The following is a 71,675-nucleotide window of genomic DNA, read 5'->3' as shown; positions in this document are numbered from 1 at the left end:
AGCACAGTCATAAATAAATACATACAATTATTTTTAAAATTTCATTATTAAAAGAAAAAGAAAAGCCAGAGTCTGAGAGAGGCACAAAAATAGAACAGACTCCAAGAAAAGAGAATACCCCAAACAGACGAAAACTCTAAGGAATTAAAATGAATAACCCAGAGAGAAGAAAATATCACACCCACTTAAAAATAAAACCTCTAGATGAAACTTTGGGCAAAGCAGAGATACAGATACAGCCATAGAGAACAAATATATGGATACCAAAGGGGGAACGGGTGGGGGTGGGATGGATTGGGAGACTGGTATTGACATTTATACATTATTGATGCTATGTATAAAGTAGATAACTGAGGAGAACCTACTGAGAATAGCACAGGGAACTCTACTCAATCCTCTGTGATGACCTATCTGGGAAGGAAATCCAGAAAAGAGGGGATATATGCATACATATGGGCTTCCCTGGTGGCTCAGCTCGTAAAGAATCCACCTGCAATGCAGGAGACCTGGGTTTGATCCCTGGGTCAGGAAGATCCCCTGGAGGAGGACATGGCAACCCACTCCAGTATACTTGCCTGGAGAATCCCCATGGACAGAGAAGCCTGGCAGGCTACAGTCCACGGGATCGCAAAGAGCCGAACACGACTGAGGGACTAAGCACACAGGCATGTGTGTAGCTGATTCACTTCACTGTACAGCAGAAACTAACATAACATTGTAAAGCAACTACATTCCAATAAAACAATAAAACCTCTCTGAAAAAGATCCAATAAGAGTTCTTGAGAATTAAAACAATGACTGACAAAGTTTTAAAAACTCAAAAAATATGCTAAATAGATAACTAAGAACTAAACTAGTAAGCTAGAAGACCGAGCTAAAGGATTCTGCACAAACGTGTTAAAGAAAAAGAAACAGATGCCATTGCTTATTGCCCTGGCTTCTTTCTCCAGGAGGACCTCCACGCCTCTATGCAGCAATCTCAGGCTCTGGCTTTTCTGAAAAATCTGGAAATTCTTACATAGCTGTTAATAAAGTAGATGGGCTTCTGGGCTGAATGCTGTCGGTGGCTGGAGGAGCACGTGCTTAGCCCTGTGAGAATCCCATTCCTCTGGCAGAGAAGCAGTGGCTGATACAGGGGCCGGCCTCGGGTGACTGTGTGCAGGGAGCAGAAAGCGGACAGTGGAAAGGAACCACTCGCCGCTCTCCAGTCCACCTCTAGCTCATGCTTTCATGGTCATATTGCCTCTGTTCTAGAATTCTGCTGGGAGCATTCACTCTGCAAACAATTATTCATTTAACCATTACAGCTTTGTTTTCATTTCTTCACCAATCTGTTCTTATATTTCTCTTATGTTCCCTGGAAATTCCTTAATCTTCTGGACATTGATTCCCCCTCCTCCTGACTGCCCACAACCTCAAGCAATCTTTATTTCTGAATCTCTTCCGCCATTTCAGTGGGATTTAGGGAAGAAGTGGGGTACACACCAGTGTGTGCTTAGCCACATTGAATCTTAAGACACTTATTTTGCACTCAGAATTATTTCATGAGAATGGTTGTCAGAAGTGGGTTAGCTGGATCAAAGAGTAGGAACATTTTTTGAGGTTGTTGATATGTAGTTAAAACTGCTTGCTAGACTGAGAAGTAAAACAGAGAGAAAGGCACCACCTTTAGCAGAGAGAGAGCTAGGTTACAATCACAGTTCTTTCACTTGCCAGATATGTAACCTGAGTGAGACATGGAACTTCTCTGAACCTCAGTTTCCTCATCTGTAAAATGGGCATGATCATGGTACTGGCATTTAAGAATACTGTGAGGATGAATTACAAAAAACATCTTCACCAGAGTCCAGCCTATAAAAGGTGCTTGATAAATGCTGTTAGTCACCATTGTTTCAAATAAGTAGTCTGTTAAAAAACAAAAACAAAAACAAATAAGTAGTCTGTCAGCATCAAAGAACTGTGGGTTCAACTGGATGCTTAAAAACGCATTTCCTTGTTGGTCACTGGCATTTCACGCTCTCAGATAAATCACCTCCCAGCTTGGTACCTCCATCTCCAAAGAGAGAAGCCTCCTTCCTACCTGGCTCCCTGTGAAGGGGTCTGTGAAGATTCACTGCTGTTTATAAAGCCCCTACAGACGCTCCAGTGAAAATCCCAGTGCATCTGTGGGGTTGCTTTCATTGTCAGGATGGGTCCCAAGTCCTTGCCTCTAGCTCCAGACTGAAATCTCTATGAGACAATTCCTCCTCTGAGCGTGGTCAAGTGTAAGCTCCTGCAAAAGAAAATATCTGGTCCTTATTCTGGGCCAACTTCCAGAAATGTAATTTCTTCCTCAGCTGGGACGCTGGGTCCTATGACTCCTTTTCTATTTGACAACTTATTAATCAGAAATCCCCAGCAAACTTGCTCCAGGGAGGCAGGCTGAGCCCCGACCTTGGCCACACGCCAGTGCAGGTCAGGATTCCAGGAACCAAGTGTTTGCGCCCAGTCCAGATGGAGGGCTGGAGGCGGCTCTTGCGAGAAACCTCTGGAGTCACTGGCCCAGGGGTGCAATGGCCCGGGTCGGGGTTGTGGGGTGTCAGGAAGAAACCAGTTCAGTGGCAAAGAAAGAAGTGTGAACCTGTAGAACCAGGGCAGCCCCAGGGCAGAGGTCAGCCAGGGTCAGCACCCTGAGAGGTCATGGAGGCAGGAGTCTGGCAGATTGGAATTGAGGCCAATGGAGGGGCAGGGCAGGGGAGAGTTCATGTGAAGAAATAACAGGAAAGTTGTAGGGCAACCATGAAGCCTGCTGGGCTTTTTTTTTTTTTTTTTTTGACTCAGTAAGCAGCAAACTAACAAGGCACAGGGTATGACTGTCCCAGACTTGACTGGGAGCTGATCTCTACACTAAGAGTCATCACTGTAAGAATCTCTTCCTTTCTCCCTCTTTCCTGGCCCCACGCACAGAACGGCTGGTGGCCACCAAGCTGGAAAGGGCCTGGGTGGAGGCAGGTAGAGCCAGCAGGAAGGTCAAATAAATAGAGGGCAAGAAGGACCTAGGGTATGGGAGAGTCCCTCAAGGAGAAGGGTTCACTCACCAAAGGGGCCCTTCCTGCCCCATCCCCTGCTCCCACACAACTGGCCCTTCCCTCTGCTCCCCAAAGGGCGGTGTGCAGCCAACACAGGCTGCCCTGCCTCAGTACTAGGATGCCAATGATGATGGCTACATGTGGCCCTTGACTTCCTGCTGGTGAGACAGCAAAGCAGGGAAGGCACAGAAGGGCTGGAGTAGCGTGTTCAAGGTCAGACAGCAAGGTCAGGGGCAGCAGTGGGCTGGGGAGTGAAAAGCAAAACCAAGCGGCTTCCAGAACTTCTGCAGAGTGTAGGTTAGATGCCCCGAGAGGCTCCAGAAGGACTAAACAGGGAGGTTCCCAGAAGGCTCCCAGGGCACCCAGCACTGCGGCCAGGGCAGCAAGTCCTCTTTAGTCCCTGCTGGACTGGAGAGCAGGAAAGATTATGAGTGAGTATGAAGTCGGGAGCAGCCCTTGGGAAATGAATTTGGGCTCCACCTCCCCAGTAAATCTCAAATTCTCCTCATATCTGGGGAGACTGTTGCTCAGTCGTTCAGTCATGTCCAACTTTCTGCAGCCCCATGGACTACAGCCAGCCGGGCTCCTCTGTCCATGGGATTTCCCAGGCAAGAATACTGGAGTGGGTTGCTTTGCCCTCCTCCAGGGGATCTTCCCCACCCAGGGAACAAACCCACATTTCTTATGTCTCCTGCATGGGCACACAGATTCTTTCCCACACGCGGTACCTGAGAAGTCTGGGTTGGAGAGATTAAGAGGGAAAAAAGGATGAGGTATTTTATTCTTAAATGCTGCCTGGACTGCCTTCTAGGTTAGAGCATCTCTCCCAGGTCCCTGCCCGATGATGCAGGGCGTGCCCCTCTTTCTCACTGACCTGCTGTCACGTCCAGGGTTTCCGGGGCTCCTCATGCAGCCTGTCCACCCTCCTGGGGGCTCACTCTTCTTAGATCTGAATCCTCACCGCAGGTACTTCTTTTGGAGAAATAGCTTGATCTCTTTCTGATTACAACTGAAATATCTGCTAAATGCAAAAATAAATGAGGAAGAGCATGAACAAAAAAGTCTTTCAAATGATACATCTAGAGAATGAAGAGCTGTTTAGCCATTAAAAAAAGATTGGGGATTTTTGTTACATCTCAGTATGGACAAGATTCATAGTTACACGAGAAAATTAAGGTGCTGGACACAATGAGAGCACCCTCCATGCGTGTCAAATTCTCCCAAGGGATGCTCAGCCAACACGAGTTGCTCTCTAGGAGGGGAACTGGGTGGCTTGGAGGAGATTTTTCACTAGTCCTTAAGAGCTTTTGATTTTTATGTCATGTGATTGTATCACTTTTTCAAAGATTAAATGCAAATTTGAGAAAGAATAGCTTATTATGCAGTACTCAGTGAAAATTACTCTCTCAAAATATATCTTTCCAAATTTTATTTTCTGTACACACACACACACACACACATACTTCATTTATTTCTATAATACTGAGATTATGCTTGTTCTTTGGAAGAAAAGCTATGACCAATCTAGACAGCATATTAAAAAGCAGAGACATTATTTTGCCAACAAAGGTTCATCTAGTCACAGCTATGGTTTTTCCAGTAATCACATATGGATGTGAGAGTTGGACCATAAAGAAAGCAGAGTGCCAAAGAACTGATGCTTTTGAACTGTGGTGTTGGAGAAGACTCTTAAAGAGTCCCTTGGACTGCAAGGAGATCAAACCAGTCAATCTTGAAATCAGTCCTGAATATTCATTGGAAGGACTGATGCTGAAGCTGAAGCTCCAGTACTTTGGCCACCTGATGCGAACAGCTGACTTATTGGAAAAGACCCTGATGCTGGGAAAGATTGAAGGCGGGAGGAGAAGGAGATGACAGAGGACGAGATGGTTGGATGGCATCACCAACTCAATGGACATGAGTTTGAGCAAGCTCCGGGAGTTGGTGATGGACAGGGAGGCCTGGCATGCTGTATGCAGTCCATGGGGTCACAGAGTCGGACGCAACTGAGTAACTGAACTGAACTGATAATGAATTATAATCTGCTTTACCCCTCACTTACTATAGCGTGGATAACCTTCTGTACTGGAGTATATAAAGCACACTGTTAATTTAAGTAGCTGTAGAGTTATTCTTTATATACTTTTACCATGTTTTTAACTAGTTCCCTGTAATTTTTAACAGTTTTATTGACTTTCACATACTCTAAAATTCGTCCACTTTAACTGTATCATTCAGTGGGTTTTAGTATATAGCCACAGAATTGGGCAAGCATCACTACAATCTAATATCAGAACATTTTCATAACCCCCAAAAGAAAGCCCATGTCCATCCTTCCTCTTCTCTGAACTCTAGGCAACCACTCATCTACTAGCTCCCTATATGGATTTGCCTGTTCTAGACATTTCTCATAAATGGGACCATATCAATGCAACAGATGGCCTTTTGTGTCTGGCTTCTTTTACTTACTAAACTGTTTTTCAAGTCACATCCCTGTTGCAATATCAATCAGTATTTTAGTTTTTTGTTGATGAATAATACTCCATTGTATGGATATTTCACATTTTGTTTGTCCATTCATCAGTTGATGGATATTTGTTTTTTTTCCCCCTCTTTTCAGGTCTTACGAGTAATACGGCTATGAGCACTCATGTGCAAGTTTTCATGTGAAATCGTTTTCAATTCTCCTAGAAGGGGAATGACTGGCCAAAAAAGACAGCACATTTCCCTTTCTGAAGAACTGCCAAGCTGCTGTCCAAAGGGAACCTTCCACTTTGCATTCTCACCTGCAAGATATGTGCATTTCAATTTCTCCATGTCTTCACCAACTCTTGCTATTTTCTGTGGCTTTGGTTATAGCCATTCCTAGTGGATGTGAAGTGGTATGCTATTATGATTGATATTTCTCTAATGACTCATGACCACTAAGATGCTGAGCATCTTTTCATGTGCTTGATGGTCATTTGTATATCTTCTCTGGAGAAACGTCTACTCAGATCCTTTACTCAGTTTAAAATTAGATTGTCCTCTGATGACTGTGTTATAAGAGTTCTTATATATTCGGGATTGTTGTTGTTGTTCATCATCAAATCATGTCCGACTCTTCATGACCCCATGGACTGCAGCACACCAGACTTCCCTGTCCCTCACTCTCTCCTGGAGTTCGCCCAAGTTCATGCCCATTGAATCGGTGATGCCATCCAATCATCTCATCCTCTGTCGAGCTCTACTCCTCCTGCCCTCAATTTTTCCCAGCATCAGGGTCTTTTTCAATGAGTTGGCTCTTTGCATCACGTGGCCAAAGTATTGGAGCTTCAGCTTCAGCACCAGTCCTTCCAACGAGTATTCAGGGTTGATTTCCTTTAAGATTGACAGGTTTGAGCTCCTTGCTTTCCAAGAGACTCAAAAGTCTTATCCAACAACACAATTCAAAAGCATCAATTTTTCAGCACTCAGCCTTCTTTATGGTCCAACTCTCATATCCATACATGACTACTAGAAAGACCATATCTTTGATTATATTCAGGATACAAGTCCCTTATCAGATATATGATCAGAAACTATTTTTTCCCATTCTGTGGATTGTCTTCCATTTTAGTAGTATCACTTGAAGCAAAAAAAAAAAGTTTTTATATTAACAAAGTCTAACTGATCTACCTTCACTTTTATGAACTATGCTTTTTGAGTCATGTCTAAGAAACCATGTCTAAAAACTCATGTCTAAAATGCTTGGTTAAGAGATTGGTATAATTTACCAGTGAATCCATATGGGCCTGAATTTTTCTTCGAGAGAAGTTTTAAAATCACTAATTCAATCCCTCTACTTGTAAGTCTGTTCATAATGTCCATTTCTTCCTGAGTATGTCTTTATGGTTTGTGTCTAAGAATTTACTCACTTCATCTTTGCCATCTAACTTGATGGCATATGATTATTCACATCAGTCCCTTAAAAACCCTTCTGTTTTTGTAAAGTCGATAGTGAAGTCACACTTTGATTCCTGACTTGCTCTTCCTTTGTTCCTATTATAGTCCCTGGCCATTCCTCTCTCCCTACCCCTGCTGTAGGCCTCAACTGTTCAGAAGGTCCATCGATTGCCTTATAAACCAGTATAGCTAAGTGCCAGTGGAAAACTATCTTAGACCAGCTCAGAAATGCAAAACCAAAACGTCTTGGTGCAACCAAGATGCTGCACCTTCAGCTGGCTCTGCCCCTGGAGGAAGAGAGGACGCCCCGCTGCAGCCATCTCGCCTGTTGCAGAATCTGCCTGGTCAACAGGATGATGAGGGGAGAGCCTGTTGGCCTGAAGTCCTGTCCCAGACATTTCTGACTAGGCTACCAGAGAGCGCTCTAAGCCTGGGGCAACTCGCCTTCCCCAGGCAAGCGTTCCCTGGTTTGGTCTTGAGAGTCAAGCTGCCTGGGCTGAAATCCCATCTTCATCTCCTTCTTCTCCTTCCATGTAACCTTGGGCAAACTACTCAGTCTCTCTGTTCCTGGTTTCCTCATTTGTTGAACAGAGATAATACTAGTACATAGCTCAGGCAGCTGCTGGAGTGGCTGTAGATGAGATGAAACATATAACACACAGCCAGCCCTTCCAACTGTCCCTGGAAGAGAGTAAGCCCTCAAACAATGTCTGCACTAAGAACAAGTCTGGGGCTTCCCTGATGGTACAGTGGTTGAGAATCCACCTGCCGATGCAGGAGACACAGGCTTGATCCCTGTTCTGAGACGATCCCACATGCCGCAGAGCAACTGAGCCCATAAGCAGCAACTACTAAAGCCCATGTGCCTGGAGCCCATGCTTCACAAGAGAAGTCACCTCAGTGAGAAGCTCGTGCACCGCAACTAGCAGGTAGCCCCCGTTTATCACAACTGGAGGAAGCCCACGTGCAGCAATGAAGACCCAGCACACTCATAAATAAATACACCTTAAAAAAACAAGTCCGCCCCTTTTGAGTTCAGCCAGCGCTCCCAAGCCTGCCCTCTGCAGCTGTCATCTCTCCCAGCAGCAGGACTCTGCTGGGCTGCCATCCATGCCTCGCTCTGTGCCAGGCTGCCCACCACCCAGGGCAGAACGAGGAGATGGGCCAGTAGAATCTGAAAGTGCTGCCCCTGAACCATGTTGAGGGAGAGACCTGACTGGCGTAAGGAAGATCTGGCTCCGAGGCCTCACTCTGCCACCTGCTCTACATGACACCTCCATGAAAACGAGTTTCTCAACCTCTGAATGTCGATCTGTTCATCTTTTAAATGGGAATAACAGTACCTTCCCCTGTGTCAGGGGAAGATTCAGCTGCCAATCCCTGAGACCTGATAAACAGACTGGCACATGTACTGAGGATTCATTTCAGATCATAAAAAGTTGTCCTCCTGCTGGTACCTTTTCTCCTCTATTGCAAAAGCTTTCTCTCCACCACATCAGCCTGTTTCAAATAAAGGGCACACCACAGTGTCATTAAATCTGGTCCTGATCATTGGTGGGAATGTAGACTGATACAACCACTATGGAGAAGAATATGGAGCTTCCTTTAAAAACTAGGACTAAAACTATCATGTGACCCAGAAATCCCACTACTGGGCATATACCCTGAGAAAAGTGTAATTGAAAAAGACACGTACCCCAGTGTTCACTGCAGCACTATTTACAATACCCAGGACATGGGAGAAACCTAGCTGTCCATCGGGAGATGAATGGATAAGGAAGCTGTGGTACATATACACGATGGAATATTACTCAGCTATAAAAAGGAATGCATTTGAGTCAGTTTTAATCAGGTGGATGAACCTAGAGCCTATCATACAGAGTGAAGTAAGTCAGAAAGAGAAAGAGTATATTAATGCATATATATGGAATCTACAAAGATAGTACCGACGGGCCTATGTGTACAGCAGCAAAGGAGACACAGACATAAAGAACGGACTTTTAGACTCAGTGGGAGGAGAGGGTGGGATGATTTGAGAGAACAGCATTGAAACATATACATTACCATATGTAAAATACATAGCCAGTGGGAGTTTGATGTATGATGCAGGGCACTCAAAGCCGGTGCTGTGTGACAACCTAGAGGGATGGGTGGGGAGAGAGGTGGAAAGGGGGTTCCGGAGGGAAGGGACACACGTATGCCTATGGCCGACTCATACCAATGTATGCTAAAAGCTATCACAGTATTGTAAAGTAATCATCCTCCAATCAAGATATATATTTTTAAAAAGACGCACACACACAAAAAAACAAACCTGATACTGTTTGAAGCCAAACAAGCAGAGGTGACTTGGATGTGATATGACCAAGGTTCAGACTGCATCTTGTTTCACCCAGAGTGCCTCCTCTTTGGCTGACATTTGTGATCTTCATTCCCCTCGCATCCCTGGAGCTCAAGCTGCGAGCTACAATCAGAACAAGTCTAAGGTTTCCAGTAAACTCAGTCTGTGATTCTCCCACTTACAATGCCATTAGGGGCCGAGAGACCGAGCATGCTGTGAGGTGGTGCTGACGCCCCTCTTTCCCATCAATGGCCCTGGGACCAGGGAAGTGGAACAGGGGGGCAAGAGGACCAGTGGTCAAAGGAGAGCCACCTACGGCCCCATAGACAGGGCCCCACAAGGACCACCACTTTGCCTCCACAAAAAAACAGGCGTCTTCCTCAGTGTAGCCGTCTCCAGGAGGCAAAGCGGAATCTGGAGAGGGCCAGGGGCTGTGGCCCCGCCACTCCTCCAAGCTGGGGCTGAGCGGACTTGGCAGGAGATGCAGTGGGCATGGCTGGCAGCCCCAAGGGGCAAAGGGGCATTCTGTGCCATTTTCACGGAGTCACATTTCCAACTTGATTGAAAGTGAAATCTTTAATAATGTATAGATTTTCAGTGACTGAAGCCTGGCTCTTGCCAAATCCTAGCATAAAGCATGTTTTTACAGCTGGGATGATAAATCCCTGAAAGACGGCACTTACCATGGAAACGCTGACACAGCCTTTCATTCCCTTCACAGTGATTAAAATCCTCATTTCAATTTGTTTTTCTTTATTTTGAGCTGGCGTCATTTGCAAGCTCCAGGAATACACCTCTCTGTGGTAGAAAACGAAATGCTGCCCTCTGTCAGAAACGAGATGGAACTGTTCTTCGCTCACTATAGTGCAGCAAGTCTTGGCTTGGAGAATTAATGGAAATTCAGAGGAGCAGGACTTCACACTAGTCATCTTAACCAGCAAAGAAATTTCTGCAGGACTTAACGTTGTTTCCTAGGTAGAGTGAGGCAGGGGAGGGAAGGCAGCTAATACAGCGTTTGTTATCAAACCAGAGGCCACTGTGAGCAACTGGAGAGTCAGCCTACTGGGGGCTTCTGGGAGCCAGCGTAGACTGGGCACCTCAGTCATCCCCCTGGAGACGCAGGCGAGCTCCTCATGGGCTGCGGGCTGCTGTCCATCAATTCTTAAGTACTTCTGGCCTCTGCAGGGAGAGATGCAGTTCCTGGCAGCTGGAGGGCAGCCGCAGCTATGGTGAGGCCCCAGTGGATACGGGCAGCCTCCGATCTGACTGCTGCGCCCGCTCCCCTCTGCTCCTTTGATTGTCCTTTGGACTGCCCCATTTGCAGGGATATTTTATGCCCTTGGAATTCAAGGGCATTTGTCTTTTGCTTATTCACAGCCTACAGTCTTTGCTGAACGGCTCGGTGATCCTACCAACCAGATGCCTCCGAATGTCTTTCTCCTTTCCAGATCTCTTGACTGATAATAAAATCCATAATGGAGCTGGCCACCCTTCTTAACCAGCCAGTGAGATTGCAGCAGAGCACCTGGTCTGAGAGCTGTCACAGCCGCAAATTTCCTCACAGTCAGCTCTGCAGATCTCGCGAGGACGTGGCCTAGAGGGAATGGGGCGTCTCCCCATGCTGCAGGCAGCCAGTGCTTTGGAAACGCGTTTTCCAGAATGCGTCCCACAGACAGTCAGTGGGCAGGGATACTCCTCACGAGAGGGGTTCAGAGATCCAACACTGTTGGTTACACTGCTGGGAACAGCCCTCTCTTCAGGATCAAACTACCCACCAGCATCTTAAAGACTCTGAGAAGTATTACAGGCAAGAAATCCAATTAGCTTTGTTTAACTCGACGTTTTCCAAGTTCCTTCATCACTAGACCTCTTCTTGGTGGGATGTCTATTGCCGTTCTCTGGTACTTTAGGTTGTGCTACACATAAAATGCCTTGATGCGTCTTTTTTTCCTTTATCTTACTGAATTTTTTCAATGTTTTTGTTATACAAGCAGTACATGTTCATTGTAAAAAAAAAAAATCAAACTTGAAATATGCAAATGAGCAAAAAGGAGAGGGGAGGCACTGAGGCATAATCACTGTGGACTTCAGGGTTCTCCTCCGGTGGTGTTCCTTTGTGGAAAAGGGGTTTTGTTGTAGCAAGAGTCAGTCTGCATTTCCTGGACTACATTCAGTTCCATGACTCCTGATTCTAAGTAGCAGGTTTCATTAAAAAAAAAAAAAAAAAAGGCACATATTTCAGCCAAAACAACGGCCACAGAATCATTCTGAACGAGTTCCAAAACCTCCAGTGGAGGAAAATTCCTTTACCATATGTTGCACCTTTCATAGGGAATGGCAGGCTAAGAAAATCAACAAATTGGGAGGAAAAGGGAAAAACTGCTATACAGTGATTTCTCAGCTATGTAACAATATTTATGATAATAAAGACCTTCATAAAATACACCCAGAATTAGAAAGTTTATTTCTGGAATACGGACTCCAAGGTGACTTTTACTTTCTTTGCTGTAGTAAAAGCATAAGTTAAAGTATTTTTAAAAATACCCTCCCCGGCTTGCCTGGTGGCCAGCGGTAAAGAATCTGCCTGTCAATGCAGGAGACGCAGGTTCGATCCCTGGTCCAGGAAGATCCCACATGCCGCAGAGCAACTGAGTCCCTGTGCCACAACTATTGAGCCTGTGCTCTAGAGCCCGGGAACCACAACTACAGAGCCCCTGTGCTCTAGAGCCCGTGCTCCGCAACAAGAGAAGCCACGGAAGTGAGAAGCCCGCACACTTCAAAGAAGAGGAGCCCCGGCTCACTGCAAGTAGAGAAAAATCTACACAGCAAAGAAGACCCAGCAAAGCCAAAAATAAATAAATACATAAATATTTTTTTTAAAAAGTATCCTCCTTGCACACACAAGCCACTTTCAGTGAGGATTAAAGCAGAGTGGAGATGCTAAGTCTGGCACCTAGGAGGGGCAATTTCTTGGGGTGGGGGGCCCCGTGTGTCTCTCTCACCTGAGAAGTGGCAGGCTTGCTCCAGGTGGCATCGGGTCCTTTTCCTTCAGATGCAATGAGTCATGTTTGGGGTTTATGAGTGATGCAGGATGAAGCAGAGACCTAGCTGGTTGCACTGACCTGCAGAGCAGCCCTGGGAGAGAAGTGCCTTTATTACCCCTTTTCACAAATGCTCCCTGAACATGTGAGCTCATTTCTACCCTAGAGCTTTGCACTGGCTGTTCCCTCAGCCTGGGATACTCATCCTTCAGATCTGAGCTCAGAGAGGGTCTGTGAGGAACCCAAGAGCACACAGCACAGGGCTTGAGCCAATGTCTGCCTGACTGCCAATCTCACAAGCCTAAGCTGAGCTCCCAGCAGGTTTTCAGATGGTTACTGTTGGGAAGAAAAAAATCCCTGCTCTAAGTTTGACACAGAAGTCCAGGTGCTATCTGACGCCATGGGGAGACACCTAGTGTCTAATCCAGATCTCCTTTTTATTTCTTTTTCTTTTTTTTATTTCTAGGCAGCGCCCTGCAACATGCATGATCTTAGTTCCTGGACCAGGGATCGAACCCTCACTCCCTGCAATGAAAGTGCAGTCTTAACCACTGGACCACCAGGGAAGTTTCAGATCTCCTTTTTAAAAGAATGGTTTGTCTGGAAGGCTGAGGACAATTCTGACTCTTATCTTTCAGTGGCTGGAAGGCTGTTCTGGGGGTACAAGTTCCGTGTGCACACTCAGAAGCCACAGCCCCCCAGCTTACTGCCTGCCTCCTTTGCCCTCTCAAAGCAAGGGCCAGCCAGTCCTCTAGGCTCTGCAGCCACACTGCACAGGCTGCTGGCCCGGAGGGAGTGCGCCAGGCGCCGTCCCCCAGCGACAGCCATCCACCACCCAATGCTCACTGAGTGCCAACCAGGTGCCATGCTGGGTCTACAGCTGAGCCTGAAGCATAGCATTCTTCTGTCCCAGGAGACGGGACTAGAGAACACGTGCTCAGGGGAGGAAATGTCTTCATCTGCTGCATGCTCTTATGTCACCTCTCCATGGGCCCTCCCTGACCCCTGTCACTCTCAAACCCCCGTTTCTTTTTCTTCCTGGTGTGTACCACTCCCTGGGGTTATACTCTCCTCCTCTTTTCTTCAAGAGAGGTGGACATGTGAATCGTCTTGCTCCTCTTGATTCGCTGGCACCCCGAATACCACCTGGCAGAGATCAATGCTCTGTAAAGCCTGTTGATCGAATGTTTACCTGCTATCTCAACTGGATGCGTGTGTATGTGAGCATCAGGAGGCCAGGTAGGGCCAGGCTGCACTCAGGCTCTGCGGGCATCACTAACCTCCCCCTTCACATCACCCACGTTCTGTTTGTGGACCTCTTCCTGGATCCCTGCTTTGTCTCGGCCTGGGAGACACACCTAACTACAGCCAATCTCTTATGGAGTCAACAATGTATAGTCACCGTTTTAAAGCTCCTTGTGTGAGTGCTCACTACCCATCTTGGGTGGATGATACCCAAGACCCCCACATTAGCATTTAAACACAGAAAGCTCTTCTTTTTTCCCTTTTACTCCTGCCAAGTCCTGCCACCTTGGGGCTGCTGTTGCCCACAATTTAGAACCGCCACTTCAGAAGGAAGTATAGCCTTAACTGGCCTGATGCAGCTCTAACTCTTTGGTGTCAGAGGGAAGGTGGCCAGAGATTGCATTTCACCCTCAGCATTCCATAGACTATGAGGATTTCGTTTTACCTCCAAGACAAGCCAGGCACAGCCTGAGGGTCAGAGACTTGCCCATGAGGCCAGATTTCAAAGGAGAAAGGCCGCATTGATGACTGAGAGTGGAGGAGACCTGTGGCCACTCAGAGAAGGAGAAGGACCTTGCAATCTCACCCTTTAGGATGTCAGCTTGGTTTCCTAAAAGATGTGGAGCTGAGCAGTGACATACCCTTCAGGAGCTTCTGTCCCATTCATTCTCCCTGTATCTCTTGACTCTAGAAGCATCTGAGGCTAGACTCTTGTCCTGAGAGGTAAGAAACCAGGTCTCTAGTTGTCCTCCCAGTCTTCTTCTGGGGCCTAGATTCCTTAGAATCCAGCGAATTGGGGATGATAAACAGCTACAATAGTGATAGCCAAAATCACATGGCTGACTGTGGACAAGTTTCTGTAGTTAGACCCTAAGTGTGCCTTCTCAGGAGCAGCCCGTTTCCCAGATGTGCAAGTGAGGATGGGCCATGGAGATCATCTGTGACTGTAGACGAGGAAGCTCAAGTCCACTAACATGGCCTAAGTCTTACCCCATCCCCGTGGGCCTCAGTTTCTTTATCTGAACAAAATTAGCCCTTCAGGCTCTGATACTCTCCCACTAGAAGCCTGTCCCAGACAACTCATCCTCTGAAGAATAAGTCCTTTTGTTGTTCATTCGCTCAGTTGTGTCTGACTCTTTGTGACCTCATGGACAGCAGCACTCCAGGCTTCCCTGTCCTCTGGGAGGGACATCTCCCAGAGATGGAGACATCTCCCAGAGTTTGCTCAAACTCATGTCCACTGAGTCAGTGATGCCATCCAACCATCTCATCCTCTGTCATCTCCTCTTCCTGCCTTCAATCTTTCCCAGTATCATGGTCTTTTCCAGTGAGTCAGCTCTTCGCATCAGGTGGCCAAAGTATAGGAGCTTCAGCTTCAGCTTCAGCATCAGTCCTTCCAAGGAATATTCAGGGTTGATTGACTTTAGGATTGACTGGTTTGATCTCCTTGCAGTCCAAAGAATAAGCCTCGAGTTGCAGTGGTTGTAGTTCCGCGGGATGCCAGGAGAGGGCAGCAGGCAGTAAATGACGGTGCTGCCGGAATTCAGGTGAAGAAGAACCGTGACACAAAGATTTCCAGAGGAAAAAGGGGTAGGGCTGTGGCCACCACAGCTCTGACTGCTTCATGCCACGATATGAGCTGGCGCGCCTCCCAAACTGCTGTATTCTCTGACACCAGATAGTGCCCTATCCCTATGGGGTCCGAGGTCCTTGCCGTCTGTATGGTCACCTGGATTCCAGGGCTCTTCTTGCCTGTGTCAGTCTCGGAAGGCAGTGGGCCCCCTAGCTTCAAGGAGGGCGCCTCAGGGCTTGTCCTCAGCCGCCGACTCTGTGTCTCGTTTCTGGAAGCTGGAAGGGACTTCACAGATAAACCCTCAGAGCTCTGTGCTCCTCCCACACCTTGTGCTCTGGGGTTTCGACAAACAGACCCTGGGGTCAGTGTTATAAATATTAAAATCTTTGCCCGTATCCCTTGCCTGCACTTCCTAACAGGGCCAGGGTCCCGCTTATCTACAATCCGCTGCACATGCTGCCCTTTCTGCTCCGGGCTCCCTGCCTTCTGTTCCCTGTAACACACTGGGTCTTGGCTCTCTCCTCCACTGGACTGTGAGTGTCCTAAGAGCAGGGAGGCTGTCCTGCCCATCTTTTCAGCATCAGTGCCTCTGCCTGTGCCTGGCATGTGGTTTGAGGATGAATGGGTGAGCGGGCAGGCACTGCCTTGAGAACATGTGGTCCACAGAATCCCACTACATCCCTGTCACTTTCCAAGGCTGAGAGGCCCCTTCTCAGACTCAGCACAGCTCCTGGAATTCTCCTGTATACCTGGGCCCAGTGGCATATCCTGCTTTTTCAGTCTTTGCTACCAGCCGTCACTCTGTCCCTTGGGGATTTGTGGAGTCTCCTTCTGTATCAATGATCAGTTCAGCCTCCTCTCATCACTTCTATAGGCAAGTTGGCATGAGAAGTAAGACAACAGGCTTAGGCAGGCATGGTTACTGGACCATTCATCTTTTATCCTGTTTCTTAGGCTTACCGTAAAAATGTGCCTCAAACTGGGTGGCTTAAAACAACAGAAATTCAAAGTTCTGGAAGCTAGAATTCCAAATTCAAAGTATCAGTAGAGTTAATTCCTTCTGAAGGCTCTGAGAGTGAGTCTGTGCCTCCCTCCCAGCTTCTGGCGGTTGCTGGCAATCCTTGGCTTGTGGACGCATCACTTCAGTCTCTGCCTCTATCTTCACTTAGACTTCTCCCCTCCAAGTCTGTGTATCTAAATCTCTCTCTCTCTGTTCTCTTATAATAACACTAGACTTTGGCCTGCTTTTGTGGGCTGTGGGTCCAATGACCATTTAATATTCAGACCCCTCTGTGGTACAGTTTGGCCAGCTCCGTATATCTGGTGACATTGGCAGGGGGGGCAGGGGGCGGGGGGTGCCCACTGATGCTGTCTGAGGGACTAGAGGAGCTATCTCGGGCTCAGCCACCTGCTGCCTCTGGTCAGGGAAGGGTTTCTCCAGCCTGCAGGGACAAAGATTGCTTTCTGGCTCATATGTCTGGTTGTTCCATTTTTAGTAACACTAAAATCAGTGGATTCAGGTGTTAGCAACACAATCTGTATTTTAGAAAGTTCCTTGCCAACGTTTCACCCAATGGTTTCAGCATCTGTTAATGATTGGTACCTAAGTACATCACTTTAACTAAGCGCATCCTTCCACCTGCATCCATTAGCTGGAATTCTCTAAAAAGAACTTTCATCAGCACTATTTGGTTACCCTGAGGAACAGTCCATGCAGGTGAGACAGGACAAATGCTTTGATTCTTCCCCTTTCTTTGTTGGGATCCAACATTTGAATGTTAGCAACATTCAAAGACTGACCAGTGAAGTTTTTTTCTTTTATGTATCATTATAAATTGATGGATTTTAATCCAGTCCACTGTAACTTCAGCCTATTGCATTGATTTCTTATTTAAGACTGTTCCATTTTTAGCCAGTGGGAGACCTTCGAGTTGACCCCTGGATGCCTTTGATGTAATTCCATTGGTACCTGATGGCTTCTTCCTTTTCCAGCATAACCACATGCCCCAGGACATCTGGGACAGTTTCTGCCTCAGGTGTGGAATCAACCGTTTCTCAAGGAGCCCGGAATCCTTAAAGTGAGAAATAGTATCTGGAAACAACAGTTCAGGCATGAAGGCCCATGGACAAGAGGAGCCTGGTGGGATACAGCCCATGGGGTCGCAAAGAGTCAGACAGGACTGAGCACACACATCAACCTTAACAGGAAACAAAGCTAGGGAAACACATGCTTTTTCTTCAAAAGAAACAAAAGAAATAATGAGCTCCTGATATTTTCTATTTAAATTTAAGATCACAATGCTTCTCCATTATTTCTTTGGGTGCATCTCTTTCCTGTTCCCCACCCTCTGCTTTTTAGGTCTCCCTGATTTGGGTTGAACCAACTTAACACCCCAACTCAAGTGGGTTCAGATCGATCCCTTACTTCCCTCATCTTATGTTCCCATCCAGGCACCTTCTAGCTCTGAAATGTAACGACAAGTCTGATATTTCCCCCACTAAAGCTAACGTGCAGAAATATGATGGACTTGAGGGGATGTGGTGAAAATCTCCCTACCCAGGACCAGCTTAAGGTCATCGAGCCACTGGACTCCATAATGCCAACCATTCCCTGCAAATACTCCCAGCCTGCCCAGGAAATCACTCCTGGCAGAAACACTTCCCCAGGGACATGAAAAGCAAAAGTAATTAAATGAGAAGGGTAGTTAAGGAATCACCAGCGATCCCATTTCTGATAGTCCCCTGAGACAAAGCTGAGTGTTTGTTTTTCCATTCTTTTTTTAAAATCTGATCCAGGTTAAATTAGGTTCCATGGCAACTTGCATCAATGGCGTTGTCATGGTTACAGGTGAACCTGAAAGTGAGCTGTGACAGTGAGCCCGGGCTCTGGGCACTTGGAGCCCCGTGTCTTAAAGAGACATCCATTTGCCTCCTGGTCCAGGCTAGAAAAGTAATGAGAACGTGTGCCATTTCTCGTCAAGGCCTAGCCTGTGGACTGATGCAGGCCAGGGAAAGGTGGAACCACAGGTTCTGCAAATAAACATTCTCCTCCAGCAGCCTGAGTGGGGTCCCAGGACACCTCACACCAATTCCCCACACCTTCATCTGCTCACGCACTGGGAACAGGAGAATCATTGCGTGAGCAGCTCTCTAATGGAGAAGTCATGAGCCACTCCCGGGAATTTCCCTTAGATGAAAGGTGAGGAGCATCTCTCCCTTCATCTTTGGCAGTGCTATCTAACAGAAAGATAACGCGAGCCACTAGTGTGGTCCACACACATCAGTTCACATTTTCTCGGAGTCACGTTTTTAAAATGTTACAAGAAACAGGTAAACTTAATTTCAATAATTTAAACTTAACCCACTGTATCCAAAAATACCATTTCAACATGTAACTAATATAGAAATTAATGCGATATTTTATACTGTTTTTTCATACTAAATCCTTGAATTCTGGTGTGTATTTCTCAATTCAGATGCTAAATTCTGATTGAAAATACTTGATCTACACTGAGATTTCATAAAATTTACAGTTGAAATGGTCAAGTCACATACTTGTTAACCCAAGCATACTTAAATTTTTCAATAAAAAATTGAGTATGTTTTACTACAGTGAGGTACCACCTCACATCAGTCATTAAAAAATCTGCAAAACAAATGCTAGAGAAGGCACGGAGAAAAGGGAGCCCTCCTATACTGTTCCTGGGGATGGAAACTGGTAACATCACTACGGAGAACAGTACGGAGGTCCCTCAAAAAAACTAAGAATAGAAATGCCATATGTTCCAGCAATCCCACTCCTGGGCATATACCTAGACAAAACTATAATTCAAAGACACATACAACTCAGTGTTCATAGCAGCACTGTTCACAATAGCCAAGAAATGGAAGCGATGTAAACGTCCAGGTGAATGGATAAAGATGACGTGGTACGTATATACAACAGATTACTACTCAGTCATAAAAAAAGAAGGAAATATACCATTTGCAGCACCATGGATGGACCTAGAGATTATCAGACTAAGTGAAGTCAGTCAGAAAGACAGAGACAAATGCCACGTGATGTCACTTACACGTGGAACCTAAAATATGACGCAAACGACCTTACCTACGAAACAGTTAACAGGCTCACAAACACAGACAACAGACTTGTGGCTGCTGAGGGGGAAGGGGGTAGGGGGAGGATGGATTGAGAATCTGGGATTTTCAGATGCAAACTGGTATATCAGGTTGGCCCAAAGTTCATTTGAGACTTTCCATAAGATGATACGGAAAACCCTGCAAACCAACATTTTGGCCAACACAGTATCTTGACTGGACAAGCAACAAGGTCCTGCTGAGTAGGACAGGCGACTATATTCAGAATCCTGTGATAAACCATGATGGAAAAGAATATGAAAAAGAATGTACCTACATGTACAAGTGAAGCGCTTTGCTGTACAGCAGAAACTAACACAGCATAGTAAACCAACTACACTCCAATACAATAATTTTTAAAAAGACAAATTATATTTTAAATCTTAAGCTTTTTTTTTTCTTCAGTTCTACCAGTTTATTGCTACCAACCCACCTCCCTCCACCCTCCTCATGCGTGCGTGCTCAGTCATGTAACACTGTGGACAGCAGCCTTCCAGGCTCCTCGGTCCATGGACTTTTCCAGGCAAGAATACTGGAGTGAGTCGCTCTTTCCTTCTCCATAAATCTTAAGTTTAAATGAACTAAAATGAAAGAAAATCTGAAGTCTTGCCACCTTGAAAGTGCTCGGCAGCCACACGTGGCTGGCGCTACCACATGGGACAGCAGGGATTCAAGATGGTGACTCAGCGTGGTCCTGAGGCCAGCAGCATCAGCGTCTCCAGAGAGGTTATTAGAAATGTGTCTGGGATCTGCCGCAAAGGCAGTGATGCAGAACCTGCACTCTCCACAACCCCCAGATCAGTCTCAAAGCACATTAGTTTGGGAAGTGCTGTTAAAGGGATAAATTCAAAACTCTTGATTTGGTTTTCAAGACCCCTGCCTCCCTTTCTACTCTTATCTCCCCATCCCTCAAGCTCTACCCCCCAGCAAGCCCTACCCCACCAAGCCTTACCACCCATCAAGTCTTCAGAGGAACAGTAGACACTGGTCCAACACCTTGATTACAGTCTTGTAAGACACCCTGAGTCAGAAGCAGCCAGCTAAGCTGTATCCAGATTCCTGACCCAATGAAACAGTGAGACAATGAATGGTTGTTGTTTGGAGCTGTTAAATTCAGGGGTACCTTGATATGCAGATAATGAATACAGCAGGCAATATGAGGGCCCCTGTCTACTTCTCCAGCCCCATTACCCCCAACTTTTATCCTGTGCTCCAGCCTTAACAAGCTTTCCCATTTCCTAACAACCTCTTTGCTCTGACTCATTGGCAGGTTTCTACATTCTCTGTTCCTTCTGCCCGATACACCACCACCCCACCCCCAGCTGCCTTCATCAGTCCAATTCCTACTCATTCGTCAACACTCAGCTTAAATATCACTTCCTAAAAGAGTCGGCTGAGCCCGTCCCTGAGCTCCAGGGCTGGGTGAGGGCCATCGTGGTGCCCACCACACCCTGTGTTGTATTTGCTTATTCAAGTGTCTGTAAATAGACCCCAGTAGACAGTGACCCCCACCACAGCAGGGACCATGTCTGTCCAGCTCACCACTGCACCGAATGCCCTGAAGCAGGGACAGGGCCTGGCAAATAGAAAACAGTCAATAAATATTGGTTGAGTATTATTGAAAACTAGGAAAAAGAGACTAAGAAACTAAGAAGGACTGGATGACAGAGGGCGGGCTGGAGTCACTGGCCCCCAGGACAGTAATGAAAGCCACAAGCAAGGAGACACAAGTTCAAAATGTCTCTGGGGTGGGGCTTAGGAGATAGGAGTTCACGGGTGTAGTTGTTAGAAAGGCAGTTGAAACTGTCCTCTGCGGTTCAGAGAGAAAAGGGAGTCTCTTTCCATGGGTCCCCAGAAGTGAGAGAGGATATAGCCTAGGCCTGGTGTGGAAGCAAGAAGCACTAGGAAGAAAAGGGGGAGATGCAAGGTCTGGGTGCTTAGTGTGATCAGATTGAGGGGAAGAAGGTTGTGGAGCTGAAGCTGTGCGCTGCTGTCCTTTGTTCTGAATACCTGCTTCCTGGGGTCCCATTCCTTTTCCTAACCCTGCAACACTGGAACCTCCTCCTGAATCTCTCCAGAGATTCTGAGCCACATGGAATGAAGACAGGGAGAGTGAAAGATATCTGGGGAGATCAAAAAATAGAGAAAACGAGAGAGATCCGTACAGATGCTGCTGAAGACGCAGATCCACTGAGATTGCTGGTGGGTGGGCGGGGGGATGGACTTCTATTTTCACAGAACTTTCAAATAATTAAGAAACACAGACTGCAAGCAGTCACTACTGAAAGTTGAAATGCTGAAGGAGAGCAAGATATTTGTGTACCCTGATCCGTAAATGCTGTGTGCACATCGATAAGCACAAACAATCCTGTACAGGCAGCAAAGCACCAGCTGGCAGGAGACGGGTGACTCATCGTTCTTGACTCTGAGCCATAGCAAAAGACGTCCAGATTTTCTTCAGCGCAGATTTTCTACCTTGATTGGATCTCGTGTGATTTTTATGTTGCTGCAGATCAAATCACATGGTAACTTACCAGTCATAATTTGCATAATCGATTTCATATCGATTTTACCCCACCTTCCTGCAATCAGAGTTGTGTTTGTCTTCTAGGAAGTTGCCCCACTCTGCACAGCTCCTTCCCTCTCCCAGTCTTGCACAAAGTCCCAAACACTTAAGTCAGAGGAAAATCAATCTGCCTGGAAGGAAGTGAGAGATAGGGAGTCAGGAGGAAATTGATGAAAACACAGGAGGACAATAAGCCACCTTGTAACTGCTGCACTATTTTCTTGGTTATTAAAAAAAAAAATCATCATCTCCTTTAACAGGCCTGTGCTGCTCTGCAGAGAGCAGGCTAAAGGAAAGAAGGCATAGGAAAGGCCATGGACCTCAGGAAAAAGCCTCTGGACAAGCCATTTCTTTCTTCATCAACCATCTGTCACTGGTGATACCAGCTGAAAGAAACCCCAGAGAAACCAGAGTGGAAACCCGGCAGGGGCCCATCCATCTCTGTTTCATTTGCCCAGATAACGAGGGTCTCATCCCTGGCAGCACACTGGAAACATCTGGAAACCTTGGGAGAGGGAAATGGTATCAGTGATCCCAGCCCAGAGCGGTCAAATCAGAATGTTTGAGGATAGGATCCAGGTACAGGTATTTTAAAATGTTGGACCAGTGGTTCTCAAACTTAAATGTGCATCAGAATCACCCAACAGATTTGTTAAAAAAAAAAAAAGATGAATGTTTAGCAGAGCCTCTGATTCAGTAGCTCTGGAATGGGGCCCAAGTTCCCAGCACTGCTAATGCTGCTGCTTGAGGACAACTCATTGAGAACCACACTCAGAAAGACACTTCTACTGTCCGGGACCTTTCCCCTCTGGCCTCGCCTTGCCCCTCACCTCCCCCTCTGTTTTTGTGGTTACACGCTCCTGATTCCTGGCTTCTCCCTGCATCTGATTGTAATATGACTTCCCCAGTTTAATCCATCCTGGACATGGTTTTATATTCACTCTTCTTTCTCTTCCGTTATCCCTGACCTCACTGGACTCCAGCCCAACTCAGGGATACTATTCCGTTATCAGCCCACATGACTAGAGTTGCTACTGTGGTTGCACAGATCCCACAATGGGAAGGAGGTTTCAGATGGGAATGGCCTTTAATTGGCTGGTCACATCCTATCTTGTCACGGTGTTATGACATTCCCATACCTTTCTGGTTACACTATTCTCGGGAGACAAAAGCACTTAGAAAACGTGCAATCCATTTCTGGGGTCTTAATATGTCATTTACCAAAGCTTTATGACCCAAGTCCAGTTCTGTCTATCATGGACCTCAGTTTTATGACCCATAAAATAAAGGGACTGAACTAAAAGCATTGCTAAAGTCTCTTTAACATCCTTAATACAATTTCCCTATGATCTGAAACAATGAGCAATTAGCTCACATTAATGGTATAATTAGACTAACCCTGATGGAATAAAATATATTAATCTTTAACAAAGTAAAAACATGCACCCATGGCAACAAGGAAAACCATGGGCTTATTAAACATAGAAAATTACCATTTAAAAGTGTCAGCGTTCATCTTGAAGGCACTTAAAGGAAAGTGGCTTTGGCCAAGGCAGATGAATCAGCAATCTCACTTCAACCTACTTGTGATTCTCTCAAGAACTGCTGTCATTTCCCGAAAACATTTCTTATTACCAGGACAGTCGTGACCTTTAGCAAGTGACAAAAAACCAAGTTCCAAAACAAGGTGCACAGTATGACCTCACTCTGGATGCTGATGTACCCACACAGGGAAAACAGTCTGGAAGATGATACGGCAAAAGACTAACTGTGGTGCTCTTCGGATGGTGAAACTAAGGGTAATTTTAAATTGTTTTAGCTTATACTGGCTTTTACTTTTGCCCACAATGAAGACATCATTACTGCTTCAATAAAGGAAATTCAAAAGGTTTTCCAAAAAGCCTTTTATATCCAAACTGGTACTTCCTGAGTAGTATAAGCTTTGTGGAAAGAAGACTGTGCCCCAGGGGTCGTCATCAAGAGAACTCCAAGGGTCCTCAACAGAAGCAAGTTGCATTCCCAGGGGGCATTTGTCCAAGTCATTATTGCCTGCCCACTCCCCCATCCTCAGTGTCTGTCTTCAATGATTCCCCCCACACCCCCCCCAGAAAAACAATGGATGATTTCTGCATGTTTTCAAGCGTCAGCACATGTAGAAACTTTGATTAGGTGAGAGAGCTTTTCCAGTCTTTAATTATTATGGAATCCATAAATCTTTTTAAAACACTTCTCTCCATAACTAAAGCAAGATGCACTATAAGGTAAATGTAAGACCTTGGAGAATATAAAAAAGAAAGTGGTATAACTTTTTGCAATGGTATATCTTTTTCCCTCTTTTTACTTTCTTCTGAGCAGCATATAATGAAACTTTATTTTCCTTAATCCAGTCTGATCATCTTTGTCTTTTAAAGGGGAATATAGTACATTCATATATACATATATGTCGACAGAAAAAAGATGCACCATGCGAGAGGTGGGATTAAGCTTTATGGGGGCAGCCTGAGGACTGCAGCCTGGGAGACAGCGCCTCAGACAGCTTTGAGAAACTGCTCCAAAGAGGTAGTAGGGGAAGGCCAATATATATGATTTCGGTGAAGGGGGAATTCAGTGCAATCAAGCACGTATTTTACAAAAGGTTTTCTGCTAGTCATGAGAAGCTGTCATCCTGAAGGGATTTAGTGCTTTTCTAGACATGAGGAGATGCAAGGATTGGGATCATGAAATCAGTTCCTGAAAAAATACCTAACTATCTAAGGACCTGTTCCACTGGTTTCCCTGGAGCACAAAGTGCCTCACTCTCCACCCTGAACTCCCCTCAGGGTGTGCTGAAGGTCAACAGCTGCAGAAACTGCAGAGGCAGAGGCAAATGCCCCTGGCAAGCGCCAATTTGTAGTTAACGTTTATATATCCTGCCCAGGGATGAAAGCCAGGTCTCCTGCATTGCAGGCAGATTCTTTACCATCAGAGGCACCAGGGAAGGCCATATCGGAGAAGGCAATGGCACCCCACTCCAGTACTCTTGCCTGGAAAATCCCATGGACAGAGGAGCCTGGTGGGCTGCAGTCCATGGGGTCGATAAGAGTCGGACACGACTGAGCGACTTCACTTTCACTTTTCACTTTCCTGCATTGGAGAAGGAAATGGCAACTCACTCCAGTGTTCTTGCCTGGAGAATCCCAGGGACGGGGTAGCCTGGTGGGCTGCCGTCTGTGGGGTCGCACAGAGTCGACACGACTGAAGCGACTTAGCAGCATATATATATATATATATATATATATATGTAATTTTAAATTAACATTTAACTCAAATTTTTTTATTTCATTTAAAAATTTTTTATTTTTAAATGTTTAAAGATATCTTTTTTACTTCCATTAATTATTTTGAGAAGTCAACTATCATTCTTAATATTACTTCATTAAAGGGAATGTGTTTTTTTCCCCTTTGTCAGCTTTCAAGATCTTCTTATTATTTCTGCTTTACAGCAGTTTTACTTTGATTTACCTATGCACGGTTTTATTTCAGGTTGCCTTACTTGGGCTTCATAGAGCTTCTTGATGCTTTTTATCTGAGTTGATACCTTTAATCAGTTTTGGAAAATACTTGGATGCTTTCTCTCCAAATATTGCTTCTGTGCTATTATGTCTTTTCTTCCAAATTTCCAATTTTATATATATATATATATTGAACCTTTTGCTAAATCCCATATGTCTCTTAAATTCTTTCCGTATTTTTCTTCTATTTCCTTTCATCATATTTCTTCTGGGTCTTCTCTACTAACTTACTATTATTACTTCTCTCTTCAGATGTCTCTAATATGCTATTAAACTTACCCATTGAGCTCTTATTTTCCTTTATTATGTTTTTTTAGTACTAGAATCTCCACTGGACTCTTTTAAAAATACATTTAATTGATAAAATTCATTTTCTCATCTATTTTCTTAAACACAGTATTCACAGGAATTTTAAAGACCATGTTTGATAACAACATCTGAATCACCTCTGGATCTATTTTATCATTAATTTTATTGAAGAAGAGTTGATCTGCAATTTTATATTAATTTCTGCTGTACAACAAAGTGATTCAGTTATACATACGTATATATTCTTTTTTGTATAATTTTCCATTATGGTTTATCACAGGAGATTGAATACAGTTCCCTGTGCTATACAGTGGGACCTTGTTCTTGATCAATTCTCTATATAATAGTTTGCGTCTGCTAGTCCCAAACTCCCACTCTATTCCTGCCCAACCCCTCCACCACTGTGGCAACTACAAGTCTGTCCTCTGTGTCTGTCTGTAAGCCTGTTTTTGTTTCATAAATAAGTTCATTGTATGTTAGATTCTACTTGCAAGTGATATCATATAGTATTTATCTTTCTCTTTTTTAACTTGCTTCACTTAGCATGATAATCTCTGGGTCCATCCATGTTGCTACAAAGGGCATTATTTCATTCTTTTTCATGGCTGAGTAGTATTCCATTACACATGTACAACATCTTCGTTACCCATTCATCTGTTGATGGACATTTAGGTTTCCATGTCTTGGCTATTGTGAGTAGTGATGCTATGAACATAAGGGTCCATGTATCTTTTTGAATTATAGTTTTGTCTGGATATATGCCCAAGAATGGGACTGCTGGATAGTAGGTTTCAGCTACTCAGTCGTGTCTGACTCTTTGTGACCTCATGGATTGCAGCACGCCAGCTTTCCCTGTCCTTTACCATCTCCCAGAGCTTGCCCAAACTCATGTCTGTTGAGTCGGTGATGCCATCCAACAATCCTGTCCTCTGTCATCCCCTTCTGCTCCTGCCTTCAATCTTTCCCAGCATCAGGGTCTTTTTTAATGAGTCAGCTCTTCACATCAGATGGCCAAAGTACTGGAGCTTCAGCTTCAGCATCAGCCCTTCCAATGAATATTCAGGACTGATTTCCTTTAGGATGGACTGGTTGGATCTCCTTGCAGTCCAAGGAACTCTCAAGAGTCTTCTCCAACACCACACTTCAGAATCATCAATTCTTCAGCACTCAGCTTTCTTTATGGTCCAGCTCTCACATTCATACATGAACACTGGAAAAACTATAGCTTTGACTAGATGGACCTTTGTCAGCAAAGTAATATCTCTGTTTTTTAATATAGTATAGGTTACACAGAAGAACAGTACAAAAAAAGATCTTCACAATCCAGTTAATCACAATGGTGTGATCACTCACCTAGAGCCAGACATCCTGGAATGTGAAGTCAAGTGGGCCTTAGGAAGCATCACTACAAACAAAGCTAGTGAAGGTGATAGAATTCTAACTGAGCTATTTCAAATCCTGAAAGATGATGCTGTGAAAGTGCTGCACTCAATATGTCAGCAAATTTGGAAAACTCAGCAGTGGCCACAAGACTGGAAAAGGTCAGTTTTCATCCCAATCCCAAAGAAAGGCAAGGCCAAAGAATGCTCAAACTACCGCACAATTGCACTCATCTCACACGCTAGTAAAGTAATGCTCAAAATTCTCCAAGCCAGGCTTCAGCAATATGTGAACCGTGAACTTCCTGATGTTCAAGATGGTTTTAGAAAAGGCAGAGGAATCAGAGATCAAATTGCCAATATCCGTTGGATCATCAAAAAAGCAAAAGAGTTCCAGAAAAACATCTATTTCTGCTTTATTGACTATGCCAAAGCCTTTGACTGTGTGGATCATAATAAACTGTAGAAAATTCTGAAAGAGATGGGAATGCCAGACAAACTGACCTGCCTCTTGAAAAACCTGTATGCAGGTCAGGAAGCAACAGTTAGAAGTGGACATGGAATAACAGGCTGGTTCCAAATAGGAAAAGGAATATGTCAAGGCTGTATATTGTCACCCTGCTTATTTAACTTATATGTAGAGTACATCATGAGAAACGCTGGGCTGGAGGAAACACAAGCTGGAATCAAGATTGCCGGGAGAAATATCAATAACCTCAGATATGCAGATGACACCACCCTTATGGCAGAAAGTAAAGAGGAACTAAAGATCCTCTTGATGAAAGTGAAAGAGGAGAGTGAAAAAGTTGGCTTAAAGCTCAACATTCAGAAAACTAAGATCATGGCATCTGGTCCCATCACTTCATGGCAAATAGATGGAGAAACAGTGGAAACAGTGAGAGAATTTATTTTTCTGGGCTCCAAAATCACTGCAGATGGTGATTGCAGCAATGAAATTAAAAGCTGCTTATTCCTTGGAAGGAAAGTTATGACCAACCTGACAGCATATTAAAAAGCAGAGACATTAGTTTGTCAACAAAGGTCCGTCTAGTCAAGGCTATGGTTTTTCCAGTGGTCATGTACGGATGTGAAAGTTGGACTATGAAGAAAGCTGAGCGCTGAAGAGTTGATGCTTTTGAACTGTGGTGTTGGGGAAGACTCTTGAGAGTCCCTTGGACTGCAAGGAGATCCAACCAGTCCATCCTAAAGGAGATCAGTCCTGGGTGTTCATTGGAATGACTGGTGTTGAAGCTGAAACTCCAATACTTTGGCCACCTGATGCGAAGAGCTGACTCATTGGAAAAGACTCTGATTCTGGGAAAGATTGAGGGCAGGAGGAGAAGGGAATGACAGAGAATGAGATTCGTGGATGGCATCACTGACTCAATGGACATGAGTTTGGGTGGGCTCTGGGAGTTGGTGTTGGACAGGGAGGCCTGGTGTGCTGCAGCTCATGGGGTCGCAAAGAGTTGAACACAACTGAGCAACTGAACTGAACTGATAGGTTGGTCATAGCTTTTCTTCCTAGGAGCAAGAAACTTTTAATTTCATGGCTGCAGCCACCGTCTGCAGTGATTTTGGAGCCCAAGAAAATAAAGTCTGTCACCATTTCCATGGTTTCCCCATCTATTTGCCATGAAGTGATGGGACCAGATGCCATGATCTTCGTTTTCTGAATGTTGAGTTTTAAGCCATCTTTTTCACTCTTCTCTTTCACCTTCATCAAGAGGTTCCTCTTCACTTTCTGCCATGAGGGTGGTGTCATCTGCGTATCTGAGGTCATTGATATTTCTCCCGGCAATCTTGATTCCAGCTTGTGCTTCATCTAGGCTGGCATTTAGCATGATGTATTCTGCATATAAGTTGAATAAGCAGGGTGACAATATCCAGCCGTGATGTACTCCTTTCCCAATTTGGAACCAGTCTGTTGTTCCATGTCTGGTTCAAATTGTTGCTTCTTTACCTGCATACAGGTTTCGCAGGAGGCAGACAAGGTGCTGGATCATATGACAATCTATTTCTAGCTTTTTGAGGCATCTCTATGGCATTTTCCATAGTGGCTGCATAACAGTCCCCCACTCATATTCCCACCAACAGTGTAGGAAGGTTTAGGGAAGCCTATTTTTTAAAACTGCATTTCACTTAGTCACTAATGAAGTTATCTTTCCAATTATTTTACTATTCATTTCTATTTTACTTTCTGTGAGTGGTCTTTTTCTCTTGAGATATCTGTTCTTCCCTTGTTAATTTGTTAAGGATCTTTGAATCTAATTAGTGTAATCAATCTTCTGTTGTTAGTTCTGTTGTAAATATTTTCTTCCAGCCTGTCATTTGTCTCTTGACTTTGTTTATGGAATTTCTTGCCAAGTGGTGAATTTTAATTTCCATGTAGTCAAATCTGTTCCCCTTTCCCTTTAAATCTTCTGAGTTGTGTGCCTTCTTAAAATGGCTATCACTATTTCAAGATTATTAAAATAATCTATGTTTTCTTCTAGTATTTATACAGCATTTCATTTACATTTACTCTAAATCCATATAAAGTTTATATTTAAGAATGGGGTGAGGTGAGGGATCTAACTTAAGTTTCATTCTCCCCCCTCAAGTTTTATTCTCCCCTATTCTTTCTCACCTGATCTGAAAGCATACTCTTACTATATACTTAATTTCCACATGTACAGAGGTTTATTTGCAAACTCTCTTCTCTTCCACTGATTTTATTTTGCTATTTGGTAGAGTAAAATACCTTCATCTTTTTATTCTACTTTAATTCCCTTCTTCACTATTTTTGTGCGTTTTCCTTTAACATAATAGTGTCAATCTATAAAGCATGACTCCCACCCCACTGCAACAGTCCCCAAGAGTCCACTGGTGTTTTGACTGGGACTGTAATGAGTTTATAGACTACTTATGGTTTTGATTCATTTGCAGTATTGTGTGCTCTCTTTCAGGGATATGGTTTATCAATACACTTGTTTAAGTTTTCCTCAACAAACAAGCTCATTTTAAAGATAATTTGTCATTTTTACTGCTACTGAGAATGAGTTCTTTTAACTGTTTTCTAGATAGATTTCTAGATGCATATATTGGAATTTTTAAGTAGAAAATAACATCTTCAAATAATACCAATTTTATCCTTTTGTTCCTCAAATGTGTATATGTTATATTATCTTCAATTATTTTTGTCATTTTACCATTTTGCTCAGGATCTCTAGAGAAGAGCTGAATAAGAGAAACAACAGCAAGCATCTCCATCTTTTTCCTAGCTTTAATGAGAGCATCTCTGGAGTTTCACCACTGACTATTGTCAGGGTTAAAGAAATGGTTTCTGAAATATGTCTTTCGTTAAGTTAGTTTCTTTTTTATTTTTAGCCTACTGAATTTTTCAAAAATCAGGAAAGGGGATTGAATTTTATTAAATGCCTTTTTAAGGTCTATAGAACATAGTTTTTCTCATCTATTTTCTAATGCTGAATCAGCTTTACATTTGAGAATAAATCTATGTGGCTGAAGTATATTAGGAAATGACAGGATTTAATTTGCTAATATTTTGTTTAGAATCTTTGCATATATATTTGTATATGATCTAAGGTTTCTTTTTTGTGTGAGTTTCATGGTTGTCTTGTTATTAAAGTTAAGCAGGCATCATGAAATAATTTTTTTTTCATCTTTTTGGGCTTCCCTGGTGGCTCAGTGGTAAACAGTCCACCTGCCAATGCAGGAGACATGAGTTCCACCCCTGATCCAGGAAGGTCTCACATGTCGAAGAGCAACTAAGCTCGTGCACCACAGCAATTGCGCCTGTGCTCTAGAGCCTGGGAGCCGCAACTCCTGAAGCCCGTGCGGCCTAGAGCCTGTACTCCACAACAAGAGAAGTCCCCGCAATGAGAAGTCCTCGCACTCGACTAGAGAAAGTCCACACAGCAGTGAAGCTCCAACATAGCCAAAAATGAGTAATTAAATAAATTTGTTCCCATCTTTTAATGTTCTGGAACAATCTACACAGGATTCATGTACTCCTCAAAGGTCTGAGAGCGCTCTCCCATAAAACCATCTGGGACTTTGCCTTTCTCTAAATCTTTTATGACCTTTTTAAGGTGCTTCTAACCTACTGTGGTGAAGAAGGCAATGGCAACCCACTCCAGTACTCTTGACTGGAGAATCCCAGGGACGGGGGAGCCTGGTGGGCTGCCGTCTATGGGGTCGCACAGAGTCGGACGCGACTGAAGCGACTTAGCAGCAGCCTACTGTGGGAGAGGGGCAGTTGGGGGGCCCATAATCAACTTTCATGCCTGGCATGTTCAGCAGGCATGAGAACACAGAAGGATCCTGGGCAAGATTTAGGCCATTACAAGAGGAAGTGTGGCTTCAGATGGTTCAAATATTTTTCTTAAGATCACTAATATCTTTGTCTTCCTTTGACTTCTTGAATTTCCTCCTTTTTCTCTGTTCTTTCCAAAGTTCAGTTCAGTTCAGTCGCTCAGTCGTGTCTGACTCTTTGCGACCCCATGAACTGTAGCACGCCAGGTTTCCCTGTCCATCACCAACTCCTGGAGTCCACCCAAACCCATGTCCATCGAGTCAATGATGCCATCCAACCATCTCACCCTCTGCTGTCCCCTTCTCCTCCTTTCCCCAATCCCTCCCAGCATCAGGGTCTTTTCCAATGAGTCAGCTCTTCGCATCAGGTGGCCAAAGTTTTGGAGTTTCAGCCTCAACATCAGTCCTTCCAATGAACACCCAGGACTGATCTCCTTTAGGATGGACTCGTTGGATCTCCTTGCAGTCCAAGGGACTCTCAAGAGTCTTCTCCAACACCACAGTTCAAAAGCACCAATTCTTCGGCACTCAGCTTTCTTTATAGTCCAACTCTCACATCCATACATGACCACTGGAAAAACCATAGCCTTGAGTAGACAGACCTTCGTTGGCAAAGTAATGTCTCTGCTTTTTAATATGCTGTCTAGGTTGGTCATAATTTTCCTTCCAAGGAGTAAGTGTCTTTTAATTTCATGGCTGCAGTCACCATCTGCAGTGATTTTGGAGCCTAGAAAAATAAAGTCAGCCACTGTTTCCACTGTTTCCCCATCTATCTGCCATGAAGTGATGGGACCGGATGCCACGATCTTAGTTTTATTAATGTTGAGCTTTAAGCCAACTTTTTCATTCTCCTCTTTCACTGTCATCAAGAGGCTCTTTAGATACCCTATCAAATGATGGTGTCCTTCCTGGACTCAAACATTTTCCACTTTAACAGCCCCTGTTCGGCCTTCTGCCTGAAGTGTCCCTTCACTCCCTCCTGCCTGATGGACCTACACTCAGTCAGAGATCAGCCTGAGACAACTGTCAATCTAGAAAATGTTATGGACAGAGGAATATGGAGAACACTTCATTGCCAGGGCAGACTAAGGGATCCCATGTTGGGTTAAGACTTATTCTGCCTTTGTGACTCAACCTGCCCTTTTCAAGAAAGAGAGTTAAGGGGACTTCCTGGTGGCCCAGGGGGTAAGACTCTACGCTCCCAATGCAGGGTGTCTGAGTTCAGTTCCTGGTCAGGGAACGAGGTCCCACATGCTGCAACCAAGTTCACAAGCTGCATCTAGAAGATCCTGCATGCCTCAAACAAGACACAGTGCAGCCAAATAAGGAAAGACGGAAGGAGAGAAAAGAACTAATACTGTCTCACTGCTGAGAGACAATGTATTAATACAGACAGACAGTGGCCAGACATCTATGACAACAGAACTCTAACCCACAACCTCAGCCGCCATCAGCTCAGGAACTCAGATGACAACACCTGTGGTAATCAGCCCAGAACAGTCAGGACTTGACTATAACTGCCAGCTTCACCATTTTTTGTCCCCATTTACACAGTTAAACTAGAGAAAATCAAACACGCTCCCCTAATCAATTACATGGGATGCCCCTTTTCTAGTTAGCCCACCTCCAATTCCCCCAGCCCACAGCCTCCAATAGGGCATCCCTTAAGCCTCCCCTTGTTCCCATTAGAAAGCTTTCTCAGTCTGCCTTGGAGTCTCTGCTGAATGCAAATAATACTACTGAGTTCCTTGTTAGAGCAGGCTCTCTGAATAAACAGCCTCTATTTGGGTGATCTCATTTGGGTGGTCTTATTTTCACACTGCTTGCCTATGAGGCCTCAACAAAGTTTGAGGGTGATCTAGGTGAAAGGAGCTGGCCAGTGCTCTGCGAGAGGTAACTAACCTAGGCCCCAGAGCAGCTTTCCCTTATATTAAAACAGGTCTGGGTGGCTGCCTCGGAAAAGAGGGGAAATCTGCTCAGCGGGTGGGTGGGTGGGCTGGCTGGTGTGTGTGTATGAAGAGCTTCTATGGACACCAAGCCAGAATCTTTCTCTCCATGAGCAGGGCCCCAAGTTTCCAGCAAGCACTTTTCAGTCCTTACGTGGACTGGTCCATTCAGCACAGATAGGGGGACACATGGCAGGTACCGTGTGGCCCCTCCCAGCCTGCCCAGTGCACCTCCACCATGGGACAGGGTCCAGCTCTCCCTCCTAGCCCACCCAGCGGAGACACTGCCTCAGGCCTCCCTTCAACGCTGGCCTCTTTTCCCCTGGGGTGTGGGTGTGTGTGGTGTTGGGGGGTGGTGGTAAGGGGGGTGTGGGTGTGTATGTGGCTCCAAGCCCAGCTCTGCCCAAGTCCACGGAACTCAGTGGAGCCCCAGCCCCACCTTGGCTGCCCTCAGCTGAGAACAGCTTCAATTTGGGGCACAGTCCTCTCTATGTGCTGGACCTTATGCCTCTGAAAATCTTTTTTTCTTACATATCCTTAAATTTTTTCAAATTTTTTTTTTCCCAGAGGACTGAACTTGAAAGCAGCAGTTTGGGGTTCAGTCTGGGCTTGACCACATAATGGTTAGCACCTGACAAATGGTTCTAAGTACCAGCTACAATAACCAGGGCTTCCCTGGTGGCTCAGACGATAAAAATCTGCCTGCAATGCAGGAGGACCAGGTTCCATCCCTGAGTTGGGAAGATCTCCTGGAGAAGGGAATGGCAACACACTCCAGTATTCTCACATGGAAAATCCCATGGAAAGAGCAGTCTGACAAGCTATAGTCTATAGGGTTGCAAAGTGGTGGACATGAGCAACTAATACAGATACACATAATAACCATGGGCATTTACCGAGAGAGGACTACGTGCTAGGTATTGTGATCATGTTTACATGGATCAAAGCATTTGACTTCACCACCATCAATGGTAAGTGTGATGACTCTCCATTCCACACACGAGGCACAGAGGGGTTAGGTGACTTGCCCAAGGTCACCCAGCTGGTAAGTGGAAGGGCCAGAACTGAAGCCCAGGTGGGAACTGTGTTATCAAGTCTTAAATCCAGGACTATCACTCAAAGGCACTCCCACTGCCCTCCCTGCCACTCTGACAGCTCCTCTTCCTCTGGTCCCTTTGGGTTCAGAGCTGATGATGAGGCAGGGCCAGTTCCTGGAGTGTGAGCAGCAAACTGACTCTGGCCAAGCACAGTCACATGCGTTTGGCTCCCTGCCTGCTGCTCTTTGCTTGTTAAAGTCTGCTCAGCGTGTGAACTGTGTCTTTTCTGCAAAACCTTAAACTTCATCTACGTTTTATCCTTTTCAGAAAACACTCTCAGCCTCAGTGCTTGCTGGGGCTCCTTGCCCCAGGCTTCCGCAGCCTTCACCTCTGGTATGAGAACGACATCCCAAGGGAAGCAACCAGCAGGGGATGGTGAATCAGGATGTTCCCATCAGCCTTGGAGAAGCTGCCAGGCCAGGAGCTGAGATGGGTCTGGAATATGGGGATTGCAGGGGTCTGCTTAGCTGCGGGTGAATCAGCCTTAAGGAAGAAGCTGGCTGAGGGGGCTCTGTAGAGTCCATCACTGGTGGAACCGCAGACCTGATTCCATTCCTCAGCACGCCACTCCTTCAAGGCTAGTCCAAGGAAAATGACAGTGTTTCCAAGCAGGAGAGGAGGATGATTCACAACCTTCCAGAGAGAATCCCAACAATCCCCAAGCTCTGAAAACCAAAAGCCTTTTCAGTTTTGGTGCCAAAACCCATGTCCCACTCCGCGTGAATATACATCCATTTCAGTGCAGACATGCCAGTGTGTCTGGTTACTGGAATAGAATTTGGAGGGACTTCCCTGGTAGTCCAGTGGCATAGACTGCACACTCCCAGTGCAGGGACCCAGGCTCTGTCCCTGTCGGGAACTAGATTCCACACACCGCAACTACGAGTTTGCATGCCACATGCCACAACTAAAGATCCCATATGCCACAGCTAAGACCCAGCACAGCCAAATAAATATTTTTTAAAAATTCAGATTTGGAATTACATCTGCTCTTCAGGGTTTGGGAATGGGACTCTGGACCTGTAATAATATATCAGACATCCAGTGTGATGCTAAAGGTTTACATAGATAATTTCCTGAATGCCTTACAACCACCCCAGCGTATGATCCTCACCCTACAGACTAAGAACTCTTCAGCCAGTGACTGGCATACTCACCTAACCCACAGCGTTGCCTCAGAGACTCCTGGTCAGCCTGCACAACTCTTGAAACCAAGCTACAGCCCGAGGCCCCACCTCCCCAGGCCCCTTTTCCTTCTTTCCCCCACAGGAGTCAGGTCTGCACCGCTGTCTCCCTGTGAAGAAAAAGCTAAAACTCCTTCTCCTTTCCTAAGGACAAATTTGACCTGGAGTTAATTTTCCAGCTCTCTTTCCCTGAAAGCTAGATAAAGGCTCAATGTCAGCGGTGACACTCAGCAAAACTGTGGATGGGTAAAAACCTCTGATCTGGACTGGAAGAACCCTGGATGAATTAACAAACTGTTAGGACAACACAGCGAGGCCTCCCTGAGTGCGATGGCTCCTATGACCGGGCACGTTCCTTGAGGGAACCTGGGAACTTGCCTATTTGCTGTTTAGAAGATAATGGGCACGTCCCTGGTGGCTCAGTGGCTAAGACTCCACCTCCCAAAGCAGGGGGCCTGGGTTCCATCTCTGGTCAGGGAACTAGATCTCACATGCCACAACTAAGACCCAGAGCAGCCAAATAAAAAAATATGAGAAATACATCCCTCCAGAAAATATACATATATAAAAAAAGATAACGGTTCCTATGGGGTTCCTAAGCCAAAGCAGCCCCCACAACTACCGATGGGGGTGTCACCTCCTCGCCCCGGAGCAGTAACTTGGGGAAGAGAACCGCCCGAGCCGATGTGCGGACTCCTCCTGTGGAAGAAGTCATGTGGTGTGGCCGTGCCAGCCTGCTGAGCATCCTAAGTGACTCCCACACCAGGTGTGCATGGTCTGCTGTGTCTGAATGTCTAGTGAAACCTAACCAGACCCTGACAGACGCTGCTTTTCCTCCTCACAGCCCTCTCCTCACCTACTTCCAGGCTCTCACCCCCCACAGACGGAAGTGGGGCACCCGTTCCGCATCAGGATGGAATGCAGCCAGACGGCCTGGCTTCCCAGGCCTCGATGCCACCCCTCTGCCATGGCTTCTCAGCTGACAATCAGGATGAGAGGGCATCTGGGTACTGGCTGCTGGACCTTCTTCCCAACCACCAGTAAAACACTTGACCAAGATATTTATAATCGTTTAATGAGTGTTCCAAACATACCCTTCCTGGGGCTACAGGTGAGTTTCATGACAGTGGAAGCTGATGTACATCCACACCCACCCAAGCAGCCACAAAATTGGCAGCAGTTTCCACAAACCCGATACCAACCAGAAAGAAGTCGTGGGGAACAGGATGATCACTCAGCCAAAGAGGTTCTTTGGGACCCTTACTCTCCTCTTTCTCCTCCCCCCTCTGGCCTTCTCCAGGGTATGGATGTTCAGCATGGGAGAAGAGGGTGGGGAGGCCCCAGTGCACTTGTGCAAAGAGGTGCTCTGAGAACCCCACACCTCAGATGCAGTGAGATGACCCAGAGACAGGTCTGGTCAATAAATAAATAATTCCCAGAAGCCACCCTGGGGGGCTGGTGGGCCCAGAGTCTCCGAGGCAGAGGAGCCCCCACCCCAGGAGGCCTGGCCAGGCCACTCGCTACGTGCTGCACACCAGCACGTCTGCAAAGGGTCCCAGCAGCGTCTTGTTGAAAATGCAGCGGATCCACACCAGATAGGTAGTGAAGGGTTTGATGTTCTCCGTGAAGGTGTGGTTCTGCAGGGCCAGCATGTAAGGCACGTAGGTGTTCTCCCCCTGCTCCTGGAGCCACACCTCGTACTTCACCTCCCTCACCTTCAGGTACTTGAGGTTCCATGGGATCTGCCAGGAGACGGAGAGGCGGGCCTCGGAGGCGCCCTGCACCGACGCCTGGCACCGCGCCTCCCGCACCTTGCCGGGATACAGGCTGACCGTCCACTTCTGCTTCCTCAGCCCCGGATGGCCCTTCACCACACGCCGTATAGTTTGGATGAGCGATGGGATGTCCACCTTGGTGTCCTGGTAGATTCGGAAGAGCCACTCCGGGTTCCGGCAACAGAGGTGCCGGGGGACCTCCCGGCTTTGCAGGATCCGGGCCTGCTCGGCCCGGTCTAGGTGGGCGATGCCCCCCTGGTCCCAGGGCCGTTCGGGATGTGTGACCGTGTTCTCTGGCATCGTGTTCTGCCAGGCTATGTACTGGAGGTCCATGCCAGGCAGCGTGGCCAGAGTCTTATAAGGGGTGTAGTGGTCAGGGTTGACAGCATAGGGGAAGAGCTCCACCACGGCCGCCCCGCGGGGCAGGAACAGGGCCGTGACCAGCTGGGCCCCATGCATGCTGACCAGCATGGAGGCGTTGCTGACCAGCCGCACCACGTCTGCAAAGGCGTGGTCTTCCAGGGACACCGTCACGGTCTTCATCTGGAACTCCTGAGCCAGGGCCAGCAGCAGCTCTGCCTCATTCAGGATGAGTCTGTTCTGGGTGCGGCTGAACACCAGGATGTACTCCTCGCCCAGGGGGCCCCCGGCCTGGCTCACGTTCAGCTTTTCCATCAGGAAATGCGCGAACTGTCGGATCTCATTGCCGGAGACCAGGATGTTGGCCTTTGGGCCCTGGGGCTGGACGAAGCCGTACTGGTACCAGGTGGTGACCTTGGAGAGGCCCACGAAAGCATGGGAGAAGCAGAGCAGCCGGCCCAGGGCCTTCAGCTGCGCCCTCAGGAGAGGCTGCTTGGGGCTGAGCAGCTTGTAGAGGTCGAAGTGGGCACCCTCTCCCCAGCCCTCCATGAAGAAGAGCCGGGCCTCGCGGGCCAGGCCGGGGAACTGCCGAAGGGTGTAGAAGAGAGGCAGCAGGTCGTCGTGGAAGACATGCATGAGGTTGTCGGGGTTGAAGCGGTTGGCGATGAGGGCCACGTCGGGCACAAACACGGGCTTGGGCATGAAGCGCAGGGCAGCGGCCGGCAGCTCCACGAAGTTGAAGTACTGGGTGTTGTGGTCCTCCACGGTGGACAGGTCGAGCAGGGCCGGCTGGAAGCGCCTCGAGCCCAGGCTGGGCAGCATCACGGAGGCGTTGCCGTGGAAGAAGATGAACTCCTCCGCCTCGCTGGAGTAGCAGAGCCACTTGAAGCGGCAGAGGCGGTCGGTGTGCGTGCGGCCGGTGCACACCATGTGCGTGCCGCCCTCGGTCAGGATCTGCAGCGCCTTCGGGTAGTCGATCCGCAGGGCGTGGGCGGGGTCGGCAGCCCGGCGGCCGACGGCCAGCTCCTCCTCCAGGGAGGCCGCATGCTCACGCAGCCGCACGTGTTTCCAGAGCACGGCCGCCAGCACGGACACCAGCAGGGCGTTGAGCACGGCGGACAGGTGCATCCTAGCGCCGCCTGGGGCCCTAGAGAGACGACGGCCCCGGGGAAGCAGCTTGAGCCTGGCCGGCTTTACCCATCCCTGCGGGCTCCCGGAGGACCGGCAGAGGCCTGCGGAAGGAGAGAAGGAAAAGGAAAAGGTGTCTACATGGTGTGTCTCCAGTCACCCCAAGCACGCGCCCAGTGCCAGGCGCTGTGTGGCCTCCGCTGAGGCACTGGATGCTTGCACCCTTTTGCACACTTGAAGATCTGGTAGGCCAAATGTGCTTAGTCACTCAGTCATGTCTGACTCTTTGTGACCCCATCAACTACAGCCTGCTAGGCTCTTTTGTCCATGGGGATTCTGCAGGCAAGAATACTGGAGTGGGTTGCCATGCTCCTCCAGGGAATCTTCCCACCCCAGGGATGGAACCCAGGTCTCCCACATTGCAGGTGGATTCATTACCATCTGAGCCACCAGGGCAGCCCAAGAATATTGGGAGTGGGTAGCCTATCCCTTCTCCAGGGAATCTTCCAAACTCAGGAATTGAACTAGGGTCTCCTGCATTGCAGGTGGATACAGGAATCTGCCTGGTAGGCTAGACCCTTCTAAAATGTTCAGCCACTTCCCTCCCCTGCTGCCTCCATGGGGGAGTACAGGTCCCCGTGCCTGGCCTTTGGGCTTGGCCACATAACTTGCTTTGCCCAATGAGGTGTCAACAGACAACATATTCAGGGGCTTGCAAGGTGCTTGTGTGACTGTCTTTGCCTTCTGTATACCTAGGATGTTACCGTGAGAAGAGTGTGACCAGCCGAACCTGCTGGTCCTGGAAGAGAGAGCTGTGTGCGGAGCACAGCTGCTGCGGCCATGCCGGGTGTGGCTCGGCTGACCCCCGGATGTGAAAGTGAGCGAAGACTGTCAGAACCACCGGGCAAACCCACCCAAGCCCAGGCAACAGAGACATCTCAGCTGAACAGATGCTTCTGATCATATGTCACTGAAATTCTGGAGCTGTTTGTAATGAAACACTGCTGCAAAGAAAGCTAACGGCTGTGTTGTGAGAAGCCTCAAGGAAAATCCCCATTAGGGGCCCAACCTCCCTGGTACTGCCAGGGAAGGACTTCACCTCACCATGGGCACAAATGGGATGGGAGGCCTGTGACTGCGGGTCCCAGGCTGCACACCAGGACCCCCGTTATGCCCCATCTGGGACACATGCACAGGGATTTCCTATTTGGAAATCACGCCTGCTGATTTTTATGAAAAGATGGGTAGAAACTTGTCCCCTCACTGGTCCAGTAAGAGAACTGTGTCGGAGTCTCACCACTGACAAGGGTTCTGTATGCAGAGGCAACATCTCCAAAGGGTTAAACTTCCTGTCCCACATACTCTTGCCTACAGGGAGGCCTGGCTGGGCCGTGGGCATTTGCTCCCATTTTCCCCCGCTACTGGGAAGGGTATCATACCTGCTCTGAGGCCCAGGACTGTTCAGACAGCCAAAGAATGGGACTGTCCAGTCCTCATGGAAACAGGATGGGTGACACGTGACACCAGCCATGGGTGAGAACAGGGCACCTGCTTAGCTGGCTTCCGACCGCGTCTTCAGTCAGCCCTGTTTATCGCCAGGGCAGGGCCTCTAAGAGCCCAGAAACCCTGCAGCTGAGAAATCTGCTTCAGCATCAGTGTTTCTCAGGCTTTTCAAAGCCATGTACCCACTAATAATAAAGAAAACCTCTTTCATGCCTCAAATGGATCTGTAAAGTGCAGCAAGCCCTTCCACCAAGAATCTCTCACACACAAGACTCTTCTATAATATCTGCTCCCCAAGACAACAGGTTTCATCAACTTCTACCTTCTTGAATTTTTTTGTTTTTTTTTTTTTACTTTTTGGCCATGTCATGCAGCATGCAGCTCTATCTAACCTGTGCCTTCTGCAGTAGAAGTGTGGAATCGTTAACTTCTGGATTGCCAGGGAAGTTCAACTTCTTTTTCTGAAATTAGTATTTTATATCTGTATCTGGATATGTAAAATAATAATGTTGCATATACTTTTCCAAATATATGTGTCCCCATCTAGAAATCCCCCACCCAGCCTCACCAGCTAAGGACTACTTTGCTATTAGGTTGAACTATGTAAAGTTGCTGATTCTTGACAATTTCTGACCAGTGTCCCATGGCCCTGCCACTATCCTTACCACCACTGTGGTAAGGATATATATATAGAGAGAGAGAGAGAGAGGGAGAAACAGAGAGAGAGAGGGAGAGATTTTACTACCAAGGCTTCTCGAGAGAGAAAACCTATGTATCCAGTGTAACACGACTGCAGCTGGAGTTCTGACATCTCTCTAGGAGGTAAGAGGAGAAACCAGGAGTCAGAAAGAAGCTAAGAGGACAGACAGACAACTCATCCTTGGGATGGGGAGAGGAAAAGGACTGAGGAAGTAAAGGCAAGGACAAGAAGAGTTGAAGAAGATAATGCAAAGGCAGGGAAGGCAAGGTGTCTCACTGGGGGTTGGTGAGACCCCCCTGAGAACCTCAGCTCAGACCTGGGCCAGAGAACTGAAAAGAGAGTCATGACTGACTGACAGGTGGCAACTCCAGCAGGAAGGACAGCTGGGACGCACGCACCTTTCCATACACATGGGACTCCTGGCTCTGGCCAGGGGGGAGGGCGGCTGAGCGCAATGACACCGCAGCAGCAATGAGCACACTCAGCACTCAGATTTTGATTTCTAAACAGCATCCTTCACTACAAGGAACCAGGGCTCCTGGAGAAATAACTGCTTCCAGGGCCGGGAAAGGAAAATTACAAGATGAGCTTAGAATATCTTATAGTGCCAGAATGTAAGGAAGTTCTCAAAAAAATGATGGGAACATATCCAAAAGACACAGGATCCAAACTGAAGGAGCTCCCAATGTCTGAATCTGGGACAATTTGAGTAACAAAGTTAAAAAGCAATAGTAATGGATTATATAACCCATAGAATAAGATAAATACCCATGAGTCAACATTGATATGAATAGATAATTGAATAAATAGGGGAGAAGACCCAAATCTTACAGTAGAATGCCAATTAATAAATAAACAATAATGGAAACAGAACATCACCAGCTGGCAAACATTATAGCGATAACTGTTTCAGGCAAGATTCACTGATGGCTGCTAAAATTAGTGGGTGAAAGTATGGTGAGAAACAGGAAATCTGCACAGTCTCTAAGTATCTCCCTATGAGATACATATTAATTACAAAAGTAAAAATAGAAATTTTACAGCAGAGAAGCTTGGCAGACATCGTTTGAACCAATAATCACCATTAACGTCACCAATAATAACAATACTGACACCATGTACCCCTTAATATAATGTGCTGAGGAGGGTACCTCATTTCTGGAGCCTTCCTGCCCAAAATAACATAACTTCGACCTATATTTCTAAATGGGAAAAACTTGGCTCTAGTTCCAGTTCTGGCTCTGAAGATGGTCTGTTAATTTTAATCAATATTAAGTTAATTTTAGTTAACTTAATTAAGTTAATTTTAGTTAATACTAAGATTAGTTAATATTAGTTAACTGTTAAGATTAGTTAACAAAGAAAATATAAAACCCAAATTGAAAGATATTCTACAAAATACTTGATCAGGACCTCTGCAAGAGTTAAAAATCATAAAAGAGAGGGGAAGACTGAGGAGGTCCCAGATTGGACGAGAGTAAGGAGACACAACAGCTAAATGCCATGTGGAATCCTGGGCCAGAAAAAGGACATTAATAGGACAACTGGCAGAATTTGAGTAAGGTTCATGGGTTAGTATCAGAGCTGTGTTCATTTCCTTGTTTTGATAATTACACAGTGGCTGTGTAAGATGTTAACATCAGGGGAAGCTGAGTGAGGTGTTCTTTTGTAACTTTTCTGTAAGTCTCAAACTATTTCAAAATAAAAAGCTATTAAAAATTAGATAAGAAACAAGAGAAGTGAGCTGAAAGTCACTCAGTTGTGTCCAACTCTTTGTGACCCTGTGGACTATACAGTCCATGGGATTCTCCAGGCCAGAATACTGGAGTGGGTAGCCTTTTCCTTCTTCTGGGGGTCTTCCCAACCCAGGGACTGAACCAAGTCTCCAGCATTGCAGGCTGATTCTTTATCAGTTGAGCCACAAGGGAAGCCCAAGAATACTAGAGGAGTTAGCCTATCCCTTCTCCAGTGGATCTTCCCAATCCAGGAATCAAACTGGGGTCTCCTGCGTTGCAGGTGGATTCTTTACCAATGGAGCTATCAGCGTAGCCCACAAATAAGAGAGCATAAGTATTTATATGTAAAACAACAAGTATGTGGTTTGTTCTAAAATACTCCAGCAAAAAAGGCATGGAGACAGGTGAGACACAGATACTGATAGTTAAAAATGATGATGGGGTCTCTTTTTGATTCTCTTTTGAGTTTGTCTGACATTTTGCATAGAAAAAGTTTAAAACGAAACCATAAAGAATAAAATAAAATCACTATTACAAAATGACAGAATACTGGAAAGTGGATGAGTAATAAATTAATACTCAAAAAATAAAGCTGTCTGGTGAGACGGGAGGCAGATGGGTGTAGCAGAAGCTGATGCGTGTTTTGCTCTGATCGCAGACAAGGACGGCTTCCAGCAGCAGCTAAAGCCAAAACAGACACACCCAGGGAATATCAGAGAGCAAGACTCCCAGGAAATGAGGAAAGTAAGAGCACCTCCAAGCTGAGCAGGCAGCTTGGCCCCCAAGTACTCACAGCGTCTCTTGTGAGCATTCTGCTACCTGGCCCTCCCCTGTGGTGAAAGGCAGGCTTGGCAGCAGGTGGGGATGTGGGGAAGGGGCCACGGGCAGGAAGGAGGACCAGGGGGCTATGTGTGCCGCAGCCAATCCCAGTCAAGTCATTGAGGCTGGGGGCCTTGGGACAAAGCTTATGGGAACCAGCAAACATGGGGCCTTGTGGGGCTAAAAGGCAGCCAGGCAGAGACCACCCTGGAGCTTGGGGAGTGGGAAGGACTGTTTCTCATCAGATGCTACGTCCTCCACCTACCCTCAGGCCCTGCCCACAATGGTACTGACCGAAGGCAGGACACATACAGACTGGCCTCTCGTGGACACGTCAGGCTCTCCGTGGGAGACCCTTTCAAGAGGGAAAACAGGAGGGAAGGTTTGCTGGGAATGGACAGGACATTTTCTGATAAGTAGTGTGGTGGATAAAGCATGGAGCCCTGAGGGTCAGACTGCCTAAGTTTTACCATTTTTCCAATCACAGGCCAGGGGGCTTGCACCAACACCTGATGGGGCCAGTCGCGTAAAGCCCCCAGTCCCGTCCTGCCCAGATGAGACGGCCCTGAGCCATACTCTCCACGGGCTCCCGGAGTTCCCTAACAGATGAAGTGGATTACAGAGTTGCCCGCAGTGGGAACTGGCCTTCTTCCCTGCCCTGTCTCTCTTCTCCCCTTCCCTGTTCATGTATGCTGCGATCAAGTGCAAATAATCTACTTGCACTTGAATCCATGTCTCAGGATCTGCTTCTGGGGAATGTTAATTAACACAGAATACTATTGCATTTTGCCCCCGTGGAGACAGATGGAGGGCCGCCCTTGCATTTTTCCCTGCTGTGAAATAGCCGAAGCGTGGTAGTGAGAATGCCAACAAGAACTAGGGCAGTCACTGCTCATTATAAAGTCCTCCCAGTCTGTTCCCCAGGCTCCCCTGTGTCTGTCCACTCTCAGCTGCACAGCAGCAGCCTGCAAATGCCAGAACAGAAGGATCAGGCAAAACCCTCAGAAATGTTTTCAAAAGATAACAGATGGAGGCCAAGGGGACATTAACCAGATCCCTGATTCTAAAGAAGCCACGGTTCTCCCCAGTCCTGTCTTCTGGCTGAGGAGATACAGCTTTTCCAGATTGTACAGGCTGCTGGAAGAGGAGGGCGGGGTCCCTGTGGCCTCCCCCATGGAGTCCTGTTACAGAGGCAAATAAAAGAGGCCTGAGTTGGCCTCCGAGACACCTTCTCTGACTGTGGGGGAGAGGGCTGACTACAGAGCTGAGTTGTTTGGAAATAAACTTGCATGGAAGAGATAGTCTTTCTTGGACTTTTAAGGTGTGCTGAAGAAGACTCTTGAGAGTCCCCTGGACTGCAAGGAGATCAAACCAGTCAATCCTAATGGAAATCAACCCTGAATACTCACTGGCATTTGAAGGGCTCAAGCTGCAGCTGCAATACTTTGGCCACCTGATGTGAACAGCCTACTTACTGGAAAAGACCTCATGCCGGGAAAAACTGAAGGCAAAAGGAGAAGAGAGTGGCAGAGCATGAGATAGCTGCATAGCATCACTGAGTCAATGGACATGAACTTGGGCAAACTCCAGAAGACAGTGAGGAACAGGGAGGCTTGAAGTGCTGCAGTCCATGGGGTTGCAAAGAGTTGCATGACTTAGCGACTGAACAACACAACAAATCACAGCTTGGATGGTGATGTCTTCAGCATACCTGTCTAGGCTGGGGGTCCAGGAGGGAAAGAGCCTGTCACTTATGAGCAGACCACTCTTGTCTCAAGTTACCTGTCAAGTCACTCTGTCCCACAAAAAGCCTGGAGCACCGCACCCTCTCTGAGAAGAGGTGAGGGGCAAGGGGAGAAGGCAGGGGAGGACAGCGAAGACAGAACAAGGCCTCAAGGCTTACAGGGCCCTTGCCCAGAGCACTCATCTTCCAGCAAGGACGCAAGCGCTGAGAAGATCCCCAGAGGAAACCCCTCCTGAGGCCTGGAGGCAGGGCCATGGTGGAAAGCTGTGCCCTTGAATCACTCATCACATAGGTCCTTAGACTCCTTCCTTCATTCACCTGACAACAGGCTCAGTCAGATGTGGGGACGTAACTACCTGTATGGCACAGTCCGAGCAGGCTGGACATTGGCCGCTGCGCTCCTCTCCGCAGGCAGCGCTGGTGGGGGGCCTCCTCTCCCTTGGGAGTGCATTTAGGACCCAGCAGGTATGCGGCACAAAGAGCTTAGTGGCTCAGCCAGGACGAAGACTGATACGGAGCAAGAATGTTTTCAATGGTATATTTTTAGTGTTAGAATATTTTCACCAAAAATATATCAGGTTTGGTAGATGTAAGATGTTTACCTAATCTTTTTCTTTAATTTTGCTGACTAGTCAATCAATGCTGCTGCTAAGTCGTTTCAGTCGTGTCCGACTCTGTGCGACCCCATAGACGGCAGCCCACCAGGCTCTGCCGTCCCTGGGATTCTCCAGGCAAGAACGTTGGAGTGGGTTGCCATTGCCTTCTCCATTGTGTGAAAGTGAAAAGTGAAAGTGAAGTCGCTCAGTCGCGTCCGACTCGTAGTGACCCCATGGACTGCAGCCTAACAGGCTCCTCCATCCATGGGATTTTCTAGGCAAGAGTACTGGAGTGGCTTGCCATTGAAGAATGGATTCAAACTAAAAAAAAAGAAAAAATACTTTTCAAAAGAAAGGGAGTAAAAAAGAAATGAGATTTAAAACATGCTTAAAATAGCCCTCTAGAAACTGAAGCAGACAGAAGAAACCACCAATTCACCCCTCAACCCCCAAACTGCTTCCCTCAGCTCCTGGACCAGAAATGGATGATCAGATTCTTACAGACAGTGGGATCCCACCTTTCCAGGATCCCACCTATTCCAGGAAGCACCAGAGGAAGGTGCTGATGCTGCCACCACACCTGCAAACACAGTAAGACCTGGGGGGTCCTGACTACAGGGGCACCCAGCCGAGGCTGCCCACCCAGCCCTGAGTGCCGGCTCCACTCCCGGGGGCCCTGCCAGGCTCCAGACACAGGCACAGAAAAGCCATTCACAAGGGCCCTGGCATCTGATAAGGAGTAAGAGCCCCAGAAATTCCAGGCCTCGAGCAGAGGGTGCAAATTCACATGCTTACTGAGGCCAAGAACCAATGGTCTCTGGGCAGTGTGCCCCAGAGACCAAACACCCAGAAGAAAGTTCAAGTTGACGAGGGCCTGGCAGTACAGTGCCCTGGCGGCACCTATTGGTATTAGTCTGCTCTGGCTGCCATAACCAAGTACTGCAGACATTTCTTTTCACACAGTTCTGGAGGCTGGAAGTCCCAGAACAAGGTGTCCACACGTCTGGTTTCTCCTAAGGCCTCTCTCTGGGGCTTGCAGATGGCTACCTTTTCACTGTGTCCTCAGGTGACCTCCTTGTGTGCACCGAGGGGAGAGAGGTCTCTGGTCTCTCTCCTTGTTACTGGGACACCAGTCCTATTAGATTAGGGCCCCAGCCTTATGACCAGGCTCCTCTGCCCACGGAATCCTTCAGGCAAGAACACTGGAATGGGTTCCCATTTCCTTCCCCAGGGGATCTTCCCGACCCAAGGATCAAACCTGGGTCACACACGTTGCAGGCGGATTCTTTACCGTCTGACCTACCAGGGAAGCCCTTATGACCTTCAGTTCAGCTCAGTTCAGTCACTCAGTCGTGTCCGACTCTTTGCGACCCCATGAATCACAGCATGCCAGGCCTCCCTGTCCATCACCAACTCCTGGAGTTCATTCAAACTCACGTCCATCGAGTCAGTGATGCCATCCAGCCATCTCATCCTCTGTTGTCCCCTTCTCCTCCTGCCCCCAATCCCTCCCAGCATCAGAATCTTTTCCAATGAGTCAACTCTTCACATGAGGTGGCCAAAGTACTGGGGTTTCAGCTTTAGCATCATTCCCTCCAAAGAACACCCAGGGCTGATCTCCTTTAGAATGGACTGGTTGGATCTCCTTGCAGTCCAAGGGACTCTCAAGAGTCTTCTCCAACCACAGTTCAAAAGCATCAATTCTTCGGTGCTCAGCTTTCTTCACAGTCCAACTCTCACATCTGTACATGACCACTGGAAAAACCATAGCCTTGACTAGACAGACCTTTGTTGGCAAAGTAATGTCTCTGCTTTTCAATATGCTAAGTGGTCATAACTTTCCTTCCAAGGAGTAAGCGGCTTTTAATTTCATGGCTGCAGTCACCATCTGCAGTGATTTTGGAGCCCAAAAAAATAAAGTCTAACACTGTTCCCCATCTATTTCCCATGAAGTTAACCTTAATTACCTCCTTAAAGGTCCTATCTCTAAATACAGTCATACTGGGGGCCAGGGCTTTGATTATGAATTTCCAAGGACACAATTCAGTCCGTAATACTACTTTTCTGGTTTTCCAGAGAAGCCAGAAATCCATTTAAAATGGGAAATGTCTTAGTCTGTAACTTCTGGCCACTATTCCACTTGAGTGAAGATGACAGGCAGGCCCAAGGACTGCGGCTGCTGGCCTTGCTGCTGGTGTAATGGCCCAAGGATGTGAGCTCTGGTCTTAAATGAAGCCCTCTGCTGCCGACCTGGCCAGCTCTACCGGGTTCCCAACTGCCAGGACCAGCTAGTCACTGGTCATGCCCCCAGAAGCAGGGCTGGGAGGCTAGGACTGCCAGCACCCACCAGACCCAGGCTCAGAAGACTGGCAGGGCCAGGCCAAGACAAGGGCTGGCGATAGTGTCTAAAGAAGGTTTTCTATTAATAGTACAACAATTTTACTTGAACAGGTTGTTCATACCCCCAACTGAAAAATCAGAGAGTTCTTGTTAATTATTGAAAAATATGCTTTTACCCTAAACGCAGCCTGAATCACTGGTGCTGAATGATGGAAGCTTCCTGTCCTGCACCAATGCGTCTCACGCGTCGCCAGTTAGCAAACAGCACACAAGCTCCAATAACTCAAACGCCCTCAGAATGATCTCTCCCTGCTCCTTCCCCCTCCTGGTTATGGTTACCAGAAGCAGAACATGGAACTGCTACTCCTCACGTCATGTTTACGTGGGGCCCAAACTTAGATCTCCATCAGTGCTCCTGACAAGCCTGAACAAACACTGACGGCCTCAGGGTTTCCCCCAGAAGCGTTTCCATTTTGGCCAAATGTTGGCAGCCTCTGAGTACTCCTTGTAAAACCTAATATTTAAGTGATCAGGCATCTTTAACATTTAGTTACAAGTTCACATGCTTAGACCAAAAACTTAACATGGATAATAACTCCTCAGTTTAGTACAAAGAGCAAAGAAAGGCGAAGGTGCAGACGTTCGTCCTCGATCAACAGGTAAACACAGTGACCCTTCCTTCTTTTTAACAAAACCGGATGGAACTCCCAGGATGGACCGGTGGGGCTGTGGGTGGAGCAAGAGAATTCCAGTCTGTGTTACTCTGGCACGATGGGCACAGGCAAGCTTTGCTGAGGACAGCCAAGACTCCAAGGCACTCAGCACAGGCGGGACAGCTGAACAGGTGGAGCTGAGTCCCGCCTACCACCAACACAGAAACCCTTGCTCGCACAACTTGCTGTGACACCATCTGGCTTTTGCTTCACACCCATGGGTCACTTGCAAGTTAGAGCCCCCTGTGTTGGCCCTTTCTGGCGTAACAGAAAAGCACTCCTAGGCACCAGTGTGGTCACAAACAGGGATGAAACAGGAAGACAGAATCGAGTGAGTGGCTGCTGTGATGCTCAGAACACGCCTGCATGACTGATTCCATCAAGAGGGTCAGAAGGCCACTCACGACAAGAAGCATAAAACACTCGCCCAGAAGAAGGGAGAAGTGTGCGTGACAGGAAACGGTCCCAGTTTCACCCGAGGCTATCCACGGAAGCGACCTGTAAGTGTGGTGGTGTGGCGGGGGGATGGTTTGAGCAAGGTTTTGGAGGTGTTTTTGTGGTCATGGGGGTTAAGATGACTGCCCCTGTTAGATGTCCACACGTCCCTGCTGGCAATGACTATGGCAAACCTCTGTCCACAGCAGACACCACTGTGCCCAGGTCTCACATGTGCCCACCAAGCAAGCCATGAGGTCACCCGGCTATGGGCTCCTCTCCCATCCCAGGGCTGTGACACGCAGGCCCAAAGCCACATGCAGCTGAAAGGGCAGTGCGTTACAGACAGGCACAGAGTGGGCAGCGTCAGGAGACGTGCGTTTCACCAGTGGAGCCCCCTGGGCTCAAGTGATCACCTGTGAGGCCCCTGCAGTGGGGAAGCCAGGCAGTGCCAAGGTCATAGCAGTCCCTGCCAAACGCTCGGGGAGCCTAGAGCCCAGCATGAGTGAGTGACAAGGAGGTGAGAGGCCTCAGCGAGGGTTTTCCTTTGGCCTCATCACCAAGATGTCACCCTCATCTCCTTCCTCCCATCATTACCACCACCACCACCACCATCATATCAGAGCCGACATCTACTGGCCAGTCATGAGGTGCCGGGTTCTCCACTTTACATGATGATCTTCATTTTACAGATGGTAGGACCGAAGCCCACTGAGACCTGCCCAAGGTCACGCAGGAAGCAGCGATGAGACTAATGAAGGCGGGCTGGCTACAATGTCATCTCTGTTACCCGTTTTCCTTCTTTTTATCTGGAAATAACCCCAGACTTAGGAAAAAACAAAACAAAACTGTGTGTATAGTACAAAGAACTCTCCTACATCCTTAGCCTTACGACCAACTGCTAATCTGACACATTCATTGTACCATTTTCTCTTTTTCTGAACCTTTTAAAAATAAGCCAGAGACATCTTGCCCCTTTAGTCCCTACCACTTCATCATCTGTTTCCTAAGAATGAAAACATTCTCTCGTATCACACAAAATTGGGAATTAATATTGATACAATACCATTAGTAATTTGTGGTCTCCACTCTGTGGCCCAGAATCCAAGCCAAGGTGAAACCTGGCGGCCAGGCAGCATGTCTCACTCGTCTCCCCTAATCTGGGCAGCCTCTCAGACTTTCATGGCCTCAGCAGTTTTTAACAGAGTCAGATATTTTCTGGTGTATTCCTCAATTTGGGCTTGTTTGGTGTTTCTTCATGATTAGACTCTAAATATGCACCTCTAGCAGGAATCAGAGTCTATGTGCCTAATTGTTCATATGAAACTACTCTATACAAGTACTTCTGGGAATCTCCCAGTGGGGCAGCCAAGATCAGGAAAGATCCAGAAACCCCACTCTGTGTAGGATGCAAGGAGTAGGGCCCTCTTCCTCGGGGAAAGGAAGCCCCTGACCTTGGACATTCTTCAAACACTGAGGGGCAGAGCAGCAAGAGTGAGGCTGCTCCGGGGGGGCTGCACCCCTCTCTAACAGAGTGGGCACACGCACGCTGCTGACACACGCAGCCCAGGCCCCGGGCTGAAGAATGGACACGGAGTTCCCAGCTGCCACTGTGCCCCTAGCATGGCTGCGAGGGCCAGCAGGGCCCTGAAGCAAGGCCTGCAGAAGGAAGTCATGGGGGGATTTCAGTGTGGGGGACAGGAAGAGGACTTCTCTAAGGCTTAGAGCTGTTCTAACACGGAGGAATCAGCGACTGTAGTGAGCCCCTGCCCTGCCAGGAAGTGGCCTGGAAAATTAAGGTCAACCTGTGAGGTGGACACAGGGTCCCCCACAGCAGTTTTAGCAGCACCTGGGATGTGAGAAATGCAGAATCTGGGGCCCCTCCAGACCTGCTAAACCAGCATCCCTGTGGGAACCCAGGAACCCGTGTTTTTAACAAAGCTTTCAGGTGACTCTAGTGTGAACTCAATTTCAGGAAGTCCTCTAAGATCTCCGTAACACTCCACAATTCTGCAGTTCCCCGCTTCTAAATACCCAGCAGGGCATTTCTGTCCAGCCCAGGGTAAACCACCAAGGACAGCCCTCCCCGTCACAAAGGCTAGTAAATCCTCTCCCCAGCCTCTGCGAAAATGATGTTCCTGGGGCAGCCTATGTTCCTGGGGCAGCCTGAAAGGCTGCCATATTCTAAGCAGCCGTATTCCACTTTGAGAAAAGTTTCCCCAGCTCACACCTTCCCACACAAGCCACATCCCTTATAATGCTGAGTGGCAAAACAAAACAAAACCAGCCCAGTTCTCTAGGCCACAGCTAAATGGATGAGAGAGTGGAGGCTGGGCCTAAGGCAGCCACCGGTGGAGATGCCCGAGAAGTCAGATCAGCGGGTGGTGCTGGTATCAGATGCCCACACCTGCAGGCCTGCAGGGAGGTCGGTGGGTCTCCTGAGAAATGGACTCCTGAAGGGAGCAAGGCCGGACTGCTTCTCTGGCTCCTAACAGTGGCCACTGTTCCTCCTCTTGGAAGCTCTGGGACCCAGCCTAACCCTGATAACTCCTGAAGGCCCCCAGGATGTGCCTTGATCCTGCCACAAACCCCCACTACTGAAGGTGCCCAGGGTGTTCCTTGTCACTGGGTGTGTCTAAAACAACCGCACCCAAAGGTCTGTACTGGGAACAACAGTGATGGTGGCAGTACAGCAGACCTGGTCCCCAACCCCTCCCTGAAGCCTAGCCCAGGGCTGAGTACCCACTGCCCAGCCAGGAAAGGGCCCTCTGTTCTGCTTTTCAAAGTGGAGAAAAGAGACAACTCTTAGCATTAAGACTGTACTGATGAGACTTCCCATCTGCCTGCCAATGCAAGGGTCAGGGGTTTGATCCCTGGTCCAGGAAGATCCCACATGCCATGGAGCAACTACGCCCATGCACCTCAACAACTGAGGCTGTGCTCTAGGGCCTTTGAACTGCAAGTACTGAGCCCACGTGCCGCAGCTACTGAAGCCTCATGACAAGAGAAGACATCACGATTAGAAGCCACAACGAAGAGTAGCCCCTGCTCGCCACAATCAGAGGAAGCCTGCACAGAGCAATGAAGTCCTAGTGCAGACAAAAATAAAATTAATTAATTTTTTAAAAATTAAAAAAAAAAGACTACTGATGGTAGTCACCAATGGCAGAGTGAAAGGTGTGGCTTCCTGACAGACCCTGGGTCCTGAGTATGCAGGTAAGGACCTGGGAAGCCAAACAACAGGGAAGACTGGGACTTCTCTGCTGGTCCAGTGGCTAAGGCTCTGCACTCCCAATGCAGAGGGCCCGAGTTCAATCCCTGGTCAGGGAACTAGATCCCACAAGCCTAACTCCTAAAACTAAGGAGTTTGCACACTGCAAAGAAGACCTGCTACAGCCAAATAAATAAATAAAACATGGAAGGACTGACAGCTGTTCTGACATGTCAGGAAGAGGATACTGGCCTCTGGACAGGGGGGAGAGGTTAATGCTGCCACCATCTTACCTCATTGCACCTACTATGTGCCAGTCACTGTCCTAAGCCCATTCTCTGCCCACTTCCACTTAAGCCTCAATGCACAAGCCCTCTAATGCAAGTACTCGTGTTATCTCCATTTTCTTTTAATATGAAAAACTAGAGCTTAGTGGGGTTAAGTACTTTCCTCTAGGTTCTGCAGCTCAAGCAGAAGCACCAGAATTCAAGCCTGTGCCTGACCCCGGGGTTCGCAGTAATTCAGACTCACAGGCACAGTTGGTGATGGAAAAGCAGGAAAGACCTCAGAGCTGTGAGTTCTCCTCATGCAAGGAAGGGCAGAGCAGCTGTGGACAGCTCTGGAAACAAAGACCCATAGGCCCTCAACTGTAACTTAGCAACCCAAGGCTTCTTGTGTGTAACCATTCCCCACCCTTCCAGGCAAGCAGCTCAGGGAGCTGTGCTCATTCTCTCACCCAGAGGGAGGTGTGGGGCGCACAGTGGGGTGACAATTACCCCACCCACACTGGTGCTGTGCTGACAGGGTTAACCCACATGTTTAGAATGACAAAACCAACATTTTTTAGAGCTATAAGAGGCCTTAGAAATTATTTGCTCCAACTCTTTATATTATAAAAGGTCTTGGGGGCAGTGGGAGCTCTCACAGGCGGCTGAGAGAAAGGAGGGGGCTGGCATGCCTCAAACCCACAGCTCGCAGGCGAACCCCCTCCCCAGAGCAGAGGTCAGGCCCAGAAGAAGCACATGCCTCCAGGACTCTTCGCAGCTTCCAGACAAGATCACTTCTTCTCCAAACCAGGCCTCCAGGGCTCATCCAGATTATGCCCTTCCCTGGCCCTGTGGCCCATGATGAGAGCCTCTAGGGCCCACAGGGCCTTCGGCTGCCTCTTGCTAACGCTTCACCCTCCAGCCTTGGTCAACCTCAGACACGGAGAGGAAGCACCCTCAGCCAGGCTGCAGGCTCCTGCCTCTTCTCCAAGCAGCCGAGGCTACCTGCTGTAACACTGGAGGCTGCCCCAGGTCACAGGCAGGCTTCCAGAAGCGTGTAGACCCCAACCAGCAGGGGAGGGGAAGTAAAGGGCTCCAGTTCTGGAGTGAGATGCCAGGATGTGAGCTCTGCTCCTGACACTCAGCAGCTGCATCATCGTACACCAATTCTTCTTTTAAACTTTTTCACCACACGAAAAGGTGTACATAATTAACATATACAACACGCTAAGGGTGGTGATAAGTAGATACCCAGGAAATAATCACCATAATTTATGCCTATGCATCACCTCCGAAAGTTTCCTCTGTCCCTTTATTTACTCATTTTTGTGATAAGAACACTTAACGTAAGCTCTGCCCTCAAAGCAAAATCTGAAACATATAGTAAAGTATTGTGAACTGTAGGCTTACAGCTGTATGCTGGGCAGCAGGGCTCTCAGAACTCGGCCATCTTGTCTATCTGAAACTTTACACCCTTTCACTGATACCATCTCATTTTCCCTCCCTACAATCCCTGGCAACCACCATTCCACACTCTGCTTCTATACGTCTGACTATTCTACATTCATCCTTTAAGTGGTATCATGTAGCTATTTGTCCTTCTGTGTCCGCCTGGGCCAATTCTTAAACCCTGCAAGCCTCCACTTCCTAACAAACAATTATACTGAATTCACAGGGTGGTTTTGTGAATCCAAAGAGAACTCAGGCAAAGCACAGTGCCTGACAATTATTTTTATATAATTATTATTAACCATAATAATGCCATAACTTCCATTCACTGGCACTGACTCCAGGCCAGGAACACCGCTAAGTGCCTGACAAGAATTATCTCATTTGTTTCCTATTACAAATCTGTAACAGGTGTTAACCAATCTCATTCCACGTTTGAGGATGTATGCTCAGAATTATTCAGGGAACTGTCCAGTGTCCCACAGCTATCAAGTGGTGAAACTGGGATTCAAACCCAAGTTTGGTTTCAAAGCCTAAGATGACATTTTTGGGCTCTGCCTTTCATGTTCGCGACTTTATCCAATTAAAAAATCTACTAGGTGATAGACAGGCCTGGGGGAAGCGTATCCACTGACAACCCATTGAGAATAACAAGGATATTCGGGGACTGGAACATTTGATAATTTAATTTTCTGGTTAGCTCAGTATTCACTAGAAGCCTATGTTATTGCTAAGTATTTTCTAAAGCAAGGCTCAGAGCAAGAACTTGCCAACCAGAAGGTCAGTTTGAAAAATGCTCTGACACCTGCCACATGGAGGCCACCAGGACACACACACAGCTGCAGTGCGGGGGAACTGCACTTGCAGTCGCCAGCACCCCAACCTCCTTTGCTGAGGATCCCCATTCTGCTTCTCCTCACCCTCCCAGGGCCCAAGACTCAGGATCTGATGCTCTGCCCATCTCTGGGGAAGAGAGGACTCCCCTGTGCTCCTTCCTGGCTCCGCTGGCAAGTGGGACTCAGATTTCTCATTGTAATGTGCAAGGATGAGTTGGAGAAAAGATCTCCAAGACCCATGAGAGTCAGAGTGGGCAGCTAATTCCAGTGATACAGACCTCGGTTCCAATCTCACCTCTTAAATTTTCTGTTTGTTAGCGACCACAAATGCTAATATTTGCTGCACGGTCACTGGGCACCAGACACTGGGCTTCCAACTTGTACAGCATTATTTTATTTAATCCTCACAGCAACCCCGTCTTGCACAGAAATAAGAGGTTCAGAGAGGATAAGTGACTTGCTCAAGGGCTCACACTTAGTCAGTGAGAGCCAAGACTTGAATGCCCTGTACATGTAGCAGAACATATTTGGTAAAGGAACCCTATTCTATCTGTGCTCTGAGCCACCAAATCCTATGAGATAGTTCACCCGATAACCATTCCCATGCCATTCTCGATTCCCCCAAAAGTAGGTTCTGAGACTTGGTTGGCATAAAGAAAGCCAACCCTAGCTGCCCACCACCTGGCAGGACTCTGGCCTGAGGGTCCTTGACCTTAGCAGAGGATATTCATCAGGAGACAGGCTCCTACACACATGTTGGGGACAGAAGCTCACTGTGTCCCTACTTCTGAGGCCATCCCAGCATTGTCAAGCAGGCGATGCCAGGCTGTCATCACCAGACACACAGTGGGCACCGTACTGAGCCCCCAAGGAGCCCAGGGGTCACTTACGGGCTGTCCCGGTACTGCCTTCACAGGGAGCTTGGGAGGGCCAGGCCCCCTCCGTGCTTCTCGCCTGGCTCCCCGCCACCCGCGCCTCATGCGCACCATCTCCCAAGCAGAAGGGCGTGGGAACCGGCTGCTGGTGCCAGCCCGGGCTAAGGTCTGTAGCTGACACGCCGGGGCCCGCGGTACCTGGACTTCGAGGGTCCACCTCCCCTCACCCTCGCCATCTCCCGCGCCTCCTTCGGCCCCACACACATCACTCCTCCCAGCTGCAAATCCCCCTCCGCTCCTCTCCAGCGGGGAGGTCGCAGGACCGCTCCTTCAATTCCAAACCCAGCCGTGTCGCGGAACCCTTGCCCTCCGCGAGCGCGCGCACTTCACCTGCACCCTACAGCCCGCGCTCCACGGGGCTGAAGCTTCCAGGCCGGCCCTCCGCGGAGATGGCTTTGGCCGAACCCGTGCCCGCCGCTGCCCCAGCCGCCTGCTCCGAGCCGTGGAGGCCCAGGAAGGGAGCGCAGGCTCCTCCGCGCAGTCTGGTCCGTCACCGCCGCTCGCCTCGCAGGTGCCCTACGTGCGCCTGCCCAGCTGGCGAGCCCCTCGCGTCAGCTGTGCACGTGCGCAGGCTCGCCGGTTCCACCGCCTCAGCCGGAGGCCGGACCTCTTCCTAAGCTCGCGGAATTCTGGGAATTGCAGTTTGCATCCGATGGTTGCCGGCTCCTTCGACCCGGGGGATCCTGGGAGTTGTAGTTTGCTCCTGAAGAAGTGACGTTGCGCTTCGTGCTTTTCGGTGGTTAAGTCGTGCCCGACTGTTTGTGACCCCATGGATCCTCTATGCTCCTCTGTCCATGAGGTTCTCCAGGCAAGAATACCGGAGTGGGCTGCCATTTCCTTCTCCAGGTCGCTTGGTGTTAAGTTTATACAATTATGGGAGGCCCGATAATAAACTTAAATGCAAGTTTAAACCGACAAGCAATTGTCATTTATCAAATCAAAATACTACTTTCACATGCCTTTAAAAATATATATAATACTGGGGGGGGGTGGGGGGTGGGGCGCGGTTCTCAGGTGTTCAGTTCAGTTCAGTCGCACAGTCGTGTCCGACTCTTTGTGACCCCACGGACTTCCCTGTCCATCACCAACTCCCGGAGCCTGCTCAAACTCATGTCCATCCAGTCGGTGATGCCAGCCAACCATCTCATCCTCTGTTCTCCCCTTCTCCTCCTGTCTTCAGTCTTTCCCAGCATTAGTTAAAGAACCCGCCTGCCAATTCAGGAGACATAAGAGACGTAGATTCGATCCCTGGGTCAGGAAAATCCCCTGGAGAAGGGCATGGCAACCCATTTCAGTATTCTTGCCTGGAGAATCCCATGGACAGAGGAGCCTGGCGGGCCATAGTCCATGGAGTCGCAAAGATTTGGACACAGCATGCACACACACTGCAGGGGACTTAAAAAAGCACCATTCCTCTGCTCCAATCCCCCACCCCTACTCTCTCCCATCCCACAGACCTGCTCCTTAAGGACAACCATTCCCCACTTTGATGGCTGCTGCATATGACGTTTACCGATGACTGGCTGAGGTAGTGATTAAACAAACCTTCACATGTGATAAAATGACATAAACTATACACAACTTTATACCAATGTCAAAACCTGGTTTGGATAGTGTACTATAATTATGTAAAATGTAGCCATTGGGGGAATGAATCTGTAAATATTTCAAAATTGAACAGTGCAAGGGTTAATAGTTAGCCACCTGTTGCTCTGGCTAAGCCATGAGAAAATCACCATGGGAAAAGAATAAAAGCAAAATATAGCAATACAGCATAACCCAAATAAAAGTACATCGGGTTGATCAGTTGGGGTTGTCATGCCCTGCTAAGCTAAGGAAAAATATAGTGTGCACCTTGGAACACCGGGTCAGCGCAAGTTCAGAACACTGCTTGTTGTGGTTCCTCGGCGGTACATGCGGCTGGGTTCCGGGGGCTGAGGGCCTCCGGGGCGGCTGGGCTGGCTAAAGGGCTGCCGTGGCCGAAGGCGAGCCCGGCCTCCCTTCAGTTCCCGCTGCCGGGATTTAAAAAAAAAAAAAAAAAGAACACTGCTTGTGCACACACTAAGATGTTTTCCCAAGGCACATGCAGGTCTATGACCTTCAGCTAGGTGATAGCCCTTGTACAAGAAAATAACAAAGATAGTTTACAGTAACCAATAAAATGGGAGACACGACTGGGGACACAGGAGGCCGACTTCATCATAACACAATAGACACTTTCTGCTTGCCAAGACACTAAATAAAAGTGATGTGGCTCTGAGGAACAGGGCTCTTGACCCAAGAGGTCTTGAGTTCCCCCGTCCCATCTTTAAAACTTTAATTCTGTCTCTAGTTTCTTTTTCTCAAACTGCATCAACCCCTTTCAATCCCTACCTGAAGTGCTGGCTGCAGCAAAAAAGTTTTTTAAAAAGAAACAAAAAACAAACCACGGACATTACTTAGGTCCTCAGCTGTGCAGGACAGATTAAGAAACATCATGAACCATTTAAGAAATCATTAAAAGAAAGTTTCAAAATAATATTCACTTAATGCTTGGAAGATATTTCATATTCAGTTCAGTCCCTCAGTCGTGTCCAACTCTTTGCAACCCCATGAACTGCAGCACGCCAGGCCTCCCTGTCCATCACCAACTCCCAAAGCCTACCCAAACTCATGTCCATTGAGTCAGTAATGCCATCCAACCATCTCATCCTCTGTCGTCCCCTTCTCCTCCCACCCTCAATCTTTCCCAGCATCAGGGTCTTTTCAAATGAGTCAGCTCATCGCATCAGGGGACCAAAGTATTGGAGTTTCAGCTTCAACATCAGTCCTTCCAATGAACACACAGGACTGATCACCTTTAGGATGGACTGGTTGGATCTCCTTGCAGTCCAAGGGACTCTCGTCTTCCCCAACACCACATTTCAAAAGCATCAATTCTTCAGCACTCAGCTTTCTTTATAGTCCAGCTCTTACATCCATACATGACTACTGGAAAAACCATAGCCTTCACTAGATGGACCTTTGTTGACAAAGTAATGTCTCTGCCTTTTAATATGCTGTCTAGGTTGGTCATAACTTTCCTTCCAAGAAGTAAGCATCTTTTAATTTCATGGCTGCAGTCACCATCTGCAGTGATTTTGGAGCTCCCCAAAATAAAGTCTCTCACTGTTTCCACTGTTGCCCCATCTGTTTGCCATGAAGTGATGGGACCGGATGCCATGATCTTAGTTTTCTGAACGTTGAGCTTTAAGCCAACTTTTTTTTTTCCTCTTTCACTTTCATCAAGAGACCTTGATGAAGTTCTTCTTCACTTTCTGCCATAAGGGTGGTGTCATCTGCATATCTGAGGTTATTGATATTTCTCCCAGCAGTCTTGATTCCAGCTTGTGGGTCCTCCAGCCCAGCATTTCTCATGATGTACTCTGGATACAAGTTAAATAAGCAGGGTGACAACATACAGCCTTGATGTACTCCTTTTCCTATTTGGAACCAGTCTGTTGTTCCATGTCTAGTTCTAACTGTTGCTTCTTGACCTGCATACAGGTTTCTCAAGAGGCAGGTCATGTGGTCTGGTATTCCCATCTCTTTCAGAATATTCCACAGTTTATTGTGATCCACACAGTCAAAGGCTTTGGCATAGTCAATAAAGCAGAAATAGATATTTTTCTGGAACTCTCTTGCTTTTTCGATGATCCAGCGGATGTTGGCAATTTGATCTCTGGTTCCTCTGCCTATTCTAAAACCAGATTGAACATCTGGAAGTTCACGGTTCACGTATTGCTGAAGCCTGGCTTGGAGAATTTTGAGCATTACTTTGCTAGCGTGTGAGATGAGTACAGTTGTGCCGTAGTTTGAGCATTCTTTGGCAATGCCTTTCTTAGGGATTGGAATGAAAACTATTATATTGTATTAAATTTTTAAAAGTACCAAAACAGTCAAAGTGACCTCTTTTTAAAAAGAGTATATTGTGCAAAACAGTCCAGAAGGATATCAGCCCATGACCTGTGTGGTGAGACTAAAGGTAATTTTTATTTTCATCTTGTTCATTTTATATATATATATATATATATATATATACACACACACACACACACATACATACATACATACATATATACACACACACACACACCCACACACACACACTCCTGGAATGAACATGTAGTTTAAAGTTTACATTGTTTTTAGTTTTTAAAAAGCTCATAGGTTGAATTTATGGTTCTCAACAAGAAAGCCAGGGATGGTCTGCCGATGGAAGGAGGCACCAAGCAGCCCAGGCGAGCAGCCCATTACTGAAGGTGGAGAGGGACTGGGTTCTGTCCAAGGCAGAGTTTTCTGGATAAGATCACAAAGGACATGGCCTGTGGGTCTCCTAGGACCAAGTTTTCAGACAAGGATGATGTTTCATTTTACAAGCCAGCCATGTTTCTAAAACTAGTCTGGTGTGGAGCACCAAAAAAAAGTGCTTTGTTTACTGGTTGTTGTTGTTTAGTCATTAAGTCATGTCCGACTCTTTGTGACACCATGGACTGTAGCCTGCCAGGCTTCCCTGTTCATGGGATTTTCCAGCAAGAATACTGGAGTGGGTTGCTATTTCCTTCTCCAGGGGATCTTCCCAACTCAGGGATTGAACGCACATCTCCTGTATTGGCAGGCGGATTCTTAACCACTGAGTCAATATCCTCCTATTTTAGTTGTCTAATCCTGCATAAAAAATCTCCCCAAAATGCACTGGCTTAAAGCAACAATAATCATTTATTGTATCTCATAGTTTTTTGAGTCTAGAATCTAGAAGTGACTTTGCTGATTGGTTCCGCCTCAGGGTCTCTCATAAAGTTGCAATCGGATGTTGGCTGAGACTGCAGTCAGCTGAAAGCTGTGTGAGACTGGAGGATCTGCTTCCAAAAGGGCTGGTTCATATGGCTGGAAAGTTTTTCTTCTGCACGTGGGCCTCTCTCTACAAGCCTCTTGAGTGATCCTGTGGCGAGGCATTTCCCCAGAGCAACTGGTATAAGAGACTGAGGCAGAGGCTGAGAAGAGACCGAGACAGAAGAACGCCTCTCATGACCTGGTCTCAGAGCCCTCAACGTGCTGTCCCATCTGCATGTATTGGTCACGCAGGTTGATGCTGATTCAACGTGGAAAGAGACCAGGGAGGGGTGTGGATACTGAGCAACAAGGTTGCTTTAAGACCTTCCTGGAGACTGGCTACTATATAACAAGAGGTACCATCTGTTCAGTACCTAGTCTGTGCTTGGCTTTAGATGGAAATGACCTCATTTAATCCTCACCACAACCCTATGCAGTAGATTATATATGTCCCCAATTTATAGATGGGAAAGGCTGAGAGTCATTAAACACTTTGCCCAGGGCCATGCTCCACCCAGGGCCAGGTGGAGAGAGGGGATGAAGCCAGTTAGTGTGACTCCATCCAGGCCTCTCCACGCCCTCTAGGGCCTGGAAACCTCCACAACACTTTCCCCATCTCCCTCCTCACTGTCAAGTCATATAAATTCCTGCCATGTTTATCCTACCCCTCATTCCCTTGCAACTTTCCATCTACTGTTCTGATTCAGGATGATCCCCCAAAATAAAAGTTTGTTTTCTTTAATGCATGTTTGTTAAATTAAGAGAGAAACTCTAGCAACCTCTATACTTCTACTGTGCGTGCGTGCTCAGTCACTTCAGTTGTATCAGACTCTTCGCGATCTTAAACTGTAGCCCATCGGGCTCCTCTGTCCATGGGATTCTCCAGGCAAGAATACTGGAATGTGTTGCCATGTCCTTCTACTGTACTCAGTTTTAAACCCATGCATCTTCGGTATTACAATCTTTAAAAAGAATCTGCAGGCTCAGACCAAATGGTGAAACAGGAAGCCAAATAATCTCAATGGAATCTGTGCCCAGATCAGAAAACGAGACCAGGGCAGGCCCGGGAGAGCTGGATTAAGAGGAGAGGCGGAGAATGAGAGCCTTCTACTCAGTCGTTAGTCCCGGGCTGATTTCTCTAGCTAAGGCCACAGAGTAAGGTTTTTGAGGGCTTGAAAAATATGCTTTTAGAAATTTAATCATTACTTTTAAGAAAACAGAATTGTTGTAAACCTTCTCCGGTGTATGTTTTTAATTCAAGGTTATATCTGCCCAGTTCACTGATGACATGTTACATCGTTTTGCTAATATTTGGGCTCACCAAGCCTGTTTGCTGAGGGGACATTCCACTTCTCCTCCCACAGAGAGCACTCCCCGCAGATAAGCAGGGGGTATAATCAATGGACATGAACTTGGGCAAACTCTGGGAGATGGTGAGGGACAGGGAAGCCTGGCATGCTGCAGTCCATGGGGTCGTGAAGAGTCAGACACGACTTGGTGACTGAACAACAACAAATAATCAGGGCTTTTGTGAGTCCCCCCTGCTGTATACTGACTTGTAGAGATAATTAAATGCTCCCGAAGGAAAAAGATAACTATAAAAAACACAGTTCAGTTGAGTTCAGTTGCTCAGTCGTGTCTGACTCTTTGTGACCCCGTGGACTGCAGCATGCCAGGCTTCCCTGTCCCTCACCAGTTCCTGGAGCCTACTCAAACTGATGTCCATTGAGTCAGTGATGCCATTCAACCATCTCATTCTGTCACCCCCTTCTCCTCCTACCTTCAATCTTTCCCAGCATCAGGGTCTTTTCTAATGAGTTGGTTCTTCGCATCAGGTGGCCAAAGTATTGGAGTATCAGCTTCAACATCAGTCCTTCCAAGGAATATTCAGGACCGGTTTCCTTTAGGATGGACTGGTTGGATCTCATTGCAGTCCAGGGGACTCTCAAGAGTCTTCCTCCAACACCACAGTTCAAAAGCATCAATTCTATGGCATTCAGCTTTCTTATATTCCAGCTCTCACATCCATACATGACTACTGGAAAAACAATAGGCTTGACTAGATGGACCCTTGTTGACAAAGTAATGTTTCTGCTTTTTAATATGCTATCTAGGTTGGAAAAGGAAATGGCAATCCACTCCAGTACTCTTGCCTGGAAAATCCCACGGACGGAGAAGCCTGCAGGCTACAGTCCATGGGGTCTCAAAGAGTCGGACACGACTGAGCAATTTCACTTCACTTCACTAGGCTGGTCACAGCTTTTCTTCCAGGAGCAAGCGTCTTTTAATTTCATGGCTGCAGTCACCACCTGCAGTGATTTTGGAGCCCAAAAAATAGTCTCTTACTGTTTCCATTGTTTCCCCATCTATTTGCCATGAAGTGATGGGACTGGATGCCATGATCTTTGTTTTCTGAATGTTAAGTTTTAAGCCAACTTTTTCACTCTCCTCTTTCACTTTCATCAAGAGGCTCTTTGGTTCTTCTTCACTTTCTGCCATAAGGGTGGTGTCATCTGCATATCTGAGGTTATTGATATTTCTTCCAGCAATCTTGACTCCAACTTGTACTTCATCCAGCCCAGCATTTCGCATGATTTAGTCTGCATATAAGTTAAATAAGCAGGGTGACAATATACAGCCTTGACATAATCCTTTCCCGATTTGGAACCAGTCTGTTGTTCCATGTCTGGTTCTAACTGTTGCTTCTTGACCAGCATACAGATTTCTCAGGAGGCAGGTCAGGTGGTCTGGTATTCCTATCTCTTGAAGAATTTTCCACAGTTTGTTGTGATCCACACGGTCAAAGGCTTTGGCATAGTCAATAAGGCAAAAGTAGATGTTTTTCTGGAGTTCTTGCTTTTTTGATGACCCAGCGGATACTAGCAATTTGATCTCTGGTTCCTCTGCCTTTTCTAAATCCAGCTTGAACATCTAGAAGTTCACGGTTCACATACTGTTGAAGCCTGGCTTGGAGAATTTTGAGCATTGCTTTGCTAGCGTGTGAGATTATGGCAATTGTGCGGTAGTTTGAACATTCTTTGGCATTGCCTTTCTTAGGGATTGGAATGAAAACTGACCTTTTCCAGTCCTGTGGCCACTGCTGAGTTTTCCAAATTTGCTGGCATATTGAGTGCATACTTTCACAGCATCATCTTTCAGGATTTGAAATAGCTCAGCTGGAATTCCATCACCTCCACCAGCTTTGTTTGTAGTGATGCTTCCTAAGGGCCAGTTGACTTCACATTCCAAGATGTCTAGCTCTAGGTGAGTGATCACACCATTGTGCTTATGTAGGTCATGAAGACCTTTTTTGTATAGTTATTCTGTGTATTCTAGTACCTTCCTGAAACTGAAGCTCAAATGATTGCCTTTAATAAACTTTCAGTTTTGGAAGAAGATGTAAAATTTGCCAAATTCAGCATCATCCCATTCTTTCGTCTTCTCTCCCCCAACACTGCCCTTTTCCTTTTGCTCCTGCCAGTGACTGTTACCTAATTATCCTGCCCATCCAGGCTTCCAGAAGATTTTACTCTGAATGTGAGAGAGAAGTAAGGCACAGCAAATGCCTTTGCATAGAAAAAACAGTGCTTTCAGTACACATACCTGGGAAATGCCTAACTGAGCAAACTAGTCTCCCCACACCCTATACAATCATCCTAGGTCACTTGCTTGTCTTTCTCTGGTGTCTCATTTACTCAAATAGCTGCAGTCACCCCAGTTCTAGTGGTAAAGGACCCGCCTGGCAATGCAGGAGACAAGAGATGCAGGTTCGATCCTTGGGTTGGGAAGATCCCCTGGAGGAGGGCATAGCAACCCATTCCAGTATTCTTACCTGGAGAATCCCATGGACAGAGGAGCCTATGGGCTACAATGTATAGGGTGGTTTTCCCAGGTAGCACAGTGGTAATGACACTGCCAATGTAGGAGACACGAGAGGCATGGTTTTGATCCCTGGGTCGGGAAGATCCCCTGGAGTCGGAAATGGCAACCCGCTCCAGTATTCTTGCCTGGAGAATTCCATGGACAGAGGAGCCTGGCGTGCTACAGTGCACGGGGCCACAAAAAGTCAGACACGACTGAGCGGGCCTGTGCGCACACACACACACACACACACACACCTTGAATATGGCTGCTCCTGAGATCTCCAACCCAGTGATTTACTTCACTTTTTCCTGCCTGATGCCCTGAATTACTTGAAGGATAATTTTTCTGGAAACTACAGAGTTAAAAATAGGGACCAGTGGCAAAGTGAAATAAATCAGACATAGAAAGACAAATACTATATAACCTCACTTATATGTAAAATCCAGGACTCCCTCCCCCCCCCAAAAAAAAAACAAAAAAAACAGTAAGTTCCTAGACACAGAGAACAGACTGATGGCTGCCAGAGCCTGGGGCATGGAAGGTGGGTGAAATGGGTGAATGGAGTCAAAAGATACAAACCTCCAGTTATAAAATAAGTCATGAGGCTGTAATGTGCAGCATGGTGACTACAGTTAATAATACTGTACTGCATATTTGAAAGTTGCTAAGACAGTAGATCTTAAAAGTTCTCATCAAAAGAAAAAAATTCTGTAACTATGTATAGTGAGGCATATTAACTAGACTTATTGTGGTCATTTCACAATATATACAAATACTGAATCATTATGCTGTACCCATGAAACTAATATAACTTTGTATGTCAATTATGCTTCAATAAAAAATTAATTAAATGCTAAAAATAGGGTAGGATGTAATATCTAGTAGATGACTTACCATCTGTGGTATGAGGGAAGAGGTACTATCGTACACTACAGATGAGAATATAAATCAATGTGAATAAGTTAGGGACTACATTGGGCTATTAGCAGCAGAGGGCAGCCTATACATACACACAGTCGCTAAGTTGGGTCCGACTCTTGCGGCCCCATGAACTGTATCCCACCAGGCTCCTCTGTCCATGGGATTCTCCAGGCAAGAATAATGGAGTGGGTTGCCATTTCCTTCTCCAGGGGATCTTCCTGATCCAGGGATTGAACCCAGGTCTCCTGCATTGCAGGCAGATTCTTTACCTCTTTACTGACTGAGCTACAAGGGAAGGCTGGTGTAGTTTAAAACAACTAAGACTTTGTTTGCTGAAGTCTGAGAAACAGCCCAGAGCTGTTTGAAAGCTCTAACAGGGCTTTCAAGGACCCAGACTCATTTGGCCTTCTTGATTCCCCATCCTTAGTACATATCGCCTAACCTCAAGGTCATAAGAAGGCTGCTGCAGCTCCTACCATCACAACAGAGATCCATATAGGAAGAGGAAAAAGAACAGGAAGCAAAAAAAGACTTTCCTGGAAGTCTCATTCAAAACTTCCTCTTACATCTCATTGGCCACTCCATCAGCATGGAAGACCCCCAAATGTAATGTTTTTATTATTAAGGGGGTTAGGGTGAATGGATATTGGGTAGATTATTTGCAGTCCCCGCCATGAGATGCAGCCTTTTTGGAGGACAATTCACAAACAGCTATCAAAATTTAAAAATTTAAATATACTTACCTTGACTCACAAATCCCCCTGCTAGAAATTTATACTGTAGATGTGTTCTCATATATGTGCGACTGCTTACACACCACAAGTTGTTTCTTCCAGCAGGAAAGAGTTCAGGGACATGCATTTTCACTAAGTTTAATGTCTCAGTGAACGTCAGGCTCTGACCCATAAGTTTAGCAAGTTCTCTTTCCAAGGAGGAGGTGGGTAGAGACAGGGAGCAGGAGAGTAGGTCAGGGCGGGGGTGGTGGTGGCGGTGGTGTCCATATCTTAGCCAAAGCAGTGAAGTGGATAGGAATCTGCCTTCCAGTGCAAAGGACATGGGTTCGATTCCTGATCTGGGAAGATTTTATATGCTGCAGAGCAACTAAGCCCATGAGCCACAACCACTGAGCCCAGGTGCTGCAGTTACTGAAACCCAAGTGCCTAGAGCCCATGCTCTGCAACAAGAGAAGCCACTGCAATGAGAAGCCTGTGCACCCCAACTCAAGAGTAACCCCTGATTCTGCAACTAGAGAAATTCTGCGCACGGCAATGAAGACCCACCCAGCACAGCCAAAACTAAATAAAATAAATATATATATATTTTTAATTGGAAGTGTTCCTCTTTTATTTTTCTTCCTGTGGTCCATTTCACTTCTCCTAGAGTGTCTTTCTGTGAAAATGACTAACTTCACTTACCACTGACTCTATCTAGGGCAACCTCTGGATGAGCCAGCCCTTCATGGGACTCCAGAGTTGTCTGTCGTCCTTGACTTGATTTCTGCTGTGTACCTCCATCTGCTTCACCAATTTTTGATCCACTGTCCAGAGGCAGTATGACTGAAGAATGCATTACATACAGGTGAAGCCTCAGAAATTCAGCAAGACGGATAACGGCTCTGCCTTGCAAGGATGCCCCGGGTGAGCTCACTTGCTTAGTTACCCAATGAGACTATTTTTTTTCTTTTCAGACTACCTAAACAATCCATGGCATACCACATACAAATTCTAGCCAGAGAATATCTGCTGACGAGGACAGTACTTGATTGGCGGAGGTCCAGCTACAGGCAAGTTGAGTTTCACCCAGACGCTACGTGGAACAGCCCTGCTCACAGATGGGAGTCTCCCACTGAAGCTCAGGGGAGCTCTGGGTCTCTGCTTCTACAGGGGGAAGATCAGACTTCAACAGTTCCCTTCCTTCAGCAAATACTCTGTGCAATACGTCATTTGGGGTATGTATCAGCGTTCAGGGTGGATCTTCAGTGTGTGTTTTCAGGCTATATAACCTCAGAGAAGGCATCTGGGCCAAGTTCCATTCATCAAAGACAAGGCTGAAGGCTTGCTGGCTTTGCTTCCTTTAATTTTGGAAAAACCCTTCTAGCCTGACTAAATCTACCTGATTCATAGCCAAGCAGGAAGGGGACAATCATCTGAAAGACATTCTAAAGAATTCTGGAGGAAAATGTCTGTCTGTCCTGCTCTCATCAGACTGCTATCACCCACTCTCTAGTTCACAGGAGAAACTGCCAGTCCTGGGCCTGATTTGAGGTGGGAGAGTGGAGGCCAGACCCTTGAACTTACTGTGTTCCGTACTTTGTTCTTCTGTCAAGAACTTGATCCTGGCTTGTGAAAGAAACATTTTGCAAGAGCAGGAAGAGTACCAAGGCTGAAGTCAGCAATATGACCTGAAGGGCAGGTGATCTGTCTCACTGGCATGTGAAGGGTCATCACGCTCAGAGAAGGGAGATCGTTCCTGAAGATGAGGGAGGAGAATTCTTGAAACAAATCAAAGATAGCTTGTTGGAGCAGAAAAGCCATTCCATTCCTGGGGCAGGGAAGGAAATCCAATACAGCCTGCTCGTTTCCCACTCCTGCCTGTAGGGTTTGCACAGAGAGCTCCCTCCTTTGTTCCTTCTCCAACGTCAGACTTCTGAAGCCCAGGGAACACACTGGATGCTGCATAGATGATTTGGATCATCCCCACCTACAGGAATTTGTCACTCCCCTATGACCTTCATTTGCTGTATCATTCTCTTAAGTCGGGTTCCTCCAAAATAAGAATTTGAGGGAAAGCAGTTTGAGAGACAATACGAGGAAGCTCTAGCCAAGGGCTGGGGAAGTGATACAGGGAGGTAACAAAGATAATATCGGGGAATTATTAATCACACCACCGCTGTGGGAATCAGTGGCTGGGTCCCACTGGCGAGCTCTGGAGACTGAGGAGAATCTGCCTCCCAGTCATCTTGTGTGAGAGGGGTGCGAATGGAGGCTTTTACTCTTCATCTCCTGTCCGTTTTGCAGGAACTGCTTCTAGGAGTCTCAGAACCTCCTTCTGCACCACATCTGTGGAGAAGGACCTCAGATGGAGAATCCCAGGCACTTTTCTCAAGAAGCTTTCACTGTACCAGGGCTGGGGTGGAGGGGTGAGGGGCTGTGGACAGCCTCCGCTGTGCTTTTCCTTCTTTATTCACTTGCACATCGCCCTGTACGGAGCCCTGTGCCAGATCCTGGAGCTGCAGTGGAGAACAAGGCAGACACTATCTGCCATCCCCTGGAGCTTAAAGTCCAGCAGAGAAGTCCAATGCTGATTAAATAAGCATGCAAAGATGTAAAAAAATCAGTGAAAAGGAAGGTAGAATAAAAGAACTGAGAGTTCTGGGAAAGGACGGCAGGAAAACATATTCTAGTTGGAGATGTCATGGAGGACTTCTTTGAGGAAGATGTGAGAGTTATCTAACTAGAGATGGCAGAGATATGGGAAGAGAATTTCAGGCAGAAGAAATAGCATATGCAAAGGCCCTGAGGCACCAGAGACCATAGTAATAAAGCTAGAGGTCAAAGAGCAACAGGAGAAGTTGGAGGTAGGTAAAGCTGAAGAGGGGAGCATGAAACATACCATGCAGTGCTGTGTGAGCTGTGCTCTATTCTGGAGCAGTGGGAGCCACTGAAGATTGTTAAGCTAGGAAGTGACGTAATCAGACCTTAAAATTTAACAGAGAGTTTTTTTAAAAAAAAAAAAAAGAAAAGATAGCTGTTGGGCAGAGAGTGTGTCAGAGTGAGAAGAGTGGGAGAAGTCATGAAGTCAAGAGCTGATGTTAGGATTTCTGCTCCAGTCCAGAGTAACAGGGACTGGATTTATCCTCTAGCCTGAAATAGTTATAAAATTGGACAAAGCATATGAAACAGTGGTTTTGAAAACCTCAGGCATGCTTAATGATGCACAGTGAGAATAAAATAAGCAGAGTTTACAATTTCCCCATCTTACTGCATGGAGAGTTTCTAGCCCACAGGGCCAAAGAAAAGAAAACGAGGCTGAGTTCTGAGTTGAAAGAGCTGAAAGTCTTGGTAGTCAGAGTAGCCGGAGTTCAAAGGGCAGAGTACTGGAGAACAGAGATCTCAAACAGAGTTCCAGCCATAATGATGCCACGTGCAACATCACAGATGGACCTAGAGATGACCATGCTAAGTGAGGTCAGACAAAGACAAGTCCATCACTTATATGTGGAACCTAAAAAAAAAAGACACAAATGAACTTATTAACAAAACAGGAATAGCTTCACAGAGAAAGCAAACTCCTGCTTACCAAAGGGGAAAGGGGGAGAGGGATAAACTGGGAATTGGGGATTAATGGATACACACTGCTGCTGCTGCTGCTGCTGCTAAGGCGCTTCAGTCGTGTCCGACTCTGTGCGACCCCATAGACAGCAGCCCACTATGTAAAATAAACAACAAGGATCATCTGTATAGGCATTCAATATCTTGTAAAAACCTGTAAAGGAACTATCTGAAAAAGAAAAAATATATATGCATTATCACTTTGCTGTATTCCTGAATCACTGTAAATCAATGATCAGATCAGATCAGTCACTCAGTCGTGTCCAACTCTTTGGGACCCCATGAATTGCAGCACGCCAGGCCTCCTTGTCCATCACCAACTCCCGGAGTTCACTCAGACTCATGTCCATCGAGTCAGTGATGTCATCCAGCCATCTCATCCTCTGTCGTCCCCTTCTAAAAAATAATAAAATATACCGTATTGGTGTTTTTCTTTCTGGCTTACTTCACTCTGTATAATCAGCTCCAGTTTCATCCACCTCATTAGAACTGATTCAAATGTATTCTTTTTAATGGCTGAGTAATACTCCATTGTGTATATGTACCACAGCTTTCTTATTCATTCATCTGCTGATGGACATCTAGGTTGCTTCCATGTCCTGGCTATTATAAACAGTGCTGCGACAGTATACTAATGCATATATATGGAATTTAGAAAGATGGTAACGATAACCCTGTATGCGAGACAGCAAAAGAGACACAGATGTATAGAACAGTCTTTTGGACTCTGTGGGAAAGGGAGAGGGTGGGATGATTTGGGAGAATGGCATTGAAACATGTATAGTATCATATGCGAAACGAATCACCAGTCCAGGTTTGATGCAGGATACAGGATGCTTGGGGCTGGTGCACTGGGATGACCCAGAGGGATGGTCCAGGGAGGGAGGTGGTAGGCGGGTTCAGGATGGGGAACACGTGTACACCCATGGCGGATTCATGTTGATGTATGGCAAAACCAATACAATATTGTAAATTAATTAGCCTCCAATTAAATAAATTTAAATTTTAAAAAGTCACAAAGAAAAATTAAAATAATAATAATAATAAAATAAAGGGGAAAAAAAAGAAAGTTCCAGAGCTCAGGAGAGGGTCCCCCCCCTAAATTTTTGGTTGAATATTGATCAGTGTATGTATATGAGGAAACTCCCAAAGGCCAAAGAAAGAACCACCTAAAGGGATTGGAGGGAAGAGTGCCCAGAGCTCTCATGGGGCTGAGAGATTTCAAACCTCCCTCCGAATAATTAGTACAACAAGAGAAGATACAATCACTGACAAGTAAAAGACTTGAATGTGTAAGTAAAAATGTAGAAGACTAATCAGTAAAGATGTAGAAGACAACCAATTTGATCTAACTGATATGTAAATAATACCCCCAAATAGTAGAATATTCATTTTTTCAAATGCACACAGACCATTTATCAAGTCAGACAATATTTTGGTGCATAAAATAAGTTAATAAACTTAAAAGGATTCACGTTAAAAGT

General features: G+C 46.9%; 1 protein-coding gene and 1 long non-coding RNA gene across 4 annotated transcripts in view; both read right to left on the bottom strand.

The window, feature by feature from the left end:
- LOC133235120 (uncharacterized) overlaps positions 1 to 12,220 on the bottom strand; it is a 21,000-nt gene extending 8,780 nt beyond the window's left edge. The window contains exons 1-4 of one of the 2 annotated variants that reach the window (XR_009732445.1): positions 10,017 to 12,220; positions 9,307 to 9,456; positions 3,943 to 4,089; positions 1 to 2,272 (exon numbers count right to left, since the gene is read on the bottom strand). The exon at positions 1 to 2,272 is cut by the window's left edge and continues 2,506 nt beyond it. This is a non-coding gene — a long non-coding RNA (uncharacterized LOC133235120). The remainder of the gene's footprint in view (positions 2,273 to 3,942; positions 4,090 to 9,306; positions 9,457 to 10,016) is intronic. The other variant, XR_009732446.1, reaches the window with a different exon arrangement.
- A 24,517-nt stretch (positions 12,221 to 36,737) lies between these two features.
- Positions 36,738 to 56,644, bottom strand: POMGNT2 (protein O-linked mannose N-acetylglucosaminyltransferase 2 (beta 1,4-)). Of its 2 annotated transcripts, XM_061396128.1 has the most exons (3): positions 56,555 to 56,642; positions 40,381 to 40,567; positions 36,738 to 39,045 (listed from the first exon to the last, which is right to left on the bottom strand). In XM_061396128.1, exon 3 carries the CDS (start codon positions 38,939 to 38,941, stop codon positions 37,199 to 37,201), a length of 1,743 nt encoding a protein of 580 aa, XP_061252112.1. In that variant the 5' UTR covers positions 38,942 to 39,045; positions 40,381 to 40,567; positions 56,555 to 56,642; the 3' UTR covers positions 36,738 to 37,198. The 2 variants fall into 2 exon arrangements, with proteins under 2 accessions (XP_061252112.1, XP_061252111.1); XM_061396127.1 differs by lacking the exon at positions 40,381 to 40,567 and having other exon boundaries at positions 56,555 to 56,644.
- Between the last annotated feature and the right edge of the window lie 15,031 nt (positions 56,645 to 71,675).

Source organism: Bos javanicus, chromosome 22 (assembly GCF_032452875.1).
Source record: "Bos javanicus breed banteng chromosome 22, ARS-OSU_banteng_1.0, whole genome shotgun sequence".
In the NCBI taxonomy this organism is placed as follows: domain Eukaryota; kingdom Metazoa; phylum Chordata; class Mammalia; order Artiodactyla; family Bovidae; genus Bos; species Bos javanicus.
The sequence above is the reverse complement of the archived record's forward strand: the minus strand, read 5'-3'. Positions and strand labels throughout refer to the sequence as shown.

Bases quoted from the DNA above. Each gene is read 5' to 3' on its own strand.
- POMGNT2 (XM_061396127.1), bottom strand. From the start codon at position 38,941: ATGCACCTGTCCGCCGTGCTCAACGCCCTGCTGGTGTCCGTGCTGGCG.